The sequence below is a fragment of the Periplaneta americana genome, chromosome 16 (assembly GCF_040183065.1).
Source record: "Periplaneta americana isolate PAMFEO1 chromosome 16, P.americana_PAMFEO1_priV1, whole genome shotgun sequence".
Classification (NCBI taxonomy): domain Eukaryota; kingdom Metazoa; phylum Arthropoda; class Insecta; order Blattodea; family Blattidae; genus Periplaneta; species Periplaneta americana.
Genome location: NC_091132.1, coordinates 22,006,320 through 22,071,480, shown reverse-complemented (window position 1 = coordinate 22,071,480; position 65,161 = coordinate 22,006,320). Strand labels below are relative to the sequence as shown.

Here is a 65,161-nt window from a genome sequence, read left to right as displayed (position 1 = left end):
ATAAACAATGAAATACTGGTCACGTAGGAAGGTAAGATGTGCCACTGGTGTCTGTTCTATTTGTGTAGCAGCTATTCCATTTCATTTTGTACCCGATTCATTATGTCATAAAAACACACAAAACATACATATTTCCAGCACCATGCACAGCAAATAAAAGAAGGTTGTCCACAGTCACACACATTTTTCCGCACTTCTGCAAAACAGATATCCTTCACATTCACAAACACTTCTCGTTCGTTTATCAATTTTAATGCATACCTCGCATATTTCAACATGGCTTTGAATATAGGAACTGACAATTGAAAGTGAATTAAAATAATAATAATAATAATAATAATAATAATAATAATAATAATGAGAAGGCATTAGGATTCGAACTCGGGTTGCCTGGATGACAACTCAGCATCCAACCACATGAGCTACGCTGTTACACAGTTTAATGCTTCCTTATTAGGCACCTAACGGAAGTATGTCATAAACAATAGCCAATATTTCCAAAACGAGGGGTCATTGGCCACCCATACCAGGTACGACTTTAAACAGTGTGTCTTGTACTTTCATGTCACAAAATCTGATTTAATTAGGTGATATACAGACCGTGTCCTCACCTTGTTAGACAATACTATAGTTTAATGTAACTTTACAACTATATTCTTTTTTTTTTTTAATTAAGAACTAATCGCGAGTCATTTGAAAGAAGTCTGTTACTTTCGTTTACACTTTAGCTGCATTTAGTTTTTTTAATTGATGTTCATTTTTGGTTTTCTGACATTAAGGATGTCCAGATACATGGTATCCTTCTCCTGCTCTGGGAAAGACATCATCAAGTCAACTGATTTCAAGACTAATGATAACACCATATACAAAGAGTAGTCCTACAGGATATTAGGTAATTAAAAGAAATTAAAGAGATATATATTGATAATTAATTTGATAGAAGTTCTATAAATTCGTCTTCAGTAATAAAATCATCAAATTTATTAATTGCAATAGTAGATGGACCTACTTTCAACACTTCATCACATGCTTCGCTTTGTAGACTAACTGTTGATTTTTATTATACAGGTTCACAATGAAAAATTGATATAACATAGGCCTTACATGTAGAACGAAACAGACAATGAACCTAATCAGATTTTGAAGGAACAGATATTTCTCAGTGGAGTAATACAGAGTGATCCATTTGGGTATACATAAAATAAAAATGCCGTAAAACATTTACTATTGAACTTTATTTGCTGAAAGATGGGAGATTCCTCAGAGCTCAACACGACTCCCATTGCGCACCCTGTACAACTCATAACAGTGATGCAATTCAGCCCATGTCCGTTGTAACTTAAGAGGGGAGATTTATTGAAAAATTTGAGTAATTTTTACTCTCAGATCATCAATATTCCTGGGTTTCTGTGAATAGACAATGTCTTTAACAAAACCCTACACGAAGAAGTCAGGAGGAGTTAGATCTGGGGAGTTTGGGGACCAAGCCAAGAAATAGCTGCTTCTTGTACTGGGTTTCGCCTGCGATCTCCTGAATGTTTTTTTTAAACACAATCTGTTTCTACAAATGTTCGATATCACAACATTGTTGTTGTTTAGTCAACTATCCGAAGACATGTCTGAACCTCACAAGTGATACCAAGAAGCCACCAGTTATGAGGCAACTAGGCCAGGACATAATGGTGTAGGGTGGCCAGTTCCTTTCCCCCTACATTGCATACATCGTCGACTAGCTACATATACACTAGTCAGGCTTCAGATGCATACTGGTACAAACAGTTGTTCTTCCTCTGACACATCGTCAAGTGAGATGTACTGTCTGATAATACATGTACAGTAGTGGCAAAAAAAAACCGGACCGACCCTTGTAGCTGATTTTAGAGCCTTGTTCACTCCAGAACACGATAGACTGGTAACTAAGACTTTCGTGGTTCGAATCCTGCCTGGGAAGGAAACTTTTATTTGTTCCTTATTCAAATTTATTCCCAATACTTTTCGATTGCTGGTAGAATTCATGTTCTGGGAATAATAAGTTAATTAAGTAGTAAAATATCGCTGCAATCGAAAAGTATTGGGAATAAATTTGAATAAGGAATAAAAAAAAGTTTCTTTCCCAGGCAGGATTCGAACCACGAAAGTCTTAGTTACCAGTCTATCGTGCTCTGGAGTGAACAAGGCTCTGAAATCAGCAACAAGGGTCGGTCCGGTTTTTTTTGCCACTACTGTATATATCAGCCAGAACCTCAATCAGAGGACATCACAACATTATGGAATCGTATTTAGGTACATTACGCACACCATACTCACGTCGATGCATGCCTCATTTTTCGACGCAATCATAGAACCAATTAGCGGTCGAGGCATGGGAAGATTTTGTGTTGTTTGATATGCGGAGTCTTCTTGTATGAAATAAGTAGTTCACTCGCATATAAACATAGTGTTGTGTTCACGTTGTATTTGTATTACAGTATCTGATTTGCAAACACTGGCTAGTGCTTCTAAGAAAAGGAAAGTTTACGCTGGTCTTCAAAGGCTTTTATTTGTTTTTTTGTTATGTTTTATTAACTTTTTGTATTTTCCTGCAATGTATTTGTTTTACTAGGATTTTGAATAGCCTCTACATGGGTAATTGTGCACCGTGGTGTGCAAGAGGGAATGTTTACGCGAAATAATGGGATAGCCCGCAAATCAAATGATCGAGAGTTGACCATTGTGGTTTTAATGATACGGAGTGGTCTTTGTGGTGTGCTTATATACCTAATTGGTATAAATTCAGTATCAGTTATATTCTTTTGGAATGGAATTGAATTTTCGCGAGGGGGCAGTATGATCCAGCACTGCGACCTTTTACGATCTATTGCACTAACCCTCAACCATACACCGGCTGACTACACTAAGGTTCGCTGTGTATCCAGGTTTAGACTAGAGATGAACAAAACTGAAGCCACCGGCGTAGCTCAGTCGGCTAAGGAGCTTGCCTGCCGATCTGGAGTTGCGTTCGGGCGCGGGTTCGATTCTCTCTTGGGCTGATTACCTGGTTGGGTTTTTTCCGAGGTTTTCCCCAACCATAAGGCAAATGTCAGGTAATCTATGACGAATCCTCGGCCGCATCTCGCCAAATATCATCTCGCTATCACCAATCCCATCGACGCTAAATAACCTCGTAGTTGATACAGCATCGTTAAATAATCAAGTAAAAATGAACAAAACCAACTGCTGCTCTCGCTCGCTGTGTTCGTTGCATTTGTCTTTCGAGTCTCGTCTCGTCATTCTCGTGCGCTTCGAGTCTCGCTCATCATTCTCGAAATAGCATTTCGTCAGCGTGGAAAGATTTCGTAACTTTGAATAACATACATCATTGAAATAAATAACATAAATTTCAAAGGCATGTTGGGTCCGATAAGTATAATAATAAAATTTCAAATAAAATAAAAATGTATAAGTGTTCATTATGTCATTGCTTCGATGAGACCTGAGGATGCCGTATTCATGGCGAAAACGTTCGTCGGTCATTATGTACCATTTCATGTAATAATATAATGGTTTAATGTTTGATTATTGATAAATAATTCTGACGGTAATAAATCCATTCATATTTGAAATATAAATGTTTAATTGAGACAAAAAGACAAAACAAACAGTATCTTAGTTATCAAAATGTTCTGGTTCTGTTATATGATATTACCTGTGGTTATATAAATAGAAAAAAAAATTGTCAAATAAATTTGACATGTCTAAGAAACATAAAACATAACGTTAAATAAAGCGTTAATATTTTTTTACTTGAGATTGTACACTTGATCTCAAACATACGAAAAGAAAATTCATAGCCTTTTAATAAAGGCCTAGTAATTGAATAAAGATTGGGAAAAGGATTATTATACACTGAAAGGTAGAGATGATGTTTTATAGTCGCGACGCTGTTATTCCCGGCGTGACTCCTCTTTGCTTACGTCTTAGGAAGTGAAGGCTGTATAAAGTCTAGGTGGGTAGTATCGTTCGCCATTTTTGTTCTTTCGTTGCCGAGCTACCAGACGAGGGATCTATTTGCCACACCGTTAAACATCATGTCGTAGCTCCTATGATAATAAATCAAACGCACTGTAATTCAGCATATAATTGAGCGGAAAATAACGTCCTCGTGTGCTTTCTGCGAACGCCAACGAAAGAGCCAAAATGGCGGGCGATTATATATTAAGTATTTATCCAGCCTTAGGAAATGCTTTACATCTTCATCAGCGAATCACGAGACGTACACGTTTAAATGTAGCCGACCTGCAACGTGATTGGCTGCCGGAAATTAGAGCGACGGGACTATAGATAGGCTACTTGATTGTTTATACATATATAACATTTGCCAAAGTAGATAAAAGTTCAGTCTGGTATAAACAACTGTGGCGATTCAAGGCTGCTTGACGTTCGAGAGTTGATCACTCCCGAAGTCCCGATGTCTTGAAACACTCACAAGCAGTCTTTACGTCAACGACGCGACGTAGATATGTATTGTGCTGGTTTTCGGCTTTGCGGGCGCTGTTATTCTTTCTTTTCGATCAATTCTAGTTTCGACCCTAGGTCAGCCTCCTCCGTGTGTAGCCAACCTGCGTTCGGGGAATGCTGTGAAATCATGACTACGACGTGGAGAAATGTTGACGGAATGATGTCGATGGCTAATATGGAAAAACGGGAGAACTCCGAGAAAAACCCCAACTGCGATCTTGGCCGCCACAAGTGTCACTATAGATTTTTCATCCCGGGCCTGACCGGGACTCGAACCCGGACCGTGATAGGCTGAAGGTCTGATCACTCAGCCACCGCAGAAGAATTGTTATATTCCTTTAGTATTTATCGATTTTTATATTGCTTCAAATTGGTACTCAAGAATCAGAATTTAGTCTATTTCTTCGCACATGAACATGAACTTAGTCGTACAATTTTACGTAGAGCCCGGACGAGAAGTTATGGCACCGGCGCGAGGGACGCATTTTAGTTCGTTTGCTTGGACTCGCCCTCACACTCAACTGGAGGGGTGTTGGGTTAGTTGGTTACTAGCATTCCGAGTGTTCAGATCGTTCTGCTACTACCGCTATTGCTAATACTGAAAACATTGTCCTTCTGAACGCCCTCATTATGGCATTGTCTAAGGTGTGAAATCATAGAGTAGTTCATAGTCAAGGACATGAAATAGCATGCAATGTATGGAAATTCATGTCAGAAGAGGTTGTAAATGAAATACCAATTCCATTGAAAAGCGTGTGTGCAAGAGTACTGGCTGCCACTGGTATTTCAAAGCGAACCTTGGCAAGAATCAGGAAAGAAGGGGAAAATATTGAGGCAGGAACAGCAGATTCTTTCTCTAGTCCGGAAAAATCACAGCCGAAGAAGAAGATCGTTGCAGCTGTAGACAGTTTTGATGAGGAAGTCCTAAGAAGACTCATCTACAATTTCTACGCTACGCATAAGCAGAGGCCGACTCTGCAATCGCTTCTTCCAAGAATGGATATCAGTGAATGATTATGTGAAGAAAGTAGAGAACAATTACATTGAAATTAAGCACGTGATGTACAGTATTTTTGAGAACATTTCCATAGACTTAGGGACATCTGATTCCAGCACAGATAAGTCGTCTGATTCGGACGGAGAATAAGAATATAAAGATGGAATAGCGGGCGTAATTTCATTAGGTTCGTTCCAACAGGCGGTTCATGGATCAGTTCATGTACGGTTCCTGTACCATCTTATGCGCATGCGCTAGTCGAGCATCTGATATGGGATTGAAATTGGACTGGACGCTGTTGGAACGCTTTCGCGGATCGTTATGTACTAAATCCAGAGATGCTATAACTGTGATCATCTTTGCTAAGAACGGGATGCTTAATTATTATCGTTTCGCAGCTAATTCTAATTGCAGAAAATAGAATTTCGATCATTTTCTATAAAAAGATTAAAAAAAAATGTGGAAGGCAAGAATTCCGATAATTCAATGTCGTGTACTGGGGGACTCTCATCTAAAAATAGTTATTTTTTTAATTATTAATGTATGTACGTTATTTATTATACTTTTAATCAAAGCTGCATGTTGAAATTGTAATTAACTGTTTCAATACCCAAATAATTTCCATTCCCTTTCTTTTTGGCGAAAATTTAAATTAAATCTCTAGTTTTATTATTCGTCTGTACTGTCACTTTTCATCTTTAACGTCAATGATGTGAACAGTCGATCGTGGTCAGTCGATCATGTCTTTCTTCAGTATCCAGGAGACGTTGGTGAGCTTATGCGCATGCGCGTCTCGCGTACTCTTCCGTACATGCCTCAATCCACGGACTACTTCTGACCGTTCCGAACCCGTGTCAAAAGCTTGTTGGAACGCCCGACTGCAGTACATGTTTCCGGTTCAGGACTGGTTCGGATTGTGTTGGAACGCTTTTTCTGTACTGCGCATGCTCACGATGGTTACGGACGGTTCCTGACTGTTGTTGGAACGAACCTATTAGCTACCTTCGGACTCTTGAGTAGGAAAGTAGTGATGCTAAGGTAAGACGAATGTTTCTGGAAAGAGTTGAAACGGATATGCCTGCCGCTCTGAGCTTGAGAACCGTAATGCAAACAACCCCCACTCCTCTACCCTGCTGGCTGGCAATTTAAAACTTCGCGCATGTTGGTGCAATAACAGGTTCGTTCCAACAAGCGGTTCATGGATCAGTTCATGTACGGTTCCTGTACCATCTTATGCGCATGCGCTAGTTGAGCATCTGCTATGGGATTGAAACTGGACTGGACGCTGTTGGAACGCTTTCGCGGATCGTTATGTACTAAATCCAGAGATGCTATACTGTGATCATCTTTGCTAAGAACGGGATGCTTAATTATTATCGTTTCGCAGCTAATTCTAATTGCAGAAAATAGAATTTCGATCATTTTCTATAAAAAGATGACAAAAAATATGGAAGGCAAGAATTCCGATAATTGACTTCAATAGTTCTTTTTTTAATTATTAATGTATGTACGTTATTTATTATATTTTTAATCAAAGCTGCATGTTGAAATTGTAATTAACTGTTTCAATAACCAAATAATTTCCATTCCCTTTCTTTTTGGCGAAAATTTAAATTAAATCTCTAGTTTTATTATTCGTCTGTACTGTCACTTTTCATCTTTAACCTCAATGATGTGAACAGTCGATCATGTCTTTCTTCAGTATCCAGGAGACGTTGGTGAGCTTATGCGCATGCGCGTCTTGCGTACTCTTCCGTACATGCCTCAATCCACGGACTATTTTTGACCGTTCCGAACCCGTGTCAAAAGCTTGTTGGAACGCCCGACTGCAGTACATGTTTCCGGTTCAGGACTGGTTCGGATTGTGTTGGAACGCTTTTTTTGTACTGCGCATGCTCACGATGGTTACGGACGGTTCCTGACTGTTGTTGGAACGAACCTAACATCTCGTCTCAGCTCTACCTCCTAAGAGTTGGACGCAAACTACTGCCTGCCTCACCTTTGTGTGTGTCATGCGGTGGTAGTACAGGTTGGAGCTGGCCGTGAAGCGTTTACCACACACGAGGCATTGGTGAGGCTTGTCTCCGCTGTGGATGCGTCTGTGGGTGTTGAGAGAGCTCGAAGTCGAAAAGCCCTTGTTGCACACCTCGCATATGTGGGGCTTCTCACCTGCGCAAAAATAGTATTACAGTTAATTCTGATTAAGTGGTTCACATTGAGCCTTGTATAGGTACTGTTCTCCAACCACGAGAAAGTCTCTGCGGAATGAAACGCAGCGGGGTAATGCTGTGAATGAATGTTGATGTCATAAGATGTCGTAAGGTCACATACGTGGGTACTCGTATCTCTATTGGCTAGCTCTCACAGCACAAACAATAACACTGATACACATTTTTATACTACCCTAGTTACAAAATTTGATCACTGTTAATCTCCTGGTCTTTTAATCTCTCCATACAGGAAATAACATATGCAGGAGAATGCATGGTTTTTAAACTGACGTTATAACTCTAATATTATCTATCTACTTCGCTCCAATAGATGACGCAATAGTAAGCACATTCCTTTCACGGTTGATCTGGTTGGAGAACAGAACTTTAGACCAATCAAACGTCTGGCCCAATTATGCGACTTTCTTTCAATTAGCCAAAAATAACTTAAGGGGCACACACAGATACTTACCCCGGTTTGTCTGCACAGACTGTGTTTGAAAAGACAAACCGGAGGGTAGTCATTATCAGTGGCGGAGCCTGGTTTCCTTGCGCTTCCGTTGCTTAAAACATTACTCCGCCTTTAGCTCCCCCCCTCCACTTAGCTCTCAGATTATCATGGCACTTCATTGTTAAGAAACTTACACTTTTTAATGTAGTAGTAGTAGTAGTAGTAGTAGTAGTAGTAGTAGTAGTAGTATAATATCCTTTCATTCCTTATATGGAGCATAGGGCCTCTGTGAGAACGTGAGAACCTTCCAACGGACACGATTTGCTGCCGTAGTCTTCACTGTCTCCAGACTTCCCCACCTCTTCATTAACCGTTCTTCTCCATGTCCCTCTTGGTCGCCCCACCTTCCTAGCTCCTTAGGGATTCCATTCCAATGCTTGTCTTTCTATAGCCTCATTAGGTTTCCTCAGAGTATGTCCTATCCACCTCCATTTGCGTCATTTAATTTGAATCTCTATTGGTTCTTCTTCTATTAGTCTCCATAAATTTTCGTTACTTATTATCATTGGCCAGTAGATATTTAAAATCTTCCTCAGACACCTATTCATAAAGGATTGCAACTTTATTATAATTGTATTGTTTGATTTAGGAACTTGAAATCCAGACGTTTGAGATGGGCAGGGCATGTAGCACGTATGGGTGAATCCAGAAATGCATATAGAGTGTTAGTTGGGAGACCGGAGGGAAAAAAGACCTTTAGGGAGGCCGAGACGTAGATGGGAGGATAATATTAAAATCGATTTGAGGGAGGTGGGGTATGATGATAGAGACTGGCTGGCTTAATCTTGCACAGGATAGGGACCGATGGCGGGCTTATGTGAGGGCGGCAATGAACCTTCGGGTTCCTTAAAAGCCATTTGTAAGTAAGTAAGTAAGTATTGTTTGATAGCCAGGTTTCAGATCCATATAACAGGACAGCTTTAACATTACTCCTGAAGATTTTCAATTTTGTGTGGTTAGAAATGTTTTTATTTCTCCAGACCGGATACAATTGAGTGAATATCGAATTTGCTTTCTTAATCCTGGATCTGATATCGTCAAACTTTTTTAATGTAGAGGGCTGTATTATTTATTTCATACATAAGTAATCCTATTGTTTTAATACAAAAGATTAGTGTGTCATGAATCTTTAAATAGTATAACATATTACACAACTTTTACAAAAGCCAAAGAAATGCTTAAAAAATGTATTGTTTTTTTACGAAAGATTCCAAACCTTCTTTACTCGGGACTTAGATGTTGCAAATGAATCGATATCAGAGCAAACTCTGTCTCCCGAGCTGGTCGTTTTCAATGCTCAAACTATGAAGTCCATTGAGTCGCTCCTGTGACATTGTACTTCTAAGGTAGCTTTTAATTAGCTTCAGTTTTGAGAATGATCTCTCAGCTGTCGCACTCATCACGGGCAATGTGGTAAATAAAATGTAAGCTGTACAAACATCGGGGGAGCTGGCAGACTAAGTTGAATTTTGACATATAATGACTTTTAGTAGGTTATTTTATGACGCTTTATCAACATCTTAGGTTATTTAGCGTCTGAATGAGGTGAAGGTGATAATGCCGGTGAAATGAGTCCGGGGTCCAGCACTGAAAGTTACCCGCTCATATTGGGTTGAGGGAAAACTCCGGAAAAAACCTCAACCAGGTAACTTGCCCCGACCGGGAATCGAACCCGGGCCATCTGGTTTCGCAGTCAGACGCGCTAGCCGTTAGGCTACTCCACAGATGTGGACAGCACAGAAAGTTACCTAGCTTTTGCTGATGTTGGGTTCTGGGTTCAGGGAAAACCTCGGAGAAAACCTCAACCAGGTAACTTGCCCCGACCGGGAATCGAACCCGAGCCACCTGGTTTCGCGGCCAAACGCGCTGACCGTTACTCTACAGTGTGGACGACATATAATAACTTTAGCACTTGTCTGATATTTATGGCGTTTTTTTATTTTCTTCCTCAGAATTGAACGGAAGCTAACCATTTGTTGAGGGAAAGAATCCATCAGATTCCTATTATTGATCACTTAAACACTCACAGTCAGTAACGCTGTCTAACATTTTGGGACTCAAAACTTCAGATTTGTTTATTACTTGTCTGAAAGATTCAAAACGTTCTCTCGTTCGGGAAATTAGAATGCCCAACACTTCAAAATAAACCTTAACTTTGAACTTCTTTTGACTGTCTTCGGAACCTTCATCTTGGCTAAGTTTGCCAAAGTGTTTTTTTTACAGTACGGAGTCTCTTCTTTTGAAAATTAGGTTCTATTCCTCATGAAACTGCAAGATGTGCACTTCGGTTAAGGTTTTCTCCGGGGTTTTCCCTCAACCCAGTAAGAACAAATGCTGGGTAGCTTTCGGCGTTGAGCTCTGTACTTATTTCGCTGGCATTATCACCCTCATCTCAGTCAGACACTAGATAACTATAGCAGTTGATAAAGCGTCGTAGAATAACAAAAAACAACAAATCTCCATCATCACCATCTCATCGTGGGTGTAATGTAGACCAGCCTTATATGGCGCACCTGGGCAACGACTCTGTCGGTAAATTGGTCTACACAACTGTTCATATTGGTGAATGACGAAAGTCAAGTACCCACCATTAGATAAAATGAAAAATACAATAATAGTCTACTTCATGATCTTTGTGATATGACTATAGGCTAATGTGTTGCATATTATAGCTATCGACGTCCATTGTTATTTTAGAGCACAATAAGCATTTCAATATTCAGGGGCGTACGCAAGAGGGGTTACCGGGTTTGAACCCCTCTTGAACTCTTCGAAAAAGTAATGTATTTAGATTTGAGTATTTTTACTCATAATCGTTTTCCCTTCTCTAATTTTTCACTCAGAGTAACAAAATCTACATCGACCCCTCCTTCAATATGATCTCTGTGCTTGGTGCTGCGGCATGTTGGAATTATAACAATGCCATCTTTATTATAGAGAGACCTACCGCCTAGTACCGACCTTGTAATATAATGAAGCTGACACGATATGAAATTTAACTTGTAAAACATATTGAGGGGTTGTTTTGACAGCTCTGCAGTGCAGAAATTAAATATTGTGCATTTTCGATTTTAAACTCATTTTAAGAGCGGTATTCACCCGTTCGTTAGTTTGAGTTCTGACTTTATTGTGAAAAGTTCGTTTATGCTCGACCATGCCGAAACGTAGTAATTATACACCTGGTAGCAGACCTTTAATGCATGTCATTAAAGTACACCTACTCATTAAAGGTCAGGTCTTTCAGCCAATGACGACTCAGGTTACAACTGTTCAGCCAATGAGAGGTCAGCTTTCTACCGTTATAAAACCGCAAGTATCGATTATTCTCGGATATGCAATCGAAAGAGAATTAGCGAAAAGTCACGGAGGCTGGAAATCCAATACTGTCGCAGAAGGTTATGTTCTGTTACTATAGTAATTAGCGTTAATTGTAAATAATATTCAAATACAATTTGTCATCTCGTTTTTCAATGTCTAATTTAATTTCAATGTTATCTCTGTAGGTTCTTATGGCCTAGCAAGGTCAATGTGGACATCTGTTCCTCGGAAAAAATCAATACGTTCGCGTCTGCGCACATCTCACAACATACGGAACATTGCTGAAGGTCAGATACAATTAAAATGAATAATATCAAGTTAGAAATATGGTCGAGCATAAAAAGTCGTTGAAACTCGCCTATAATGGTAATTAAGAAGCTCGTATATCCATACTCACTTCTTAATTACCTTCATTATAGGCTCATTGCATAATGTACTATTAACGTTTTGTGCATTTGATAGTTCATATTTTAATAAAGACTTCACATTATCATTCTGGGTTCTTTGATATGTCAAAGCGACCGCAAAGCTAAATTTTTTTAAATTTTTTAGCAAAAAAAAAAAACGCGTAGTGATTCTCGCGAGGTTAGTGAAAATTTCACATTGGCAAATGTTTCTTCGCAGCCGCAGCGTGACGATGTTGTCGCTAACGTTCTTCCTGGAACTAGTTTCATAAATTATGTTTTATTTAACGACGCTCGCAACTGCCGAGGTTATATCAGCGTCGCCGGTGTGCCGGAATTTTGTCCTGCAGGAGTTCTTTTACATGCCAGTAGGCCAAAATCTACAGACATGAGCCTGTCGCATTTAAGCACACTTAAATGCCATCGACATGGGCCGGGATCGAACCCGCAACCTCGAGTACAGAAGGCCAGCGCTACCCAGGCCGACTGGAACTAGTTTCACATCCCCCTGTGAAAACTCAGTTGATAATAATTAATAATACATACATACATACATACATACATACATACATACATACATACATACATACAAAAGTCGACCCGGTTGGCGAGTTGGTATAGCGCTGGCCTTCTATGCCCAAGGTTGCGGGTTCGATCCTGGGCCAGGTCGATGGCATTTAAGTGTGCTTAAATGCGATAGGCTCATGTCAGTAGATTTACTGGCATGTAAAAGAACTCCTGCGGGACAAAATTCCGGCACATCCGGCGACGCTGATATAACCTCTGCAGTTGCGAGCGTCGTTAAATAAAACATAACATTAACATTACATACAAAATTTAAAATACCGATAATGTAAATTGTAAACAATTTTAATAATGACCCCTTAAACCTCAGGCTACAGTGTAAGCCTTCGGGTCTTTCTTCCATACAAAGAAAAAAAAAATGATTCCTCTCCCATCCTTTGACAAAATTCTGCGTACGTCATTGTCAATTCATCCTCCCATTCCGCCCTAAATACAAGTTTCCTTGGACGTTTTTTAGTTTTTAACTGTTAACTTCATTAGAGTAATTTCTACACAGGACATACAATATTTAAACGGCATTGGATAATATTTCGCCTTTGATATCACTGTTTGACTCTAAGCTAACAAGCAAACGTTCTGATGGAGACAGATAAAAAAGTTATTTTTTTTTCTTTCACCATGTTAATAATGTCAAAAGAAGTGCTTATACAAATTTTGGCCACTCGACCGCAATTACGAGGGCTGTAAAAAAATAAGTTCGCCAGGGGCCGCTAACAGAAAAAAAAAACAATTTCATTGAACAAATTTATTGGAACGGACACAGCAATTGTTGAACTATTTTTCAACATATTTTCCATCGGAATTGAGACATTTCTCATATCATGGGATCGACAGAGAGAGGTGCAGACGCAGTCCAACGCTGGTTCCGATCTGAGGCGGCTGACTTCTACGACACAAAAATTGATCCCATGGTATGACAAATGTCTCAATTCCAGTGGGGGATATGTTGACAAATAGCGCAACAATTGCTGTATCTGTTTCAATAAATATTTCCATGAAATTGTGCTTTTTTTTTTTCTATAAACGGCCCCAGAGAAAATCACTTTCTGGACGGCCTCGTAATTGCGGTCGAGTAGCCAAAATTTGTATAAGCACTTCTTTTGACATGATTAACACTGTGGAAGAAAAAAAAATTAACTTTTTTATCTGCCTCCATCAGAACGTTTGCTTGTAAGCGAAGAGGTTGAGCGAGGGGTAGATTTGTCGTGACGTCTTACTTACGCTGGCCTGAGTTCAGTCCCGTTCAGGGACGCGTTTCGTGAGACCGCATTTTGCGATAACTGGTATATAGTATCTAGTATGCAGTGGTTCGGCCGGTAGTCGAACCCATCACTCGGATCACTCCTAGTGAACTCGTCCTTGAAGTATGTAACAACGTGGGTGTGTTGCCATAAGAAGTGTGAGTGAAATAAGGTCGGTTTTATACATATTGTGTGTTGTTGTTACCCGCCACTTTTTGTTACGTATAATTTGAGTTTCTTCGATGAAGTTTTCATACGGAAATGATTTGTTTAAGAAAAACAAAGAGCAAGAGTGTATAATAGTAGGTCTACTATGTGAGAAGCTATTTAATTACAAACCACGATGTAGCTTGCGATATGTAAACGCGGTGGAGTTTTGAGTGATTGGAGGAATGTGTTTCGAGAAGATGCGGTATGGATAAACTTCGGTGAAATCGTTTGGAAACAGCAGCTGTATAGACTACATCTCATCGAAATGTAAGTATACGTACTTCTTCATTATTTCAGTATGATGTAGTCGAATTTTGAATACGATCCTCTTCGTGTATAACAGTCATGTCAATTGATGCCCATAGGCGCAAGCGCGCGCTTTAGAGCTCATGAGAGCCTGAGCACTTTACAGCGGAAAGGAAAGAGAAAGACGAAAGCGGTAATATATACCGCTTGGTCGAGCTATATACAGGGATGGCCAGCAATGATACAATGGATAAAGGGAAGAGAACTTATTAAAACTGTATTCATGTTAATTTTTAGATTTGTCCGAGAAGTATAAGTGCATTATAAGAATGCAAGTTTTATTCAAAACTAATATTTTTTAAACTTTTTACAGAAAAGTGAAATTTTCAGATATGTTTAGTAGCCTTACAGGTACTGAAACAATGTTTCCGTAAATCTAATATATCGTAAATACGTATTACTGAAGATAATGTATTACAAATTTTGAAAATATTCGTATGGAAAATATTTGTAAGGAAATTAATTACCAAAGCAACTACTGTTACATCATAAACAAAAGATAATGTGCCCTTGTGTTACAAAAATGCCAGCTCTATAGCTTCAGCAGATTTAGAGAAAATAATTTAATATTCTGATGATAGGAAGTTGCGCACCAATATCATTTTAAAAGCATAATGCAATAAGAGTTTTGTTATGTAATATTAGTTACAGTTAAAACATAACCTAGGTAACTTTGCTTTGTACTGTAATATTGTTTTGATTAGTTCATTGATTACTTTTATAAGGCTAAAGATACCATCAATATCAATTCCAACTTACCATGTCATACTCAGTCTCTTTCCTTGGGATAGGCCTATCACTTTCTTTATTAATGATGTGTTTCATTCACTTAGTACAGTATAGTTGTACTACTATTAAATTTATGTCAATATTCGTTCTTAACTCTTTTATTAACGTTTAAAACACAACTAAAATATTACGAAATTGGTGTTAGTACTTTTGTTTTACAGACAATATAGAACATATTAAACACAAAGAAGTCATATAAAAATAACGACATAAAATTTGACGTTCCGTTTGAAGTTTGTACACCACTGGTTTCTTAATCCAACGGGCTGCTTATTCATACACATAATCCTTCCTCATTCCATACCTAGAGCTTAGTGCCCGCGCACGACGTCAAGGTCAGAAAAATGCACTTGCTTTGACATCACTGGTGTATAACGTTTTAACGATTTTAACCTAGATAAAGGAATTGTTAAAGTATAGGCCTAAGTATATAGTAAATCATTATTATTATTATTATTATTATTATTATTATTATTATTATTATTATTATTATTATTAAATTGAACATATTACTTTGAGATTGGACTACAGTTAACGAAATACCGGCATGTAGTTCTATAAAAATATCCTGAGCGCTGAGCTACGTCGAAGGGGGATGAATGACGAGAAACAGATGACATGCGGGATGCTACACAAAAACACGTGGTAGGAGACTGTAATAGGAGCATATTACCAGTAAACACGACTGATGCATATAACTCGGAAACGATCGACCACAGGACATGCTGTAAATGTTCATATGGGGGTTTGTGTTGTTTTGAGGTCTATTATCCACATCCTATTTATTTTTTTTACATAAATGGAAACACCTTGTATATTGTTTATTAAACCTCTTGCGAACATTTTTATTTTCAATTTCAGCAGAATTTTACTCTGTAATTAGATAGGCTCCATTAGGAAAGTCCAGGATAACAGAGAGGGTTTGGAATTGAACGGGTTACATCAGCTGCTTGTCTATGCGGATGACGTGAATATGTTAGGAGAAAATCCACAAACGATTAGGAAAAATACGGGAATTTTACTGGAAGCAAGTAAAGATATAGGTTTGGAAGTAAATCCCGAAAAAACAAAGTATATGGTTATGTCTCGCGACCAGAATATTGTACGAAATGGAAATATAAAAATTGGAAATTTATCCTTTGAAGAGGTGGAAAAATTCAAATACCTGGGCGCAACAGTAACAAAATATAAATGATACTCTGTAGGAAATTAAACAGAGAATAAATATGGGAAATGCCTGTTATTATTCGGTTGAGAAGCTTTTATCATCCAGTCTGCTGTCAAAAAAATCTGAAAGTCAGAATTTATAAAACAGTTATATTACCGGTTGTTCTTTATGGTTGTGAAACTTGGACTCTCACTTTGAGAGAGGAACATAGGTCAAGGGTGTTTGAGAATAAGGTGCTTAGGAAAATATTTGGGGCTAAGCGGGATGAAGTTACAGGAGAATGGAGAAAGTTACACAACACAGAACTGCACGCATTGTATTCTTCACCTGACATAATTAGGAACATAAAATCCAGACGTTTGAGATGGGCAGGACATGTAGCACGTATGGGCGAATCCAGAAATGCATATAGAGTGTTAGTTGGGAGGCCGGAGGGAAAAAGACCTTTAGGGAGGCCGAGACGTAGATGGGAGGATAATATTAAAATGGATTTGAGGGAGGTGGGATATGATAGTAGAGACTGGATTGATCTTGCTCAGGATAGGGACCAATGGCGGGCTTATGTAAGAGCGGCAATGAACCTCCGGGCTCCTTAAAAGCCAGTAAGTAAGTAATTAGATAGGCTACATTTGATACCTGTGTGGGTTCGCATGTGTCTCTTCAACAGCGACGGTCTGTCGAAGACTTTTCCACACACTTCGCACGGCAGCAACGATCGCTGGGAGAGGCGTGCTCTATTATTGGTTCCTTCGGCATTAGCTACAAATAACGATGGCTTAGTCGGCACCATTAGTGTCTTGGACAAGTCCAGCGGACTTTCTGAAACAACGGAAAACAAGTGTGAGTGTGACAGGCATTGAAAGAATAAAATTAAACGTGTTGAATAAAATGAATAGGAATTTAAATCATCTATGAAAATAAATTACGTAAAAGCACAGTCTAGTACAGAGGTCTCCAAAAAGCGTATCGTCTTTCGTGCTCTCGATGCTGCCCGCCGAACACAGTGTGCTGTAAGGCTAGAGAAGGGGAAGAGACTCGTACCACAGTCTACTATATACAGTCGCGAAGCTCAATATGTAGTAAAAATGCAAACATGGGTATTTGCCCACCACTAGGATCGCTACTATCGCCTCATCATCGTAGACCTCTCTCCCAGCAGCCGACAAAATATGTTACACTTTTGTTGTCGTGTTCTTTTGGAAAAAATTAACACCTTCCTTCCATTATTGAAATATTAAATGCATAAAGTTAATTTATTATTTTAATGAATGCATATTAAATTCCACCATAAACTCGAAGATACCTGCAAGAAATAAGTTACTATAATTTTTGTTTGTGCAAAACGAACTGAAATTTACTATAATCGCTTCACTCATTCAAGATTATAGCATAATTAACTATGAAACCAATAAATATTAATTTGCATTTCTCTTTACAACAATAATAATGGAAATATGAATTAATGGAGTAACTTACGTGTACCGGTACTTGTAGTGTATGCTTACGTAGTTAAAGTGGGATGAGGTTAAGCAATAATAATCACACCAGAATTGGAAATAAAACGTGATCAATAAATGTTATTGTAACAGACTTTTTCTACGTCTCTAGTAAAGGAACAAATAAAAATAACAACAAAATTAACAGCTATAATTAAAACATGTAGTTTGAAAAAAAAAGTAGGCCTAAGCAATAATAATCCCACCAGAATTGGAAATAAAACGTGATCAATAAATTTCATTAAAACAAACTTAATTTTTCTACTTCTTTAGTAAAATAACACATAAAAATAATAACAAAATTAATAGCTACAATTAAAAATATATCCTCTGAAAAAAAAAAGTAGACCTAACCTTTATTTCTCTGAAAATTTAGCAGCGTAAGTGACAGAACTTTAACCGGTATCGAATGTCCTTTCGGTTAGACTGAAACATTTCATTGTGAAATTTAAGGATATAATGTATTCTAACAGTCACAAAGAACTTCAAAATTAACAGTTTTGTTTCTGCACAGTTTCTGAATCTTTCGGAAATCGGATAACTCTGGCCTCTTTCTCTTACTGTTGCTACAATTTATAGCACTACAAAGTCTCCTCCTTGTCCCATATTATTATTCCAATTATTATATTTTAGCCATTAACATTTTCATTACAACCAATAACGAACATTTCACAAGCATCAATGTGAAATACGCAACGAGCTAGCACTAGATAGAAATACGACACAGTCCAAAGTCGACCTGGACAGTCTATTGTTTCTAGTTGCTAACCGCTTGGAGCGCTTTATCACGAGATTTGCAAAAAAAACACCTCAAGCTTCGCGACTGTATATAGTAGACTGTGCTCGTACCTCAACAGATGGGAGCGATCAGTGGGGGATCGCGGCAACGGTCTGCTTATGTTTACAAATAATAACATAAAAATAATAAGAAATATCATACGTTTGTATATCATTTTCATATATATATATATATATATATATATATATATATATATATATGAAGATGGAGCCCCGTCTGTTGCTATAGACACAAGCCATTGCAAATTAAACCTCTTTTGTTCTATGATGCCTTTCAGTGCCTGGAAAAGATCTTGTCCATTTGTATTTTGTAATTAGGCCTACATCTAGAAGACATTCAGACGCAGTAAAATGGTCATTAACTCCTCGGATGAAAATGGCTAGGCGAGCTTTGTCATTTCTATCTGTGCTTTCGTCCAATGCAAGTGAGTAAGCTACAAACTGGTTAATTGTGATTTCGACTTCGGATTCAATTACATTTACAATCTTGAAATTCCTTCTCTGAACTGTAATTGGAAACAATTTAATTTTCTCAAACTTTGACTTTGTTCTGGACACAGTGATTTAGTAACGTCCTGTATGCACGATTTTACAAATGATGCTTCTGTAAAGGGCTTCATTGATTTTCCAATATTCCAAGCTAGAACATAGCTAGCAAGAAGCTTTTATTGTTTTAAGACTGAGAACACATGTGTGATTAGTGTTTGTATTTTCTTATTTTACATTTAACAAAATATGTGTAGGCCTACGTACTTCACCTAAAATTAAACGAAAAACTATATGTTTGTCATGCGGAACTGAGTGTAAACGTATTGTAATATACTGATTATTATGTATAACCAACAATTACACAGATAGCCCCAAAGTAAATTCTTTTCACATGTCCAACATGCCTGTAATTGTATTAGGGCCTATATTCTTTATAAAGAGTCGAGTAGTATCGCCGCATGTTGAATTTTAATACATGCTTAAAATTTTTCGAACAAATTAAGCATTTCACATTCTCCCCACTAACACAAAAATATTTCTCTTCCCTTTCATCCTTGAATGTACTACGGCCATGATTAGAAGACATTGTGAAACGGTAGAAAACGCCGACCAACACAATGATAATGGCAGTCCGCCACTGCTCTTCGTTTACGCATAAACATTAAGTACAGTACAGGTGGGGATGGGTGAGGCGGAGCGCGCTCATTACGTACTGGCTTCGGTTCCGTTCAGGGGCTTACTCGCGAGTACGCTTTTGGAGACGTCTGGTCTAGTATATACAGTCACGAAGCTTAATACGTAGTAAATATGCATCCATAGATAGTTGGTTAACCACTAGGATCGCAACTATCGCCTCATTACAGACAATGCGAAATACGAGTAGTACCTGCACAGTCTATTGTTCCTAGTACCCTCATAAATTCAAGCTTCGTGACTGTAAAACCAAGCCAAGCTGTGCTCGCTCAGTAGCTCAGTACACTCAAAACAATATATGTTGAGATACCATTAATAAAAAATGGCTACTTCAACGCTACCAACCTTCAACCTAAAGCACTAAAGTTGCTAAATAAATGTTCATAGTTTAAAAAGTTATTATTATTTCTAAAACTACATTGTATTGCATTACATTGCTTCCGGGTTGGAACAATCTGATTAGGAGTTTGAATGGTTTTCTAGAGATTATAAATACGGTAAATAGGAGTCAAATTATTTCGAAAGGCAACTGCAGGATTAGTTCCCACTTGCGCTACAGCAAGGATAGAAGCCGCTGGCTTGGCTTAGCTCGGGCGTTAGAAGCATTTGTCTGCTGACGCCAGAGCTGCGTTTGGGCGTGAGTTCGATTCCCGCTTGGTTTTTTTTTTTTTCGTAGAACTACTCGTATTCGGCACGGTCGGTAACGATATCAGAAAAAGTGTTACAATGAATCGTTTATAATTTTAGAACAAATATATCTACATAGCGAAACGAAAAGTATATACCACCGTACCTATAGACAAAGAAGTCTCTTAACCATAAACAACCACACTGCTGAGTGGCCCCTCATTTTCTTCTGCGTTTTGCCTTCTTTCTTTCCGTACCTGAATTATATAGGATTTTGAATATTTTATTTGTAAATGTTTCGACATTTTGAAATGAAGTTCAAATTTTTTTTATCCCTATGTCCAAATTTTCACTATGTTGCAAATACCGGTACTCGTTCAGCAATTCTGCGCCTTTATTTTGTAGATCATTCGTAATGAATCATTTGAGTGGTCGAACATACGACCGTCCGGTTGCTGAGTTACGACTACCGAAATGACGCGAAACGTGATAATTTTTACCTACGTTCGGCGAAATTCATGCGCGTGGCTCCGATAAGTTACCCATCACAGCACGCGTACGTCCTCTCCCTCCTGCATGATACAACCACAGTCTAGTATATACAGTCACGGAGCTCAATACGTAGTAAATATGCATCCATAGATAGTTGCTGACCACTAGGATCGCTACTATCTCCTCATTACAGACAATGCGAAATAGTACCGGCACAGTCTATTGTTCCTAGCACCCTCAAAACTCAAGCTTCGTGACTGTATATATTAGACTGTGATACCAAGGTGTCTCCCTCACGTCGAGTTTACAAGCGTTTGAAAATCTAACGTTTTTGTCACACACAATCCGTCGACACTGTACTTAGGCCTACCCCATGTCAGGTTCTAATAAAGACTTATTCTACGTCAAAATACCTATTAACAGAGGGTGAATAAGAAATAAGAGTCATAGTTACCTTGAAGTAGTGTACATGGCGTTGGACATTTCTGGCCATCAAGTACGTTTTTGTACAAAATTACCCCACCGTTGAATGTTGATGCAGTTGTGTCTTTGAAATGCACCACTATTAATGTGTGTGGCACTATCGACTTCATGACTTCGAACACAGGTTGGCCTTCCATGAATTTAGCTGTCATGTTTGGTTCCATTGCTTCATTGTGTTTGACTATGTCTTCATTTGTCTGTGCAGTAGTGACATCTGCTGCTGTTGAGATCCCGGCCTCACAATCTGTTCCGACTAAAAAGCGAACCCAGTTGCATTGTCTGATCTTCCTATTGTTTTCCAGTTCTTGAATCATGTCGAAAGAACCAAATCTGTATCTCACCTGCAAATAAAGTAATTTAAATAATACGTGTTCAGAATATTAAATGTATAATACATGCTATTAGTATTAGACACTATAGAACGCTAATCTAAGTTACAGCTCACGCGGTAGCAAGTTTGCCTGCCAATCCGGAACTGCGTTCGGGCGTGGGTTTGATTCCCAATTGAGTTGATTACAGTGGCGGCTCCTGCATATTTCTTAATAGGAGGAAAGAAGTTAACAGCACGAAATGACACCTTCTTGAATGAAACATGCTACAAATTAGCCTACATGCATACATGTAAGACCAGGTAGTGTTGGGGTTGGCCTTCCCTTCTGTATAGCAATAATCTGTTCTTGTAAACTGAGTTTCCTAAATTGTCCAAAATATACTGTTTTCACTTCCATTCATTGTTGAATAATTGCGCAAATTAACAATTACAAGGAAATTCACAACCTCGTAGCATTTTTCGAGCACACTACAGCATCACACGTGTTGGAAGAGACTAGCTACTAACTAGTAACCGGAACCGTTTTACGGAAATGGAAATGCGAATGGGAAATAATCTGAGGAAAGCGAGAACATTGCACCCACCCACGTGTCTGTGTTGCCACATGTACATTTTACAAGTTCAGTATCACATGCTTTTGAAGAATGTCAGTTCTTTTAAAGTCATACTATCATTATTGTTCAAAGCTGCCGGTGGCCGATTAATTTTTTATGTTAAAAATGATGTAGTTTGGAGTACCTACTTTCAATTTCAAATATATTTGTACAAAACTGACAACTTGGCTGTTGCCCTGTCTAATAAACAATGAATAGAAGTGAATTTCAGGGGCCAACTACGTAAAACTACTTCCTCTTTGTTTTACATAAACCCGACTTCAACTTTCAAATATCCACGAAAGTTTCAAACTATGAATAGTAGCCTATATAAAGTGCAAATGAATAATATTTTTGATTTATAATTAAAAAAGGTTTACATGGTGTCTTTCATAGTGTTGCGTTAAAACTGTTTTTATTGTGTCTCCTCCTAGATGTGTTATAGTCCGGTTGAATGCAGCATCGTTAGATGGCAGCGGTAGCGAGCTTGCTGCACGACCAGTCGGTTTCTATTTCCCGCCCATGACTGATTCAGAGGAGGATCTCCTCCCTCTCCATTCATTTACTTGCTTTAAAACTCTGCTTCTTTCTCTCGCCGCTAGTGCGCTGTTGTCTTTGTGTGTTAACTGTAGTAGAGGAGGAATGGAGTGCCTTTCCTCCAAACAGGCAATCTCGCATCTTTTTCACAGTTTTCTACAGCACGTCGTTTAAAACTCGATCAACCGAGTTTTTCTTATAGCTGTGAACTTAAAAATTATCGAATCTTCCTCGAATTTCAAGGCACATATTTTATTTGGTATTTACTTTCAAAAGAAGAAAATGTGAGGAGGACGTTCCTCCCTTCCCTCCCCCGAGGAACCGCCACTGGTTGATTACCTGGTTGAGATTTTTCAGAGGTTTCAAACTGTAAGGCGAATGTCAGGTAGCGAATCCTCGGCCTCATTTCGCGAAATACCATATCGCTGTCGCTAAGTAACCTAGTAGTTGGCACAGCATCATTAAATCACTGAATACAAAACAGCGAGTAGACAATAACAGGCTAGCATAAGGATGACTATTTCTGACGGCAAACCTCCTCTTATGATCTTCATAGGTTTAACGACTAGACGAATCGCAGACGTGCAGTATACCACTTTGGTTGTCTTGCCTCCCGCTATTGAGGCGAATATAAAATATCTTGGAAACCTCATTTCCTTTGACTCAAGTCTAGTTTCGTGTTTTCCATTTAAAACCCAAATTCCGCTGCCATATAATGGCTTTGGAACAGACATTACTTTGTAAAACTTCACGACAGCAGTTTTCAACCTAGTGATCTTTTAATGACATTGGTGCTCTAATCATGCAAGTAAAAATGTGCTCGCGAGCACGAACACTCGTGAAGTCTTTTTTCAATTCGAACTTTGTTGTACGCAGGAACAAATAGTGTTCCTATCCATCCATTATAATTACTATTTAACCATCTAATAGGTCTTTCTACCAATACACCAATACATAAACAAATTACATCCAAAACTTCAATACACACTAGAACTTGAAAACAACAACTCCATAAATTTCCTAGACATCACCATAATAAAAATCGACAACAAACACACCTTCAAAATATACAGAAAACCAACCACCACCACCACACACATACACAACACATCTAACCACCCCATACAACACAAACATGCTGCATTCAGGACAATGGTACACAGATTACTCAACATACCCATGAACCAACAACACTACAATGAAGAAGTGAACACAATCAAATTCATAGCACAAGAAAATGGATACAATCCAAACATAATAGACAACATCATAAGGAAGGCAAAACAAAAACTTAACAAACACATAAATACACAAAACACAACACAAACACAAGAACGCAAGAAATACATCACACTAACATATGAAAACAAAAGCACACATAAGATCGCATCTTCATTCAGAAAACAGAAATACAACATAACATACAGAACAGAAAACAAACTACAAAGACATCTGAACACACAAAAAACACAAACAAATAAATACGACCACACAGGTGTATACAAACTCACATGTAATAGTTGCGACAAGTTCTACATAGGACAGACAGGCAGATCATTCCAAACTCGCTACAAAGAACATATTAAAGCTATAACCAGAGGACACAACACATCTACATACGCCGATCACATAACCAATGCCAACCATACATACAATAACATAAATACGGACATGGAAATCCTACACACACAACTCAAGAACCAAAAACTCAACACACTAGAACAATACGAAATATACAAACACACTAAAACACACCCTGATCAAATCCTCAACACACAGATCAATTTCAGTACACACACACTATTCGACTCCACAATCCAACACATTCCAACAATAAAACACACCCTCCTAACAGGCAGAGAAGTTCGAGATGACGCCGCGATCTAGTAGGCTCTGATGATGGTGCGTGATGCACTGAAACAGCTGTAAGCCGGACGAATATTACATATTTAACACGAGTAAGTCCACTAGTTCATCAATTAATTTATTTAGTTTTCTTCTTTAATCCGATCATTCATTCTCTTCTCTTACATACTAGCCTATATTACTCTAATAGTTAAGTTATTTAATAGCCTATCGTAAATTGTATGTATCAAATAACATAGACCCTATGACTGCATCATAACAAAGTACGAATGCATTGCGAACTCTTTGCTGCGGATTTACTAGTAGAGTGGGAGGGGACAACTCCTTGGTTGCCGCTCCTTCCTCCGCGGAAGAAAGGCACAAGGAACATCATGAAGTCAAATGCTTCTTCATCCTTCATGCCGTGTAGTCCTCATATGCATTTTCAGATTAGCTATACTCAAAAGCTAAAACTAAAATTTAATATCGTTACCAAGTAATCAATAATGTTTAATTCACTACATTATGCAAATAGCCTATTAAATGGGCAGAACATGTTTATGGACATAAATTATACAAACTATTTTAAGAGGTCCGCCAAAAGTATGAAGTTTAAGCGATCCGTGACACCGAAAAGGGTTGGGAACCATCGGTTCTAGGTATTCTACGGCAGAGAAACTTTTTGATGTTTGTAATACGCTACAAACTGTTCACAGAAAAATCTCCCACACGTTTCCATTTTTAATGGTAATAATAAAGAGTGAACTGCATGCATTGTATTCCTCACCCAATTAACACTATTAGGAACACTAAATCCAGACGTTTGAGATCGGCAGGACATATAACACGTTGGGTAAATCCATAAATGCAAATAGAGTGTTAGTTGGAAGACCTGAGAGAAAAAGACCTTTGGGGAGGCCGAGACGTAGATGGGAGGATAACATTGAAATGTATTTGAGGGAGATTGACTATGATGGTAAGGGACTCGATTAATTCTACTCAGGATAGGAACTGATGGCGGGCTTATGTGAGGGCTGCAATGAACCTCCGGGTTCTGTAAGAGTAATTTATAATTAGGTAATAATATAGAGTACTAGAAGTTAAAAATAATACTCCCTCCGTTCCAAAATATGGTATAGCAACAAACAAGACAAGTTTGACTATTGCACATGTGTGCACGAAATGTTTCGCGGTGTGGTATTCTGTTCAGTAGTGAAGGGACTGTCAGACAGTGCAGTTGTGAATGTTTCTAATCTTCTGTAGTTCATCAAACTATAATATTTAAATAGTTCATTATGAACAGAAATCAAATGAGCACCTGCTGTGGTGTTCCTGTTGCAGAAACGTAACACCAACCCAGTCAATGTTGAATAGAACATCTAAGGCTCAACAGTCGTACAAAAACGGGTTGTAATTTATTGCAGTTTTTATGTTAATTTGCCTCTCTCAAAACAATATTTGTTTTTTCTTTTATTAATTTGACACCACACAGAATGAAATGTACCTAATGTAGGCCTATATATTTTCCTTATGTTAATTTATTAAACAAATAAGCAAATTATCTAGAAGATGTATTAGATCTCTGATTGAGATTCTGGCTGATATATAGACCTACAGTACATCTATTATCAGGCAGTACATCTCACTTGACGATATGTGTCAGAGGAAGAACAATTGTTTGTATACATATGAAGTCTGACTAGTGTAATATGTAGCTAGTCGGCGATGTAAGCAATGGAGGGTGAAAGGAACTGGCTACCCTACCCCATTATAATCTCTTTCTATTATCTAATATTATTTGAAATATATTAACATTCTATGTATTTTAGCTTAATTCTGCTACACAGTTTATTTCAGTGTTTCATTAATAGTTCATAGTATTTTGTTGTTTAATTCGTAAATAAGCTTAACTCTTGTATACATGTAACTCTCATCTAATCAAATTGTTGAATTCTTTGTAAGTTCATGCATATGTATATACACTTTTTGCTGGTTGAGTGGAAGAGAAGGCCTTACGGCCTTAACTCTGCCATCTAAAATAAATCATTATTATTATTATTATTATTATTATTATTATTATTATCTCCTGGCATAATTGCCTCATAAGTGGTGCCTTCTTAGTATCACCTGTGAGGTTCAGACCTGTCTTCGGACAGTTGACTAAACAACAAAAACAAGAAGATGTATTAAAGTTACATTATATTACTGAGAACTTTAACAACTCTAGGCCTATACCATATTTTGGAACAGAATTAATTACATTTTTCTATACCATATTTTGGAACAGAATTAATTACAATTTTCTATACCATATTTTGGAACAGAGGGAGTATCTATTTTAAAAGGAGGGGAATTTCCCTGTTTCTTCCTTCAATTGGAATATCTGTCTCAATTGGTGGTGTGTATTCATCTTGATCAGAAGAGGAACCATGTAGTGTTTATAAACCGTATCGTTTTCGCAGAGTCGTCGTCTAGCCATAGTAATGCTCTTGCGATCTCACGCTGGTGTTCTCTTTTTCCGTGGATCTTTTCACAGGAATTGTATGGGCGGCAAATCAATGGTAATGTATAAGCGGACTATAAAATGACTAAGCTGAATTTGTAAGCTCATTTTTTCAGAGTCGTCAGGTGACGCTGCAATCTCATGCGCGTTATGACGGGAACAGAGGCAGAGCGATGTGGAGCTTCTATTTAATTCTACCCCCCATGGCAGTCTTTTTCTGTTATGTTATTGGATTTTTAGTTTCTAAAAGAATGCACTACAGCACGCAGTGTAACCCTGTCTTCAAAGAGAGCGTCTTTCTGTTAAACGTGATAGCCCTATTTTATTGAAAGAAAAATATTTGTTACTTTGTCGTAATACAGGGACATCATTTTATTTTTACTTGCATTTTTATTGTACCTGCATTTCTGAATGTACTTCACTCTCACCCCTTCACTAATGTCCTTGCTCCCGTCAGACACACAAACTTACGGCCGCTGTTGCATTCGAAGTCTTAAAGCAGTGAAGTAAACACTGCAGTGTATAGCGTGTTTCATAAATATGATTGCGTTTTCTATAGAAGAAAGAACGTATATTAATAATATCGTACTAAAAATTATATTCAAGAAACGATAAATTCAATTTCAAAGAATATGCTTGAAAATGTTTTTAATAATATGCGTACTGAATTGAAGCCTGCATTGTAATGAACGGCAACCATTTTCAGCAACTTGTATCTAAAATTTTAGTGGCAAAGGGATATTTTAATCGCATCACACATTAAAATTTAAATAAAAATTTCACCGATTTTACGAAAGCTTAAATATTTAAACCCCATTTTCTCAAAAGTAACTTAAGTTCACTTACAGCCCTTTACTTATGACCCCTCAATTTAAATGCACTCTCTATATTGTATGTTAACACCAATAATTAATATGCTAAATAAAGTAGACATTACATAACGAACATAGCCGCCTGAAAAGTTGAGTTTTTTAAAAAAAAAAGTTACTACTCTACTGTATTTTGATAAATTCCGTAAAAGTGCTGATCAAACTGAAAATCGTAATATCGTATTTCCCTACAACATAAATGAATACACTACTTTCCTCTCCTCCTATACCTAGTAAAATGATTTGTTTACATATTGCACTAGTAACATCAAACTCCTGTAATGGAAGGGGGCAACAGTGTTTCCGAGTATAGCCAGGTTAATGTTAAAAATGTTGGTAAAAATAAAGTGATATCCCTGTACAAGTCTGAATTGTATGTCGTATACATTTAAGTTAGCATTTATTGGCAACGCCAGTCTTTCAAGCTTCTGTTTACGGCGATCGACAGCGAAATATGCCATAATGCGTTTTTTTTTTTCCGGCTGTTATCATCAGTTTCGTGTGCTTCATATACAATACGAACTGCGAGAAATTTCCATAACTAAAAAAAACTACCACTCTTTTGCAATATTTCGTTATGATACAGTATTTAGGTAACAAACTAGAACCCTGCGTTTGGTTACTTTGAATACAAGTCAGTTGTACAACGATCATACAGCTTCGCTTGGTACGGAAAGCAAATTGCGAGTCAGCAGTTCACGCTGCAGTTCAGCAGATTTCCCGCATGCTCCGGCACTTTGTGTTTACATAATATGTTTATTCGTGTATAAGTCGGCGAACAACAGGAATAGTACTAATGTACAAAATACCACTTGGATTTAATAATAGTAATAACAAAGTATTTATTTAAAGGCAGCTTATGCCATAAAAATAATTTTTGCCGTGGATGGACAAACTAAAAAAAGGAGCCAGACCCTTTATTTTCAGGAGCCAGCCTCTTTATTTTCAGGTATACTGCCTGTCCACAGTATAAAGAAGATACAGTAGAGACAACTCTTGTCGGCACCTTTGATGTTGTTGGTACTAAAGTCAAGCTCAGGGAGGTCTAATTCTCAATGAATCCTTCCATTTTCGTAAAAGCTATATTGCAGTAACACATTTGAATTAACAAATTCCATTCTCGTAAAGGATTTTTTGTAGTCAGTAATACTAATTCGTAACTCCATAACTAGACACAAGAGCCCTACACCAAACCACACCAAACCCTAATTACGTCTTACAATTTTATGAGTCGAACTCAGGAAATAATTCCCTTACAAAGCTGGCTTATTACTATGAGCAAAAATCATTATGTATGTAAATTTTGACATTTTTAACTCCTTCATACGCATAATAATTACTTAGGCCTATCTGTATACAAGCGTCGAACCCAGGAAATAATACACTCACGGAGTTCTAACTACGGCATGTTACCACACGGGGAAGTCAGTGCTCATATCAATTTTTGTATCTTTTCAATCACTCTTTCACAGCTAGATCCAAGAGCTAGCTATATACCAACGTAATCGGGTAATTATTATGTAGTCAAGGTTATGTTTTCTTTCACTTACAGTATTTAGAGAAATTCTATTCAACAGATACAGTTAGAAATTTTAATGTGTATGTTAATTCCAATTTGGAAACCAAAATCAATATCAATATACAAAATATTACTGTCAATAATAGCAATAATCCTGTAGGGCTAAGTATGAAATACTTCATATCTATCACTAATATTTTATTTATTTATCTAAAAGATAACAGCTCCCTGTATTAACAGGCTGCCACAGAGACAGAGCATATTGTGCAATAGGCAGTTGGAAGTATAAATAATATACATAAGTTATGTTTAAGTTGAAGGGAGTCTTACAACAACGACAAGAAATGGCTGAAATAAGTAGCTACTAATTAATTAGTTGAAGATCATTGTTGACCGTAGAGATGGTTGCGGAGTATAAATATTGATCCTCTCAGAGCTGCAAGAACGATGTCATCAATTGCCTTCCTCTGCAGGCCGAAACGTTGCAAGGTCTGGAAGAAGAAACCGGGAATAGTTCCGCGCGCTCCAACCATAAGGCCTATTACTTCCATTTGTTGTAGACCGTATTTGTCCATGAAATATGGAACGGTACGTACATAGATGTCGTTTTTTCCCTATTTACATCTTCAGGTTGGCTCTTTTGTTTTTCAAATCTAACGGTGGGATCGATGATGTAGCCATTGTTGTTATTTGGTGGGATGGCAATCATGTCTATTCTTCTTGTACTGCCATTGTCTGCCAGTCCGTGAACTTCTTCGAACACTTGAAAATTTATTGATCTAAACTGTTCGGCGGTCATCGAACGAATTCTATGGTGTCGTGAGTTACGGAGTACTTCACCGTGCGGACAAGAGCCCAGGACATGTGCAAGTGTTTCTGGCTCTCTGTGGCATCGCCGACAGAGGATGTTGTCCCGAGTCCTGCCCGGAAGGGAACGTACGGAAGACACGTGTGCAGTCATTTTAATAGCTTCGCGCCACTCGCTAGAGGTTAGGCCTTCACGATGTCGTATCCAGGAATTCGCCGGAGTAAACTCGCTGTATAGCTCTACGCCAAGACCTTTCTGAGGTAGCTTCTTAGGTTATTAGCTAGTCAACAAAATTTTATTATATCCATTGTTGACGTAACTTCATCGAAACGAATGTAATGATCTATGTAGCTAATGATTCAATATTACGTTACCAACATAAGCATCTACCAGTGACTTTAAAATTAGCGTCAATTAGTGAATATTTTCATGATGTTTACATACGGAAGTAATTATTATTATGATTATGTTGCTATTCCTTTGCCTCATGTCTTTCAAATTGTTAGAATATGAGTAATAAATCTTTTCAGTTAATATTAAATTATGCCAGCCCTGTCGTAGATGGAGATCCATCTGGTGGAGGTTCCAGATAATACACCCGGTTTCGTGACATGCGTACTCAGAAATTGTTCCCACGAAATGGGCTAGTTGTCCATACTGTATCTTCTTTATACTGTGGCCTGTCTATAGTATTTTAACTCGTTGAGTGATACAGTGCGTTGTCCATATTGATAATACTATTCAGGGGAATATTAGGAAGCAACTGTTGTGGAAACCAGTCCTTGAAAACACGACCAAACGTTTTCTTGTGGTAGTCTCTGGTGGATTTAGATTGGAAACATAGAAGGGCATTGGGGACGAATCCAGTTGAAGGGTCTGCGTGTGCAATAATGAATCGCTGCCCTTTAGCTGAGGAAACTTTAAGTGGGAGATCGTAATGATTATAGTCCAGATTTTTATGTAATATCGATCCTAAAAATATGTACAGTAGTGGCAAAAAAAACGGACCGACCCTTGTAGCTGATTTCAGAGTCACAGATTCAAATTTTACTAGTCACAAAACACATTCATCTTGTATAATTAATTGTAACAATGAAATTTATTGCATTTGTTCGATTCTTACCATCTTTTGTTTCCTTCAGTGCCTCAAACTTACAGACGAAAAAACTTTGAGAGTTTTATTTTCATCTGGCATCAATATTACATTTCTACCTCTATTCGGCAAAGATAACTGCGTATTTTTACATTAAATAGCAGTACATACCTCTGGCTTCACTATCCATATTGAAAGTACCACAGTTTGACACAATACACAGCACAGGATTCTTTTGTATCAGCTACAAGGGTCGGTCCGGTTTTTTTTTGCCACTACTGTACATAAATATGTAACTAAAAACCTCAAAATATGTACTATGTACTATCTAAATTGCACAGGGACTTAAAAACTATTAGGCCTATTTATATAAAAAATAATTATGTTTTAAACAAAGATAAATTAGAAAAATAATTTCATACAAATTACACATTTATATATGTCACGATAATAGTCCTTAGTGCGATTCTGAAGTTAATCAAAGTATGAAGCACAATGTGCCACAAAATGTGTTTCTCCATATCTTCTGCAGTTAAGTTCCGTCGGTGATTGGACATTCCATATTTTCTGGAGTTACCTGTCCATCTAATTTTTTAGAACAATGTGCAAGTCTGCAGGATTAGCAGGAAAATACCACTATAGCCTATACCTGAACGGATGTCCTATTACGTTTACGAGTTTAAAATTGTATAAATATTTTTATAATTTCGTTTTATTGTGTACTGAAATATTTATAATTTTTACAAGGCATTTAATTAATTTTATGTAACAAAATATGTAATTATCTTAAAATATATTAGGCCTATAATATTGTACGAAATATGTAAAAATATGTAATACTGAAATTAAACGTAATGGTCTTAGTAATCTAATTCACCAACATTTTGAGTTTTCATACAGATACATAGACTAAGGAAAATATATGTAATTACATAAAAATCCGGACTCTAGTAATGACCGTCTAGTTGCTCACACGCCCGCATTTTGTTTTTTGTGTGATTTACGTTCACCCAGATTTAATCTACTGTAAATGTATAACTGGTCGACCAGTAGATCGCAACTCTTCCATTTTTCTAAGGAAATAAAATCTTTTACAAATCACGTCAGATCTTTCCATCATATACTTTCGTCCATTATTGTTTAAGACAGATGTAGCGAAATTTTAATTCTTTTAATATTTGTCTCAAAGCCCATCTACTTGCGTGGAATAAATCGACTTTCTTTAAAGCAGGGTTTAAGCTAGAAAATAAATAATTGTCGCAAAAATACACAAATGAAAAATTATATTTGTGCAAATTGCAAAATGCTTGTGCAATATTATAAATAATTGTGTAGAAAGATAAAATAAATAAAGTATGCAGAAACAAAAAGTTACGTAATTTGTTTCTTGGAGTTTTATTACTTTCAATCCATCTTATCACACTTTAGGTATACTTATATACCGTAAGTAAATCAGTAGACGTAGGTATTTTTAGAATCAATTACTGCTGAATTTACATCACATTAAAATTCATTATTTTATGGGCACTCTAGACATTCTTTACTAGTAGGTCCTTCAAGATTTATTGTTAGCAGAGTGCTAACTCTTTTTACTGAAAGGAGGTTTCTAATTCCAGTTTTTACAAGATTCATGCAACTAAATCCCCGCTCACAATTTACAGTATAGGATGGAATTATATAAATCAATTAGAAGAAATTGTTCACTTAACTTACATGAATTGCACCAACTCTTTGAAATCCATTCGTGAACATCTTTGTGCGAGATCGTGCGTATTTGCTTGGTTTCCGCACAAAACCAATCCGCGGAAAGTCTAAAATTCTACATTCAGTATTCCCAACCTAACACACATAACAATTTCCCTCTTCTTACCGCTAAAGTGACATATTGATTTTACTGCTTTAGGCCTTTAACATATTATTTTTTAGACACGTTCAATATAGCAATAATTATAAACACGTTCAATATAGTAATAATTATAAATTGGAAACGTACCACTGCAATTTCACCTAAATTGCACTGTTAATTATTGTTTTTAAATATTATTTTCAAAAATTAAGTAAACTCTACAACTCCACTAAAGTTACTGCATTCGTGATGCAAGTAACATTAAGGAAGCCGTGAAAAAAATCAACAAGATTTATAGACTGGGGAAAAAAAAAGACAGACGTATATCACGGCCTGCTGGAGTATAGTAAACACAGAAAACATTTTAAAGCAACAATGTTGAAGATAGATATTTTTGTTTTGCAAATTTGCCGTCATTGGACAGAAACCAAGATGGAGATTTCATTGCAACTAATTAGAAATTCCTCTTTCAGGTATGTAATAAACGATCTTCGCACAAAATAATGTACGATACACGAGCGGTATGTTTTCTTTCAATTCTCGGAAATTAAAAAAGCTCAACTATGTTTCGCTTTTTCAAACTTTTCCTCGAATAAGAAAACTTCAACATACCGCTCTTGTAACGCATATTACTATTTTGAACGTTCCCCATGCCATTAGCATTTCATTTAAATTCAGATTAGTTCAAACACATCTCTGATTTCATTTTCTCCATTACCATCTTCCTTCCTGAAGTCCAATGTGGTTGTCGCATTTTTGCACATTTACATTAAAAATTTATTGCATTTTTAGAAGTGAAGTAGCAAAATGCGACAAATACGTCTGTGGCTTAAATCCTGTTTTAAAGCCTCTCTCATATTTTCTAAACTACTGTAGGGAGGAAATGTATTGTGTAAAGAGAATAAGCCGTTCGTCTTATGGCAGAAGCAACGACGACTGTTTTCTTAGGGGTTCTATTTGACCGTTTCTTTCCAGAAGTACGCAATACTGATGCGCTAACGTTAGAACTCTTCTTCTCATTAAATAAGTTATCCTGCGCGCTGTACACCATTAGCAACAGTTGTTTTGTCCGTAATATTGGCGTCAGATATTGTTGGCTTTCCAACTTCCAGCGTTTCATATTCTTCAGTGAAGAACTTATGTACATTTAGAACCATTTCTCTACCATCTGACTGTAAAGCTTTGACTTTTTTTTTCCCCAACACCGGCTTAAAAATCACAAACACAAGTGAAGTCACCGATATAAAATAAAAAGGTATATACCACATAGCCTATGATCTTCCGGATCCATAATACTTAGAATCCACTTCAACTCAAAACTAAAATAAGTGAGTATCTTGCTACAAATCCATCGCTGTGAAAAGCAACGCTTTCGAAGTGTCAATAGAGGAGGTTTGTTGTACAGGTATTTGGTATTCTCGAACTTGTAGGTCATCCAATACACGAGTCCGATATTCAAGTTTGTGCCAGAGAGTGGGTGTAGCGTAGGCCAGCCTCCTATGACGCACCCTGGGCAACGACTCTGTTGGTAAATTGGAGTATTCAACTGGCTTCATAATAGTGAATGTCGAACACTTAGTAAAAAAAAAAAAAGGTTTTTTATGTAAATGTAGGCCTACTTTATGAGATCTGTTACAAATTATGGCCTTTGCGATGTTTGGAGTTCTATGTCGAGCGCATGAACGTAAACATATGGGAATTATTTTTATATTGCGATTTATCTCGTTAGCAATGTGACAAGTGTGAAGGTCTTCTCTGCTTAAACGCACTGGAAAATGAGATGTTTCTTTTTACGATGAAAGAGTAATGGAACGGAGAAAAATTCTCTCCGGCGCCGGGATTTGAACCCGGGTTTTCAGCTCTACGTGCTGATGCTTTATCCACTAAGCCACACCGGATACCACCCCGGCGTCGGACAGAATTGTCTCTGATTAAGTTCCAACTCTTGGGTTCCCTCTAGTGGCCGCCCTCTGCACTACGTCATAGATGTCTATGAACATAGGACCGAAGTCCACACATGTGCTGAGGCGCACTTGTTATGAGTGACTAGTTGACCGGGATCCGACGGAATAAGCGCCGTCTTAAATCACGAAGTGATCTACGTATATCATATATATTATTTTAATGTACCGAAGTACATATGATATTTCCATGCAGATATTCTGCGTCATCATACGATGAAAGAGTAATGGAATGGAGAAAAATTCTCTCCGGCGCCGGGATTTGAACCCGGGTTTTCAGCTCTACGTGCTGATGCTTTATCCACTAAGACACACCGGATACCACCCCGGCGCCGGAGAGAATTTTTCTCCGTTCCATTACTCTTTCATCGTATGATGACGCAGAATATCTGCATGGAAATATCATATGTACTTCGGTACATTAAAATAATATATATGTTTCTTTTTAGATTAGGCCTAGATAACTACGTCATTAGTTCTTGCTAATGCTACCTATAGAAATGTCCAATATTTTTTCCTGACAACTGGAGTACTTCCCTTGTAAGACATTTGTAGTGACTTAATTAACTTAATTAATATCCGACATAAAATGGGAAAGATACATCACTGGCTCAATACAATTTTAAGTGCTTCAATAAACAGTGGAATTGTTAATAGTTTTGTGACGTTTCATATATAAATCGGTAAATACTGTTTTATTCAATGTCGACTCTGAATGTCGTAAATTGATTGCTTCGCGAGGTATTCGCCCGGGGCGAAGGCGATGAGAGGCCCTGTTCCTAAACATCTGCTTGCAGCCTGCTGAGTCATCATTGTTGATCTCTCATAGCTGTCTAAAACAGGCAATTCAAATACGGCGATCTACATCTCTCGTCCTACTTTCCTCCCAAAATTATATTTTTGTGAATAACTTTTAATAACCTATCTTCAGTGTCATTGGAGAATTATTGTTTCAAAAATTCCCATTATCGTAAAATGGGGTAAATAGGGACGCAAGGGTGAATAGGGACGAATTATTACTATTTCTTATTTTTTGTGTCAGTGATTAAATAAATATGATAACAAGAGTGTTTATGTTTTTATTCATACCAAGACGTGAACAAATAAACACTCTTAGGGCCGAATTCATAGTCAACACTTATTGTAAGGAAACACTTAAGCAGTTGCTTATAATAATTTCCAATTCATAAATCCCACTGAAGTGAACACTTATTCAAATAAGGTAGCTTGTCAGCTTACTCAAGTATTTCCTCATATGCATTGTAATCAGCTGATTCGGTATACAATAGATGATGATTATGATTTAATTTAATTTATTGAGTTCTGTAATTAAAATGAAAATGAGTTTCGGCAAGCAAAAGATATATCAGAGATATGGAAAACCCTTTAGAGATGTATAGTGATCAACAATTTAAGAAGAGATACCGTTTCGACAAGAACAGTGTTGTGAATATTCTGGTGTCTCTCATTTCAATTCACAATACGACCCTGAGGCTTACCGATTTCGCCACTGCTGAAAGTACTGGTTGCTTTGAGATTTTATGATGCAGCAGCATTTCAGGTAAATTTAAGCGGCATTTTTTTTTTTTTTCGAAAAGTATTCACGTTCCAACAAAGCGTCATTTGCATTTTTGTTTGCATTCTACCCAAGGAATAAGCTGTTAAAATTTGCGTAATTATATCACTTCCACTTTGTTAAGCATAAAAATAACTGAAAAATAGATTAAAATGATTTACTTACAGGAATATTTCCGGAGTTTGCAATAAATTCAACTGCAATTTTATTCCATGTAAATTTCTTCTTTTGGGGAGAAAAATTATCTTTTTTTTACTTTCGACGATATCTACATATTTCATAACTAGTTATCTTACCTCACTTCTTTCTTTTCTGTAAAATGCTTTCTGGACATCTTGTATAATTTTTAGCTCTATAATATTTACTTCTGTATTAATTTGTGTATGACAATAATGACGATTTAACAATTTGAAGGCGCTGGAAAACAATTGAATGTAGGAAAGCGCTCACGTCTAGCCATGTTGCCATATTTCTTTCGATGTCAAGGGAATGCTCAGGGCATATGAATGAGTAGCGTCTCTGCAATACGATCTGAAATAAGTGCTAAGGAAATGCTCATTACTTAAGTGTTTCCTCATTTTATAAGTGACGACTATGAATTCGACCCTTAGGCCTATTATTATATTTACTCTTTGACACAAAGAAATAATAAATAGTAAAAATTCGTCCCTATTCATCCCATTTTACGGTACTGTAAATCTGCCTTAATCTTCAAAGCATAATATTTTTCGTTCAGAGCTGGTCGAAAAGAAAACTGACGCCACTTTTACAGTAGCCTAGGCTACGCGCACGTAAGATTCTCGCTACTTTGCGTTAAAACGTCAACATTATCAACCCGGCTGCATTACCTTCATCTCTGGAGTTCCTTAAATCAATTGAAATTTGTCACAGAATTTCCACCTTTACGAAGAATTTTACCACCATTTAATTTGTCACAGAATTTCCACCTTTACGAAGAATTTTACCACCATTTAATTTCAAGCAAATCGACACAATTTGCTTTTGTTTTGTAAAACGCGTAGGCTTACGAAAACAATTTCCTCATCATGCACCCTTTTGCTTCTGGGTTAATTTAGGCCTATTTCTTTCATTTAAGCTACAAATATTTCTTCCCCACTGTGTACTTTGCAGAGATGTAGATCCAGAACATTCTCTCTCTCCCAACTCGCACGGATCTGAACGCACGTACACAATATTTTCAAGTGCCATTTGTACGCTCATTCAATTTTCACAGACAACATTCGGCTCGCTGCCCACAAGGAACACGCGCATCAGACATGCTTACATGGTCGGCGTCGACAGCGCATTATCGATCAGTAACCTCCAACGTATTTTTACTCATGTAACTTTGATTAATACTAGCTTATACAAAAATTTTATTTTTATTTCGTAATGAACACTAACCTGTACTACAATAGTTATTCAAAGTGGTGTCCGTCTGCGTTCAGTCATTCTCGACATATTTTGATGAAATTGTTATTCGCACGCAAAAGTTCTACGTATTTCCATAATGTTTACAATTTCTCTTCTTACATTTTCTTTAAGTTTGCCTGTAGTGCGGATGTTAGGCCTATTTCTTTATAGTGTATTCTTTTACGATTTCTCAATAGTATATTGTGATAAAAATGTGATAAGTGCATTATAACAGAAGCGAGGAAACATTTTGAAAAAAAAAAAACGAAGTGAAGTCGAGTTTTTTCAGTTTCCGAGATTCTGTTACGCACTTAACGCATGTGTAGGCTATTGCACACTGTTTTTTGTGCTATCGTCACTTAAATAAATTTGTTTTTAATTTTTAATACTGCATAAATTTGTTTTATAAGTGAAAATTTCTCCGATAAGAAAGTTTGAACGTCGGTACCAAGGCAGTATGTAGATCGTTTCAATGGTTGTAACATTAGGGAAGCGAAATTCTCGTCACCGGAAGTCCCGTCATTGTACCATCTAGTCACTGCAATTTTGTCACGGGGTGTTTTGGTTACTTCGACTTTTTGGTCACCCGATATTTTGGTCACCACTACCTACACATTACTTACTTAACTTACTATTATGACAAGTGTTGTATTGCATGTTTCCACGTATTCACATTTTTTATGTCCTAGTGATATTTAACTTATTTTATATTTTTGTTTTCATATTCTCCGATAATGGTATATCTATAATATGATAAGTTGAGGTATATACTCGTATAAGCATAATTTTCCTTACTGTGTGTACTTAAAAATATTGTATTCATTGTATGCTTTGTACTGCACTATTTTATTACTACTATTGGTATTATTATTATTATAATCATCATCATCATTATTAATATTATTATCATTATTACTATTCTTATTTTTTATCATTATTATTATTATTATTATTATTATTATTATTATTATTATTATTATTATGAATAATTGTCCTATTTTTTTATACTTTGTATGTCTCATTTATTTTGACCTGCTGTTCACATTTTATTATGATTTTTTATTTCTTTCTGTATGTTATATATTATGTCTGATTTCTACTTACTTGTTGTTTACATTTTATTATTGTTATTATCTTATTCAGTTTTGTGTGTAAAATTGTAGTGTACTTTGTAAATTTGTAGTGTTTTTGTAACGCAGTTTTACTTCTCGTTGAGTGTTAGAGAAGGCCGTATGGCCTTAACTCTGCCAGGTTAAATAAATTATTATTATTATTATTATTATTATTATTACACATTTTATTAAAAATAATAATTTATTTTGACAAGTAATATATCCATAGGTACACTAAGTTATATAAAATGTTATAATAATAATAATAATAATAATAATAATAATAATAATAATAATAATATTTATTTAATACTATACACTTGAGCTACATTAGGCATTGCAGCCCGAAAGAGCAGTTCAGATCAGTTATACAAAATATATCACAAAATTAAGAGAGTTCATTGAGCACAATAACAATAATAAATGGTAAAATACATACAGCATGTAATAATAGGGTCTATATACAAACAGAAAATACAAAAGTACATGAATATTAGAGTATCAATTTTTAACTCAATTAGCTTAAACAATTAAATAATTAATCTGATTTGTTTCTTAAATCTATGTGTGTTAAGTGTACTTAGCTCAGGGTAAGCTCTAATTAATGTATTATATATTTTGGGTCCAAAATTTCTGCTGTGTTTTAATCCAGCAGTTGTGTGGCATTTGGGAGTATTTAGAAAGAAACTGTAGTTTTGTCTCGTCTGGTATTCATGTGTATTAGGCTACGTGATTAATGTTTCAAAATTGCCATACTGCATAAAATATTAGGCTACATGATTTATAGGCCTACTTAAAATCCACCCAAGTTTGAGGTACGCCTATGTAAGAACATCACCATAATCTTTATAACCAGGGTATCGTTCTCCGATCCTATTAACCCTTCGTCTAAATCTTCCACTTCCTTCTTTTTACTGACCTCCTCCTACCCGCTCGATATGTTCGTGAATCCTTCCAGCTTCACTTCGCAATAACCTTACCGATGAGGCTTTCACTCGATATTTTGGTCATCAGTACACGTTTTCTTAAAAATAATAACTTATTTTGACTAGTAAAATATCCATAGGTACACTGTATAAAATGTTATGTGATTAATGTTTCAAAATTGCCACACTGCATAAAATGTTACATGATTTTATGTTTCAAAATTGCCACCCAAATTGTGTCCGGTGGCTCTGAGGTAGGCTACGAAAGAACATCACTATCTTCTTTATAATCAGGGTATCCTGTGATCCTACTAATCCTTTTATCTAAATCCTAAATTTGTCCAATAAAACACTAATTAAATTATTAAATGTAATCGGTGACGAGAACGCCGGTGACTACAATGTAATCGGTGACATGAAGGTATAAGCTTAATGACGACATCTCCGGTGACGAGAATTCTTAGACCCGTAACATTAGTTCCTAAAACCTGTTAAGCTGCGAAAATAGCATATTTACAAAGAACTTAAAAATACTTCAATTTGTCGCCCTCTGCTTCAGTAGGCCTACAATTTTTACATCTTCGAAGATTACTCTGTGATAGGCTACCTGACTAATCATTTCTTGCGAAATGTTCGAAATTAGTTGTCGCATATTTATTTTAAACTTTTGCATAACTTAAAACTACAAAAAAAAAAAAAAAAAAAAAAAAAAAACTCCTTTACTGTGGGAGACAACGTTTCTCTACGTCCCGTAACGTCATATGTGGAGGACCATGGCTAACGAGAAAGACAGGTTACGGCGCGACGTCACATTCTTAGTCATAACATGGCCAACATTGAACAAGTTTATATATAAATGCACGTTTATCAGGAGTTTAATATAGCAATTCCTTTGTTTTTTTTTTTTTTTTTAGAACTCAGAACATGTAACTTATTTATATTAGGCGATTGTCAAGATGGCCATGACTGGACCACGATAATCACGTGACTCCGATTCGTGCCGAAGCCTGTCTTTCTCGTTAGCCATGTGGAGGACAGTGGCTAACGAGAAAGACGGGCTACGGCTTGACGTCACATTCTTAGTCATAATATGGCCAACATTGAAGAAGTTTATAGCTATATAAGTGCACATTTATCAGGAGTTTAACATAGCAATTCCTTTGTTTTTTTTAGAACTTAGAACATGTATTTATACAGGGACATCATTTTATTTTTACTAACGTTTTTAATATTAACTTGGCTATACCTCTGAATCAACGTCGTTTGCTACCCCCTTCCACGACAGAAGTTCGATGATACTGGCGTAATATACAAACAAATCACTTTACTAGGTATAGGAGGGAAGAAAAGTAGTTCATCCATTTACGTAAACTAGGAAATATCGCGCTTTTGAGTTTGATCATTTTCATTAGGTTTTTGTTTAATCAAAATACAGTACAATATTAACAATGAGTGTTTTTACTCACGAACTGAGCTGTCCATGTGGACGTATTCTTTATGCAGTGTATATTATACTGTCTACAGCACATTAGCGTACAATATAGAGAATGAAGTTAAATTGAAAATAATCATAATATGGATATTTAAACGCATTTTTTTAAATGGTGGCTGTTCATTTCGATACAGGCTTCAGTTCTAATGTGCATATTATCGCACTATAGACTATTCTACCTAATCCCAATCACCAGTTTTGGTCTTTGTACTAGTAACTCATGTTGAAATAATTCTGTACCTACTCTATAAAAGAGTACCTTACGTACTGTAAATTCAATCTTCACTTCTGCCCGATCCAAAAAGATGAAATTACTCAGACATAAGTTACTATCTACTGTCCGTCCAAGTGGTTATGTGGAGGGTCGTAGAAAGGGAGGAAATCACGTGACAGTTAATTACTTAACGAGGCCCTTCTATTTAAGTTATTTTAAATAGTTGTATAATATTACGTAGACGTCTAATTCCTAACAGAAATTAATGTTCTCAGAAAAGAGCTAAGTCAGCCCAGCCACTAGCTGGCGAATAAAAGCTGGTGGGGGAAGCCGGGATACGACGTAGGCAAATGGACCTGTGCGAAAATGATTCAATATTGAAAGCTCTTTCGTCACTGGAAAACGAGAACATATTTTTTGAACGTACTGTTTACTATGACCGTAAGGCTACTATGACTGTACCTATGCGGTCTTGGATCTGTGTGGAGGACGGTTGAACTTCATTAGTAGAAGGGGTGGGAGTGAAGCTATATTAAAAAACTCAGGTACAGTAAAAATTGAAGTAAAAATAAAATGATGTCCCTGTATTAGGCGATTGTCAATATGGCCATGACTGGACCACGTGACTCCAATTCGTACCGAAGCCTGTCTTTCTCGTTAGCCACGTGGAGGCCTCCGTAGGCTACTACCATTCAAAATTTTCTACAGCACAAGTAGGTCTACATTATGCTCTTATCAATAAATTAACGTAATGGACTTAATTAAGTTGTGTAGGCAAGGTTTCAAAGCAATTATTTTGGATATGCCATATGTCTCTTGTAATAATAATGAACAGGACATCCAGGATACGGGAAATGAACGCATCTCCAAGGAAATGCATCACTGTCGGAGACAAATGACGAGTGTGTAAACAAGGGAACAGGTGGAGGAGGATGTAAGGAAGACATGACGACAGGAGTGAGGAACTGGAAGAGAATGGCGCAGGATAGACTAATTTGGAGAGACTTGATACAGGAGGCCAAGGTTCGATATCAGACTGTTGTGCCATGTCAGCAGAACAAGAAGAAGAAGAAGAAGAAGATACAGGTATTCTGAAAGCATACTTACGTCGCGTTCTGGAAGAACTGGTTCAAGGTGGAATCTCGCCAACCTCACTGTCCCTTGAAACGGAAGGAACCTGGTTCCTTTGGAGATGTATTGCTCGCTGTGCACTGCCAAGCAGCGAACAGAGTCTTCGTCTGCACAGACGTTCCCTGGTTTGGTCAGAGGTGCAAGACCAAACTCAGCAGGCATTAGCACTAACGTCTCCATCTTTGGAAATCTTTCAACGCTTTGACACGTACAAGGAGAATGCGGCTACTGGAGTAAAGCCATCTTACATTTCTGCAGATAAACAGTCCAACAATGACATATGTTAGGCCTATGTAGATTTTTAAGTACTTAGGTATGTTATATTTAGATAGACCTAGACTACTAATCTATGTATTCCGTGCACGATCTGACTTGTATTCAGAAGGTCACCTGAATTCTACTGCAGTGTTGCCTACATTCCGAAAAATAGGGGCAAGAGATATATGGGTCAATCATGAAAAGCAAGAACATCTGCGAAAAGAATGAAGGGCAATACCACTTAGGCCTACTACACAAGTATGAGTAGTAGGCCTACCTGACCTGATATACAGACGTGGACAGATTATTAGACTAAAACGTTTTCTTGGAAACATAATAGGCCTATAATTCGTCATATCAACTATCAATAGAATTCACAGACTCTCTATTGTTGCAAATATTATTGTTTACATCTTCTGGTATATTTTTCCAATGGTTAAGTATATATTTTTCTGGCTATGTTGGTACTACTGGTGTTTTAATTATATACTGCAGAAGATATTCTCCCATGGCCTGCAAGAAGACCGGACATGAACGAAATTGAAAATCTGTGATCTATAGGCTACTGAAGAAGAAAGCGAACAAGAAGAAGCTTACAAAAAACATGGGCTCATTTAAGCACTGTCTGATATCTGGCTAAATGATGCTGATATTTAAAGAAAGTGTCAAACTTCGGTTTCCAGCATCCCTGACAAAAAATAAAGAATAAGGGAATGTTCACAAAATATTAGTAACCTCAAAACTCTATTTTCTGTTCATTATATCTGTGCAAAATACATTCTTGTTCATTATTTCTACCAATAAATGCAGCTTCGTTGCACATATAATTAATTTAATCTAATAATTTGTCCAAGTCTGTACATTTGTTGGCTTTGAAACTTTTTTTGCTTGGTGAACAAATTAGATTTTAGACTGATGATTAATAGTCTACTGAACTTAAAAAATTTTCCAACATTAAATTAAGTTGTTGTATAGGTCTAACTTAGTCTGATTATATTGCGTTCGATAATGTCTGATAGGCGACATAAAGATAGTCGGCAGAGGAATGGAAGAGGGTAATTGCTAATCAACCAACGGCAGAGATCACGTCCCAGGCTTATCTTGAAGTTGGGCGGAGATAGAACGAAGTATAATCACTCGTTTAAATAATGATAGGCCAATTCATAATGAATGCCGCAAATTTAAGAAAGAAAATTCGTGAAAATGTTGTGATTGTTCTTTCTTCACCGTATGCCATACACTCATACGTAGGGTAAAGTTGTATTGTATTGCATTTATTAACATTCCACGGTATTCATACATTGCTTTATAGCTAGAATATGGAACAAGTCAAAAAACTTAAGTTAATACTATTATAAAGTCTTAATTTATAGTCACAGACTAGATGAAATATATACAGACGAGATTTACAATATAATTAGTCTACTAGTACAACACATAGTTTTTGTATCAATTTCATGAAGCGTAAAGTTGCCTAATGCCGTGATACCCCTAATTCCGTGATACGTTTTTTTTTTTTTTTTCACTGAATATCACGGGATTGGGTATCTTGCTTGGAAGTTCATGTCTCAAAAGTAGGCGAGAGATGCACTCTTTCGAGAAAGATGTCTGGCGCTATGATCGAACGGCAAAACTTTGACTGACGTTCAGTTTAAAAAAGGTACCACGGGATTAGGGGTATCACGGTATTAGGCAACTTTACCCTACTAACCTACAGACTAATCGTATCTAGCAATAATATTATATGTAAGCCTACATGGCATTCTATTTGCAACATTCGGTAATTGTGAATTACAGGAACGTCATTTATTACCTTTTTAAAATAGCTGAAATAAACTATAAAACGAAAGTATTCAAACAAAAAAATCGTGTTAGAAGATTGAATTTGTGTATTTTTGGTCCAGGGATCATCCGCTTTTTGGTGCAAAATAATTCGTTTGGCATGTTTTTAATTGAAATTATGAAATGGCGTTCCTGTGCTTCACATTTAATTAATAATAATAATAATAATAATAATAATAATAATAATAATAATAATAATAATAATAATAGACTACCTCTGTGGTGTAGGGGTCAGCATGCTGGTCTCTTACGCAGAGGGCCCTGGTTCGATTCCTGGTTTGGTTGAATTTCCTAGTTGAGGTTTTTTCAGGGTTTACCTTCAACCGTAAGGCAAATGCCAGGAAATTCGGGCCACAACATTTCTGAATATCACCGGCTCATTCATCACCGAAATCATATTCATAACAAATCAGTAATACATATACAGTCGCCATCTAGTTCACAACAATAGAACCAGTCTCAACAATAGTACACAGGCCTTCGGATTTCACTCAGAAGATTAACTGACCAGAGATGTTAGAGCGTATAAATAACGAGAGAGAGAGAGAGAGAGAGAGAGAGAGAGAGAGAAAATAATAATAATAATAATAATAATAATAATAATAATAATAATAACAATAATAACAATAATACCCTTTATAAATCAGCCTTATTGTTACTTAACTCTCAGTTTTAGGCTATATAAAAACTCAGTCATCCATGGTTCTTTAGGCAATTCAACTAATGTAGGCTAATTTCCAAATTATTTTATTTGTCTCCTTATTCATTCGCAGCTGAAATCTTCAAAACTAATAGGCCTAACTTATATAAGTAAGTTACTGCATCTTTTGAAAATCATTTTTAAAAGTGCTCACTTTTTTGTTGTTCCCACCCAGAAATGATTTTTCGCAGCAACAGCAAATTTTCGCAAAAATTCGGCACAAATTTACTGTCATAAATCAGCCACATTTATCATAAAACCTATACCTATAGGCTAGACTTCTTGACTTAGGCTATTTCTTGGTGCATCTCTCTATCATAGGCTATTTCGCGTTCATCGCTAATAACAAATAAAATCCGGCAAATGCCAGTATTTGCGTTAGACCTCCTGATTTACGTGCCTACTTTGAAGTTTTTCCCGTTTTTATTTATATTTTCGTGAATAATTTTAGTACGATGTAGACCTACTGAAATAATAATTGCAGCATTTGAACACATCGTAGTGCGAAATTGTTGCATCGTGTTATATACCTATGTAGGCATAGTTCTAAAAAATTCGACGTTTTGAAGCTAATCACCACGGAAGGGAAACCTATCCATTGGATCTGTTACCAAGAGCAATCCACTTGTAGAGGATAGATCTTGGCAATTAATCCAAAATATCTGTCTAAGTTTCTCCGAAACGCTGTATTTTTCTACATGACACGGTCGACAAATTCGCACCTGTTGGACACGTGAAAGCCTTAAATTATACTGATCACAGCCTTATATTACGTCATTGTGTGTTGATTTTATTCCACAACAGTTTTATTATTCATCAGTTATAGTTTGCTATCGCAAAACCAACATTTAATAACTTTTATTTTTACGTAAATATCGACGCACAATCTATAAAAACAAAATCTTTAACATACTAATCACTTTCATCCATATCTAATTTGCTGTAACAGGGGTCACTAAATGACCTCAAATTAAGATATTTTACATCAATTTATAGTAAATGATGATGTATTACGATTATGTTAGTTTATTTAAAGCAGCTGGACCACATTACCTTGTGTGTATGTAGACAGAGTAACAATGTAAAATCTCGGCGTGCTGTAACACGATAAACTTGACGTCTCCTGACCAGACTGAATTAGTGATTTAAATTGGAGTAATAACGCGTAACATTCGTAAGATGACACCTCACAGGTATTTCCCTCCCCCCCCCCACTATGAAAGCCTAACAAATTAGGAAGGGGTGGAGCTTCAGAGGTGATCCTGGAAGTATGAGAGCAGGAGTGACAACGTGACGCAAGAAAATGTTCCTACGACTTCGTTACTGTGTGAATGGGCGAGATAATATTAAATCGCCTAGGATAGCCTTCGTCTTGTGGAAGGGGAGACTACATGTCCAAAGCTAAGCCAGGTGACTATGAATGATCTTTCTTTTCATCCTCAGTAGCGGCTCGTGATGATAGGATTAAGAGTATCCTGTTATGAACATAGGCCTCGTGTGACACTGATTTTGTGTATCATCATCATCATCATCATCATCATCATCATCATCATCATCATCATCATCATAACCCTACAAGATTATAGACAGGCGATCCGTTTGGGCACACAAAAATGAAAGAAAAAGCTAGACGTTCTAAAGTAGGCCTAAAGGTTTCCCTAGTCTTCGCTTTCTTCCCGATCGGTAGGCCTAATTCAAAATTAGTAGAAGAAGTGTGTTGTTATCCATTCTTAGTGTCAGTTGTATCCAATTTTACAAATGTTCTCGTAATTTCTGATTGTTTCTAAATTAAGCGTAATTTAAATTCTTGAAAAAGTAGCCTATTCATTTTTTGTGATCATAAAAGGCACATAAGCTGCCTTTTTAATACATCCAAGCAAAATTTAATTATGTTACATATTGTTGCCGAAATGTTCAAATTCTGGAACCATAGGCCTACAGCTAAGTTGGAAGTACCATATCTAACGTAAGTTATGTGGTTTTGACTTCCCTCTTTCCCCCCCTTTTTTTTAGTCCATAATTATTCCCTTTTCCCCCCCTTGTTTAAAAAATCTCTTATTTTGGTCCTTTTTTGACAGAATATCGCAAGCATTTAGATAATTTTCCAATATTTTTTCCGAACGGCCTATAACTTTCTGAGCAAGCGAAAATAAATAGTTCTTCTTCTGATTCTAGACATTGAAAACTAATAAAGTGTGCTTGTCTTTGCCTTGTTCTGCTTGTCTTTGCCTTGTTCTGCTTGTCTTTGCCTTGTTCTCCTTGTCTTTGTCTTGTTCTCCTTGACTTTGCCTTGTTCTCCTTGACTTTGCCTTGTTCTCCTTGTCATTGTCTTGTTCTCCTTGACTTTGCCTTGTTCTCCTTGTCTTTGCCTTGTTCTCATTGTCTTTGCTTTGTTCTCCTTGTCTTTGCCTTGTTCTCCTTGTCTTTGCCTTGTTCTCATTGTCTTTGCTTTGTTCTCCTTGTCTTTGCCTTGTTCTCCTTGTCTTTGCCTTGTTCTGCTTGTCTTTGCCTTGTTCTCCTTGTCTTTGCCTTGTTCTCATTGTCTTTGCCTTGTTCTCCTTGTCTTTGCCTTGTTCTCCTTGTCTTTGCCTTGTTCTCATTGTCTTTGCCTTGTTCTCCTTGTCTTTGCCTTGTTCTCATTGTCTTTGCATTCTTCTCTCCTTGTCTTTGCCTTGTTCTCCTTGTCTTTGCCTTGTTCTCCTTGTCTTTGCCTTGTTCTCCTTGTCTTTGCCTTGTTCTGCTTGTCTTTGCCTTGTTCTCCTTGACTTTGCCTTGTTCTCCTTGTCTTTGCCTTGTTCTCCTTGTCTTTGCCTTGTTCTCATTGTCTTTGCTTTGTTCTCCTTGTCTTTGCCTTGTTCTCCTTGTCTTGCCTTGTTCTGCTTGTCTTTGCCTTGTTCTCATTGTCTTTGCTTTGTTCTCCTTGTCTTTGCCTTGTTCTCCTTGTCTTTGCCTTGTTCTGCTTGTCTTTGCCTTGTTCTGCTTGTCTTTGCCTTGTTCTCCTTGTCTTTGCCTTGTTCTCATTGTCTTTGCCTTGTTCTCCTTGTCTTTGCCTTGTTCTGCTTGTCTTTGCCTTGTTCTCATTGTCTTTGCTTTGTTCTCCTTGTCTTTGCTTTGTTCTCCTTGTCTTTGCCTTGTTCTCCTTGTCTTTGCCTTGTTCTGCTTGTCTTTGCCTTGTTCTCCTTGTCTTTGCCTTGTTCTCATTGTCTTGGCCTTGTTCTCCTTGTCTTTGCCTTGTTCTGCTTGTCTTTGCCTTGTTCTCCTTGTCTTTGCCTTGTTCTCCTTGTCTTTGCCTTGTTCTCCTTGTCTTTGCCTTGTTCTCCTTGACTTTGCCTTGTTCTCCTTGTCTTTGTCTTCTTCTCCATGTCTTTGCCTTGTTCTCCTTTTCTTTCCGTCTCTCCGTGTCTTTTCTTCGTTCTTCGTGTCTTTCTCTCTCTCCGTGTTTTTTCCTTGTTCTCCTCGTCTTCCCTTACTTTTCTGTCTTCCCCTCGTTCTCCAGGCCTTCCCCACGTTCGCCTTGTCTTTTTATCGTTCTCCGTGTCTTCCCCTCGTTCTTTCTGTCTTCTCGTTCTATCCTCCTCCTCGTTCTCTCCGACTTCCCTTCGTTCTCCTTGTCTTCCTCTCATTCTCCTTGTCTCGCCCTTGTTCCTCTTGTATTTCCTTTGTTTTCCTTGTCTTCTCGTTTTCTTTGTATTCTCATTCTTTTTCCCATGTTCCCTTTCTGATATCCTTCTTCTTCTTCTTCTTCTTCTTTCCCTTTTCTCATTGTTTGTTTTCCACTTGTTCCTTCTGTATTCCCCTTGTTCTTATTGCTTTCCCCTTGTTCTCCTTCTAATCTAGCAGTAAGTAGGGATTAAATTTTTATGTGATGATCAATTCCCATGTTATTCCACCATACCTAGTGAGGAGAAATACTTAGTATGCATCTGAAATGATTATTTATTTTAAGAGTTTATTTAATATAATAATAATAATAATAATAATAATAATAATAATAATAATAATAATAATAATAATAATAATAATAATAATAAAATAATAATGATATTCGGGAGGAAATTAAACACAGAATAAATATGGTAAATGCCTGTTATTATTCGGTTGAGAAGCTTTTATCATCTAGGCCTAGTCTGCTGTCAAAAAATCTCAAAGTTAGAATTTATAAAACAGTTATATTACCGGTTGTTCTGTATGGTTGTGAAACTTGGACTCTCACTTTAAGAGAGGAACATAGGTTAAGGGTGTTTGAGGATAAGGTGCTTAGGAAAATATTTGGGGCTAGGCCTAAGAGGGATGAAGTTCCAGGAGAATGGAGAAAGTTACACAACGCAGAACTGTACGCATTGTATTCTTCACCTGATATAATTAGGAACATTAAATCGAGACGTTTGAGATGGGCAGGGCATGTAGCACGTATGGGCAAATCCAGAAATGCATATAGAGTGTTAGTTGGGAGACCGGAGGGAAAAAGACCTTTAGGGAGGCCGAGGAGTAGATGGGAAGATAATATTAAAATGGATTTGAGGGAGGTGGGATATGATGATAGGGAATGGATTAATCTTGCTCAGGATAGGGACCAATGGCGGGCTTATGTGAGGGCGGTAATGAACCTCCGGGTTCCTTAAAAGCCAGTAGACTAAGTAAGTAAGTAATAAAATAATAATGATAATAATAATAATAATAATAATAATAATAATAATAATAATAATAATAATAATCCAGAAAAGCATATAGAGTGTTAGTTGGGAGACCGGAGGGAAAAAGACCTTTGGGGAGGCCGAGACGTAGATGGGAGGATAATGTTAAAATAGATTTGAGGGAGGTGGGATAAGATGGTATAGACTGGATTAATCTTGCACAGGATAGCGACCGATGGCGGGCTTATGTGAGGGTGGCAATGAACCTGCGGGTTCCTTAAAAGCCATTTGTAAGTAATAATAATAATAATAATAATAATAATAATAATAATAATAATAATAATAATAATATCTAGGGAATACTAATCGTTACGAAGATGCTGTTTTAGTGGTAATGACGCGTTGTACTGTCCTTATAAACAAATGCTAGACTAATGTCTCATTCCACTGTGTATTGGGTTACTCGAGTTGGTGAGAAATTTAGTCTGTTGGTATGCCTGAGAGGATGAGATACCGTGCTAGGAGCTGTGGGATGAACCACATGCAGCGGCGCTCCTTTGTCGCAAGCGTGGCCAATCCCAGCTGCCCGTGTTGACAGGGGCGTTCCTTACCTCTCACCACAGTCGTCAATCGATCACAGGGTGCAAACCGTGTAGTGACACTGGCTGATAACAATATTGAATAATTGAACGGCTCAGTGGGAAAGTGAACTAACTCACATGATGTCACATTGAGATAAATGGTCATTCTTAGCCTTGCCCAATAGCTGTCCCCACAGTTGACTGTCCAAGGCCGATTTTGTCCCCCCCCCCGCCAAGTTGCTTTACCACATCCTGGAGCACCTGAGTATCGTTTTTCACAAGACAATTTCTTTGTAACTAAATCAATACAAATTTTTATTATATTTGCAGTAAGATTTAAGTATGTGTTTACTGAAATAGTATGTTAAGGGGCTTATAGAGTGCGTTTCAAAAGTCACACATATTTTCTGCTCAGCTAAATGAAATGTTTTTCGAAAAACGCTTGGGCACGTCAAACAGTAGCCATATTTTAAAAGGAACTTTTTCACAAAAACAAACCATTCTTGATATCATTGTTGTGTGAGTTGTGACGTCATCGGAAACATTTTAAAATGACACTCTGTATTTTTTGTATACCATCTGAAAGGTTTTATTATTCTTCATGGTTACACAAGCTATCAATTGTTTTATACAACAAAAGTTGCTATGGTAACAAAATAAATAGTTAAAATAAATGTGTTTTTTTTTTTAATTTGTACTAGTACCACAGTTTTTCACATCAAAAACCATAAACCGGTAGACTACATTCGCGGGGTAACAAAGCTAGTTGAAAGGTGGTTTAAGACTGTAGAATCGAATGAAGATTAGGTCCATATTAATTTGCTGTCACTACACACTCCAACTAAAATTCTGCTCCAAAATCGACATTGATTCTATTCAGAACTTGTCTATATATTTTCTAATTCTTTTCATAACTGTACCCAAATATTCTTCTATAATACAACGAGTGCTGATAGTTTTTCGGTAATTATCTAATGACAGCAAACATGAGATTATAAAGAGAAATTAAATTATCTGAGGATAACTATTAGGTAAGTTATCACGAATTGTAAGTAGACTCTATTCGGCAAGATAATCCCAATACGAACAACTGAAGACCCTAATTCTGAACAACTAAACATTCGAGGTTAGGTGATGAAAGAGTAATGGAACGGAGAAAAATTCTCTCCGGCGCCGGAGTTTGAACCCGGGTTTTCAGCTCTACGTGCTGATGCTTTATCCACTAAGCCACCCCGGATACCACCCCGGCGTCGGACAGAATCGTCTCAGATTAAGCTCCAACTCTTGGGTTCCCTCTAGTGGCCGCCCTCTGCACTACGTCATAGTGTCTACTGAAGTCCACACATGTGCTGAGGTGCACTCGTTATGAGTGACCAGTTGGCCGGGATCCGACGGAATAAGCGCCGTCTTAAATCACGAAGTGATTTACGCATATCATATATTTTATTTTAATGTACCGAAGTACATATCGTATGATGACGCAGAATATCTGCATGGAAATATCATATGTGCTTCGGTACATTAAAATAAAATATTCGAGGTTAGGCCTGTAATAATAAGGTCCAGAAAAACAGTTCAGTCGAAGCAGAGATGATAAGAATAAAAGGCTCCTTGGAGTAAAAACAACAACATTTGAACTCTTTTATATTGCATAGGCCTATCTATAATGAGCAGATACAGGAGTTCGGATGATTATTAGTGCACAATCTAGTGATTAGAAGTTGTGCACCACCACCTGTCCTAGTCCCGAGGTGGATTTTTATACGAAAATCTGTGAATCCGTTGGGAATCGAACCCGGGCCGGCTAGTCTGGAGGTAGAAGCGCTACCACAGAGCTAAACTCGACGGACAATCAAGTGAAGTATGGACATATCAATACCGAGGAGGGGGGGGGGAGAGAAAAAACCGGAAGGAACAGAAAGTCCAGAAGCCCACAGCATTCTGCTTAGCTAAGCCGAGCTGTCCTCACAGACAAAGCGAAAATTCAATTCATTAATTTGTAATGCGGCCGGCATACTGTGCCTCCTGTATTGTTCCTTTGTGCGATGAGGTAGGATGTACAATTGTAATGCTTTTATTTATAAAGAAGGGAAAAGAAAAAGAAACCGAATAAAGGAAATGGACTCACTGAAGCATAATATAAAGGACACACCTGCAGATTACAATTTTTATGGGCGTGTTTTCATTTTCCACGTGATTAAGACCAGTTCATTGTGCTAAATAGCCGTAACTAGTATTCGAGTCGAGCGTCTACGACAAGCTGCACAATTTGACTTCGTTATCTGAAAATAAATAATGTTTCGAGAGACTCTTCCTTACTACAGCCTAGTAGTCAGTGGCGTATCGTGCGAATAAAGACTAATAAAACGCAATATTGTTGTTTAAATTCCTCTTAAACTGCACAGGTTATTCACAAACAAAGAATGAATTAAGTACAAATGGGTTTTTACGCGGTGGTAGTTACAGAAAAAATAATCAAAAGACTATAGAAAGATATGAGGGGGTCAGAAGCAAAGAGGTACAAGTGACATTTCTAAAAAAAATATGAGTTAAGTGCATCCAGGGCAAGCTAAAACATACAAAATTTTAGTGGCAAAGGGATGTATCTTTCAACCACATCACTCACTATTTCAATATCTGGTAATTTCATCACTATAGAATTTTGTTATTCTAGGTTTAATTTGTAATTCAGTAAATACAAAAATATTCTTTGTTCTTAACTTCTATGATAAAATGTCTAGCTTTCATTAATCAGGTAATCTTGTCGTACTTTAATTTTTATTGTAATTGTAATTGTAAATTTAATATTAATTGTAATTTTATTCTTCATATTATAGCTAGTTGTAATCTCCTGGTAGAGGGGCAGAGAACGCCTGACGGCTTTACCTCTACCAGGTTAAATAAATACTAATACTAATACACTAAAATTGAAATAGCAAATTTTACGGGATTTACGAAATCTTAAGTACTTTCAACCACAAATAACTTAAGTGCATTTATACCCCTTTGCTTCTGACCCCCTCATATGTTATAGGCCTACTACTATGGTCTACAGTTTTTTTAGTAGGTTATTTTACGACGCTTTATCAACATCTGAGGTTATATCTGAATGAGATGGTGATAATGCCGGTGAAATAAGTCCGGGGTCCAGCACCTAAAGTTACCCAGCATTTGCTCATATTTGGATTGAGGGAAAACCCCGGAAAAAACCTCAACCAGGTAACTTGCCCCAACCGGGAATCGAACCCGGGCCACCTGGTTTCGCGGCCAGACGCGCTAACCGTTACTCCACAGGTGTGGTACAGTTTGTTAATTAAGTAGACTATGGAATATTGCTAATAACTCTTTATAAGTTATATTCATTTTATGAAAAAATACCAAAAACAGAAGTTGTTGGAGATATCTAACTAAAACTTATGGCTGTGATCTCACAAAAATATTGGTTCATGTACAGGGTGTGGCAAAAAAAGACACTTTTTTAAATGGCACCCTATATTACATTTTACATATTTGAAATCTCCATTCAATTTTACATACAAATACAAATTTGACTCAGCATAATGATGAATACTCTCTTGTAAATGTTATGGTTCTTTCAAATGCTTTGATAATGTAACACAAAATAAATGTGTGTATTCATATGGAGTAGGCCATAAAACAAACAAAACAATAACCTAACCTAACTGTATATATTTTAATGTCGTTTTTCATCTGATATCTTTTTCTGCCACGAACTCTTCTCCCGTTCACCATTCCTTCCAGTGCATCCTTCAGAAGACAATTTCTTCTCAGCCAGTGACTCAACCAATTCCTTTTCCTCTTTCTAATCCAGGGATGCAGAACTCGTGGGAGAGGGGTGGAAGCATGGGGAAAGCTTTGGTTCCCCGTCCACAGTCCACCGGCGTTGAATGACGTATCTGTGTCCCGTACGCAATCACATAACATAGACACTGAATATAAAATCCCCTCCCTACCAAGTCAGTGACGCGTGGGGTGAAAGGAAGGTATGAGTGACGTATTCCGACTTGTGACGTACGTCACAATTGGCGCCCAGTTCTGAAAGCCTGTCCTAATCAGTTTCAGAATCATTCTTTCTTCACCCACTCTTTCCCATACAGCTTCGTTTCTTATTTTGTCTATCCACTTCACATGCTCCATCCTTCTCCATATTCATATTTCAAATGCTTCTAGTCGCTTCTTTTCACTTCGTCGTAATGTCCATGTTTCTGCTACATACAATACTACACTCCAAGTCCACACCTGTGGAGTAACGGTCAGCGCGTCTGGCCGCGAAACCAGGTGGCCCGGGTTCGAATCCCGGTCGGGGCAAGTTACCTGGTTGAGGTTTTTTCCGGGGTTTTCCCTCAACCCAATACGAGCAAATGCTGGGTAACTTTCGGTGCTGGACCCCGGACTCATTTCACCGGCATTGTCACCTTCATATCATTCAGACGCTAAATAACCTAGATGTTGATACAGCGTCGTAAAATAACCCAATAAAATAAAAATAAAAAACTACACTCCACACAAAGCACTTCAATAGTTTCTTCCTTAGTTCTTTCTCCAGAGGTCCGCAGAAAATGCTCCTTTTTCTATTAAAAGCTTCCTTTGTCAATGCTATTCTTCTTTTGATTTCTTGGCAGCAGCTCATATTACTGTTTATAGTAGGCCTACACCCAAAGTACTGCCTAGTTTAGAATTTACAAATTTACCTCCTTTACTTTTCTTCCTATAACCATGGTCTTCGTCTTGTTGGCATTTATCTTCATTCCATACTGCTCACAGAATGAACCTAAAATTGATCTCTGAGGAAATCCATATTTAATATTCCTAAATTTTGAATGAGTAACTTTGGGGCTATAATACTCCGTATTTGCTATGTATTTATTTCTACTTTTTGTTTTCTATCCGATAATTAAGATGTAAACCAACCTAAAGTCTTATCCTTAATGTCATTAAACTTTAATTTGTTTATCCATATGATATATACAGTCAAATGCTTTAGTTAAGTCACAAAATATCCGTGCAATATAATTTAAAGAATTCAGTACTTCATCCAGCAATCTAGCATACTACTGCGAAGAGACTTTATGAACAATCTGTAGGAAGAATTAAAGTTAAAGGGGACACCTTGATGTCAAAAGTCTTCCTGGACGTTACGCCACTGAACAACAAGATTTTGAATATCATTTCCTCCTGTCCCTTCCTGTCGACTTACGAGAGGTTTTCACAGTTTAATGTCCAGGTTACCCGCTATATGATTTTTCGTGATACTTTTCACATACGCACCTACTTCATTTACATCTTAGAAGCATATTTAACCTACGGACTGACAGAGCTATTTCCCTCCTTTCTGAACAAGAAGAGCAAGACAAAACTCCTGCGTCAGCATGACATTCCAAAAACGGGCAAGTCTCGTTGCAATTATGAAATTAATTTGCAAGTCCAATAGCTTACAGGCACGGGAACACAATGGAAGCATCGAGTGTATGCAAAAGTGAAATTCTCAATCGCATAGTTATTATTATTATTATTATTATTATTATTATTATTATTATTATTATTATTATTATTATTATTAATTTTAATAACAGAAAATCTGGTACAACTTTCATTACACAGATACGTAGACCTATTATACCATCCATCCAACATTATTCTCCCATTGTGAATGTATAGGTCTCGCAAGTACGGATTACCGACGGAAGGAATGCGAATCAAACACTGCGATAAGGAAGAGCGGGCGAGAGGAAAGGTCACGAGATAGCTTGAATGATATCCTAGATCATATATGTAACAGATATGTCGGGCTTATAGGCTTTGAGGTTAACAACTTTTGTCAGGTTTACTACGCTGCCATCTAGTTGTTACATAAGGAGTCACGTCATAATTCCCATTTGAATTGCATTAACGACTGTGCTGCCATCTCGTGTTCGTTTACGGCGGACGGGTGGCGATCCTGGCGGTTGTTCTCTTCAAAGTGCTGCCGATTTTAACGTAGCGAGGAGTTATCTGTTACATATACTTTTCTCTATCTACATTAATGACGTATCAAAGAACTTACAGTATTGCCGATATCACCTCTATGCCGACGACCTACAACTTTAATACATTCCAGACCCAATACGATCAATGAATCGCTTGGCAATTTAAATTGTGACCTAGCCACTGTCTCCTCTTGGGCGGCCAATTTCGGACTCGCACTTAATCCAAGTAAGACTCAAGCCATAATTATTGGACATAAGCGTTTAGTTAACTCCCTTAATAACAGTAATCTTTCAGTTGTTACCCTTAACAACACGCTAATCCCTTATTCATCTGTCGTAAAAAATCTTGGCTTCTGTTTTGATAATAATCTAAGTTGGAATTTTCAAGTTAAAGAAACGATAAAAAAAATCTGTTCCTCCATTCACTGTTTGAGTCGCTTGAGAAATTTCTTGCCCCAGCAACTAAAACTTACCCTAGTACAAACCCTAGTAATGCCGCACTTCGATTATTGTGACGTTTTGTTAAGTGACCTAAGTTCTGAACTGTCAGTCAAGTTACAGCGAGCTCAGAATATGTGCGTCAGATACGTGTGTAACATCCGACGTTATGATCACATATCACCTTCCTTCGCAAGTCTTTCGTGGCTCCGACTTAAAGAACGCAGAACTTTACACTCTTTGTCTTTACTCTTTCGAATTCTGCACACCTCAACACCAAATTACCTTTCGTCTCGTTTCTCTTATCTATACTCTAACCACGACGTAAATACCAGATCACTTATCTGTGGCACGCTAAGTATACTTCTTCATAGAACATCTTGTTATTCATCATCTTTTACAATATCCACCTCGCGACAATGGAATTCCTTGTCACAAAGTATTAGGGGCTGGAAGACAACAAACACCTTTAAGAACAGCTTAAAAGATAACCTTATTAGCATTTCACTCCAATCATACTAATTTAAACTATCACTGACTACATTGTTACTTTTTTCTTTAGACATCATCCTGATTGTGCTGTATTTTCAAAATTGTCTCATAATAATCTATTTCTATTATCTAATATTATTTGTAATATATTAACATTATATGTATTTTAGTTTAATTCTGCTACACAGTTTATTTCAGTGTTTAATTAATAGTTCATAGTATTTTGTTGTTTAATTCGTAAATAACTCTTGTATACATGTAACTCTCATCTAAATCAAATTGTTGAATTCTTTGTAAGTTCATGCATATGTATATACACTTTTTGCTGGTTGAGTGGAAGAGAAGGCCTTACGGCCTTAACTCTGCCAGCTAAAATAAATCATTATTATTATTATTATTATTATTATTATTATTATTATTATTATTATTATTATTATTATATTATATCATCTAGGATGATATTCAAGAGTACAGTCGGAAGAAAAATGGCATCGATAGAATCAGTCTTGCGTTGTGATAGTTACATTACGACTTTAGTTTGTTCCATTGCATGTGAATACGTGTCTTGTATCGCACGGTATTATTATTTCATTCGTAAACATATGTTGCGCGTTTAATTAGCTTCGAATTTTTCTCTTGCTACGTTCTTTATTTCCACAGCGATGTCCTCATCTGTTCATCTTCTTGGAAGAGACAGTACTTCCATCGGCCCGCACCTCTACCCCCTCGGCATGCCTACATACACACGTCAAAACAGACAGTAACGCCACCACTGGCTTTCGGTAATCGTTTCTTGTGCGAGCTATAACAGTATGACAGATGTTCAGTGCTATTGATTTAATCAGGTTGAGTAATTGTTGTCAGGCTTGCAGGGCATAATACAAATTGTGTATTGTAGATTTTTGGACTAGGCCTACTCATATCGATGAAATAACAATTCGTCTTGTGTTAGTGACTGTTTGTTTAAGATGTTTGCATATTTACGCTAGATGAAGGGTGCGAATTAAGATTTCTGATGGGGGGGGGGATAGATTCTAGATAGAGAATACCATACATAAAATTATTATTAGCCTATCCTCATTCAATACGGCTCAACGCTTGGTCACACTGAATTGCTGTCTTGCATCTTGATTATAAAAATTAGCCTATATCCATGAGCAGGCTTAAGATAAGATGTGTAATTCCTAAGTTATTGATTGTTTACAGCTTACCAATGATGATAATACATCAATATTATTTTCTTTGCTAACTTTATGCTTTATAAAGTATAGGCTACTCGTATTAAAACAGTTATATTTTGTGAGGGGGATAGAAGTTAGGCCTAAATCTGGCAGGGATGTTAATATGAATTTATGAGAGGGGGATAACTTTCCAACAGGGGGGAAATTCTCCCATCTCCCCCGTTAATTCGCGCCCTGTGCTTTGAACTACTTTTAATTAAACTTTATATTTTAATTTTCATTGATACCGACAAATAGGAAAAGTCACAACTCCGATACAAACATGGAAGATCAATTAGTTCGACATATCCTTCGCCTTGATTATATATGGATCAACAATTAATAGTGACGTAAGAGAATTGACATCCTGACGTAATGTAGGATAACATGTTTGAGTACGATCTGGTTCTAGCCGAAAATTGATGTGAAATTGGCGTTGGAGGAGACATTGCCACTCCCACAAGAACACCACAGACACCATCTGCACAAGCACATTTAGGCTTGTCTAATTCCTCACCTACGATATACTTACTTTGAAAAACTGTCGTCAGTTTCGCTGCTAACAATTCCATCTGGTGGCAAAAGAGTAAGAAAACTTCAAGACGTCTGGAAAATATAGGAAACAGCTGAAGGAGAAGTTAGGCTTTCACATAGAAGGAAGCCATCTAATGATCGACGTATAAGGAAAGGGATCTAGTTCATCAAACAATTAGGACAATCCAAAAAAAAATCTATTATGTCGCGTATAGTGGGTATTACTACGATGACAATGCTAGAGAACTTTGAGTTCAGAGTGTCGGAGGATGCCAAAATATAACTTAATGATTTCAAGAGGCATGAGTAGAAAATGGCACCGATGAAAAATCAGCGCGAGTAAGAGTGTTATAAAATATTTATATTTTAGGAGCAAAATTTGTGTTGCAAATGTTAGGTTTTAAAGTGTTTCCTATGTTTGTCACACAGCATTATTTTTTCTTCATCCACTTTTTCAAACACAGCTTCGTTTCTTATCCTGTCTGTCCATTTCACACGCTCCATACTTCTCCATATCCACATTTCAAATGCTTCTAGTCGCTTCTCTTCACTTCGTCGTAATGTCCATGTTTCTGCCCCATACAATGCCACACTCCACACAAAGCACTTCACTAGTCTTTTCCTTAGTTATTTTTTCAGAGGTCCGTAGAAGATGCTTCTTTTTCTATTAAAAGCTTCCTTTGCCATTTCTATTCTCCTTTTGACTTCCTGGCAGCAGCTCATGTTACTGTTTATAGTACACCCCAAGTATTTGAAGCTCTCCAATTGCTCTACTGTCTCATTTAGAATTCGCAAGTTTACCTTCTTTACTTTTCTTCCTATGACCATGGTCTTCTTTGTACAACTGGATTTTCTTTTGAAGTTCCAGAACCGGAGAGGAAAGCAGGGGATAAAATTGATGTATTCGTTATAGCATTCTCACGCAGTGGTGCATTTTAAATAAAAAAGTGCCCGGACTCTGGAATTTCGGGTAGTAGGCCCTACCGGTAGCAGTTGTCTTCGTCATTTTCACCACCACCACCACCACCACCACCACCACCACCACCACCACCACCACCACCACCACCACCACCACCACCACCACCACCACCACCACCACCACCACCACCACCATTTCCGCAGGAATAATTATGTAATGTCAGACGAAAATGCGTGGCTTCGAATCTAGATATAGAGGTTGTTAAGACTGCGAAATAGACCTCACTAATAGTTTAAATTTAAATAAAATATTACCTTTTATAAATGCAAAATTTGATGACAATATGAAAATCGTAAAAGTGCCTTGGCGCCGCCCGGCGTCGAAAAAAAGGTCGAGGCTCGTCGGGCCTGAAATACACCCTTGCTCAGACATAGGCTGTGTAACTAATATGACATTACAATTTTATCTACTTTTATTCCGAGATATTTTGTGTTTATTGTATGTATGGTAGGCTATATCTTTGTTATTCATTTGTAATGGAGATGGTATTAAAGATTTTTTTGTGAAAACTATTACACTTGACTTCGATCAGGTTGAGAGGCCTAGGTTTTATCTCAATTTAAATAAACATGTACTAGTCGTTAAAACTTAACTGAAAAATATTGCTGGAGAATCTTTTAAGTGTATTGTAAATAGGGTAAACATTGGTAATTTCGTGATAATTTCATGAAAACTACAGTAATTTAAAATGCAAATGTGTAAATATATCCTTATTCCGATTTTTTCATCTAAAAGACGATAACTTGCTGTACAAATCTGGATACATAAAAGATTGGATATGCTCTTGAATATGTGCCAAAAACCACTTTTACAACTTAAGCTGAAAGGTTTGTTATTTCGTGATAACCTTGGTAATTTCGTGATATTGCATTGATAATTTCGTGGGAGGTAGAAGAATTATGGAAAAATTCATTAAAGTCAAATGAAATTCTCATTTATTGTTACAAGACTTCAAACATAGTAATTCCGTCTAATATTCATAGCAAGAAAACATAGAAATACATATCAACACATAATAAGAATGAAATCAAAGTAAAAATTGAAATTGAAAAGGGATCTTCTTTGCCCTGAAAGGGTGAACACTTTTATTACGGACTTTACTATAGCCTATATTACTAGGGTAACTCCAAAAGTAATGCATAACGTTTGTTTAAAAATTATATTTTTATCCTACAGCTTTGCTATTTTCACAGAATGTAGATGCATCCTTAAGGAACAAAATGTCACTTTTCCACATAATCCCCGTCCCTTTCAATTGCCTTACGTAACCTAGGAACGAGGGCCTGTAGACCAGCACGGTAAAAGTCTGGACCAACACGTCTGAGCCACTCTTCAGCAGCGTGCACAAGGGAGTCATCTTCTAACCTCGTTCCGCGAAGGGATCCTTCAGTTTACCAAAGAGATGGTAATCGCACAGTGCCACTTCAGGACTGTAAGGCGGATGTTTCAGTGTTCTCTATCCGAATTTTCTGATCTAGTCTGTGGTCTTGTGACTGACATATGGCTGTGCGTTGTCGTGCAATAGCAGAACATCCTGCTTCTCCCGATGTCGTCGAACACGACTCAGTCGAACTTGAAGTTTCTTGAGAGTTGCAACATACTCGTCAGAATTAATGGTGGTTCCGTGTGGCATGATGTCCACAAGCAAGAGTCCTTCTGAATCGAAAAACACAGTAGCCATAACGTTTCCTGCCGAAGGTGTACTTTTGAATTTCTATTTCTTTGGTGAATTTGCATGATGCCACTCCATTGTCTGCCTCTGTCTCCGGTCCAAAATGGTGGAGCCATGTTCCATCTTCTGTCACAATTCTTGCAAGTCATCTAGCACTTATCATTGACACTTAGCATGATAACAAATCAAACAGAAGTTACACTGAACCCATTGCGTCTCCGTTTTCTTTTTTGTTATCACATCTTGTCTTCAGATTTCTAAAATTCCTATTGTAATACATTTTATACTATTTTAAAATTTGTAACACTTAATGCTCAACAAAATTTCGCCTCAAACAGCTAAGATTTCTATCAGTAAAGCTAAGCCTATATGGCGACTACATATGTATCTAAAATTCTAAGAACATTTCCTTAAAATTTCATGAAGATACCATAAATCTTTGTACCAAATATCATATGCTTACCTTTAGTAATAAGCCTGTAATGTAATTACAAACATCCACAAAATTTGTATGCCTGAGAAGTCGACGCAAACTTGCTCTCTCCAAACATAAAAGCTCACTGAAGCAACTACAATAGTCACACAAAGCTTAGCTGTATGTTTCTGGAAACTGGACAACATATGCAATCCCTTGGCGGAAATTTGGATCTCGTAACACCATTGGTTAGTTCACAAAAGAGCAAAGAAAAAGTAATACGAAATAACCACTGCCACGAAATTACCAATGTTTACCCTATTTATAATTTAAATATGTATGTTGCTATTGTATTGATTAAGGCTGGTGGAGTGGAAGAGAAAGCCTTATGGTCTTAACTCTGCCAGCGAAAATAAAACATTCTGTTCTATGTCGCTACCGTCTTCTGTTTCACTTATTGTTAAACGAAACTGGCAAGTATTGGATAGCCTATCTCATTTGGCCAGCGTAGCGGAAGATGTTGAAAACACACAAATGAAAGGACTTTCTTCTGTTTCATAAAATTAAATATGTCAGAAAAGTCTTGACAAATTGTAAAATTTTGTCTATGGTAAAACGTTTATGAAATAGGAATCTGACAAATTATCATGATGTATTTACAATTATCAAGTTTATGAAATACGCCCCAGGTGGAGCACGTGAAATGTGTTCTGAAACCCTCCATCACTGCGTTAAAAACGTTAGTGAAGTGTTGGTAGGCTACATTCATGACTTGGGCGAAGAAGTTCTCTAATCAACAACAGGTGCATATAATTTCACAGCTCTTCATGAGAGCAATCTATTTGCCAAGAATTGCTGGAATTATATGAGTCCTTTTCACATATTTGTAGAATTGTCATTATTGTATTACTTGTTGTCTGTATGAAACAGGGGCCAGCGCTCCTACGTTGACATTGCTGGAGCCGCCACTGAAGACATATCAAGAGATACCGTGACCGGTTTCTAGAACACGGAGAAATATCGCCGTTCCGCCAGAACAGGTGGTACGAGAAGCGTTGCCATAGATCAACAATGTCAAATTCTATACCCCAAAAAATTTCATAAAGCGACATTAAAGAAAAGAAATACAAAATGAACGGCTTTGCTGGCCTTGAAGCCCGGTCTTTTCATCACGGACCTCTCCAGCAATCGCACTGTATCGCTCCCGAGCCGGTAATTACCTGAGGTGTGGATAATGTTCGATTCATAGTTTTTTTCTAATTACTTTAAAATAATTTTGTAATATATTACTTCATTTTGTGCGGACACAATGCGCCACCAGCAGGCGTGGACCTCAGGAATACTTGACAAGTTGTTCCTATCGTGTAATTACACGAAATCTACTGCATTGATAGGTTTTTGTTGTGTAAGTTTTGTATTAAGACTATCAGGAAGATGAAAGGGCATATATGTCACGGATCATGATTGATGACGTGTTTCCTGCTGTGCCCGCTAGATGTCTCGCCTTGTGTACCGTATTATTTGGCATTGTTGTCGTACTCGCGCAGGGAATCAAACGGATATGAAAGGAAGTGGCTCGCTAATGGAGGCGAACCTCAATCATCTTTTGATATTATCTCAACAATCGGAACATCTGACAATAGGCTACACAACTCACTATGTACAATTTGGAAGACACGTTTGCATCCTACCTACAAAGAATCCTTTTACAGTCTATGAAATGGTTTCGGCTTGTTTTCTTTTGTTGTGGTTTTATTGTGCTCGTGAGGAGGAAGGGACAACGACTAGTCTGCGAGCCTACATGGCAAATATTTCCAGCTCATAGTACTTATTTTAAAGTAAACAATGCATATCTACGTATTGCTACTTATTGTCAGTAAGTTGTAGTTTTACGGTGTGGTCCAACACCTTACCACGCCACCTATCCTAACACTATAATTTTGATGACACATTATTATTATTATTATTATTATTATTATTATTATTGTCATTATTATTATTATTATTATTATCATTATCATCATCATCATCATCATCATCATCATCATCACTTACTTACAAATGACTTTTAAGGAACTCGCAGGTTCATTGCCGCCCTCACATAAGCCCGCCATCAGTCCCTATCCTGAGCAAGATTAATCCACTCTCTACCATCATATCCCACATCCTTCAAATCTATTTTAATAATATCCTCCCACCTACGTCTCGGCCTCCCCAAAGGTCTTTTCCCCTCCCAACTAACACTCTATATGCATTTCTGCATTCGCCCATACGTGCTACATGCCCTGCCCATCTCAAACGTCTTCATTTAATGTTCCTAATTATA

At 37.2% G+C, this 65,161-nt stretch overlaps 1 protein-coding gene across 1 annotated transcript; it reads right to left on the bottom strand.

The window, feature by feature from the left end:
• Positions 1-7,433: 7,433 nt before the first annotated feature.
• LOC138716453 (zinc finger protein 235-like) lies at positions 7,434-43,331 on the bottom strand. The gene is made up of 4 exons (XM_069849561.1): positions 43,060-43,331; positions 21,286-21,655; positions 16,873-17,055; positions 7,434-7,663 (listed from the first exon to the last, which is right to left on the bottom strand). Exons 1-4 carry the CDS (start codon positions 43,261-43,263, stop codon positions 7,434-7,436), a joined length of 987 nt encoding a protein of 328 aa, XP_069705662.1. The 5' UTR covers positions 43,264-43,331.
• Between the last annotated feature and the right edge of the window lie 21,830 nt (positions 43,332-65,161).

What these genes read in the sequence shown, in the direction of transcription:
- LOC138716453 (XM_069849561.1), bottom strand. Translation starts at nt 43,263, where the DNA reads ATGGAGACGTTAGTGCTAATGCCTGCTGAGTTTGGTCTTGCACCTCTG. An exon ending in GCCATGTACACTACTTCAAG is followed by an intron (nt 17,056 to 21,285) that starts GTAACTATGACT and finishes CCGTTGTTTCAG; the next exon opens with AAAGTCCGCTGGACTTGTCC. An exon ending in ACACATGCGAACCCACACAG is followed by an intron (nt 7,664 to 16,872) that starts GTATCAAATGTA and finishes ATTTTTGCGCAG; the next exon opens with GTGAGAAGCCCCACATATGC.